At 42.9% G+C, this 56,096-nt stretch overlaps 3 protein-coding genes across 9 annotated transcripts; 2 read left to right on the forward strand and 1 right to left on the reverse strand.

Annotated features, from left to right (window-relative positions):
• Nucleotides 1-1,105: 1,105 nt before the first annotated feature.
• Nucleotides 1,106-19,627, forward strand: spict (magnesium transporter spict). 3 transcript variants are annotated; one of them, XM_089570519.1, is made up of 9 exons: nucleotides 1,106-1,456; nucleotides 4,015-4,225; nucleotides 4,739-4,795; nucleotides 4,922-5,012; nucleotides 7,409-7,569; nucleotides 8,073-8,338; nucleotides 8,703-8,829; nucleotides 12,836-13,054; nucleotides 19,485-19,627. In XM_089570519.1, exons 2-9 carry the CDS (start codon nucleotides 4,042-4,044, stop codon nucleotides 19,487-19,489), a joined length of 1,110 nt encoding a protein of 369 aa, XP_089426645.1. In that variant the 5' UTR covers nucleotides 1,106-1,456; nucleotides 4,015-4,041; the 3' UTR covers nucleotides 19,490-19,627. The 3 variants fall into 3 exon arrangements, with proteins under 3 accessions (XP_089426645.1, XP_089426646.1, XP_089426644.1); XM_089570520.1 differs by lacking the exon at nucleotides 12,836-13,054; XM_089570518.1 differs by lacking the exon at nucleotides 19,485-19,627 and having other exon boundaries at nucleotides 1,108-1,456; nucleotides 12,836-14,888.
• A 274-nt stretch (nucleotides 19,628-19,901) lies between these two features.
• On the reverse strand, nucleotides 19,902-26,352 carry LOC149358451 (putative ATP-dependent RNA helicase DDX49). The gene is made up of 7 exons (XM_089570510.1): nucleotides 26,194-26,352; nucleotides 25,632-25,870; nucleotides 25,310-25,504; nucleotides 23,862-24,133; nucleotides 22,943-23,097; nucleotides 20,594-20,794; nucleotides 19,902-20,281 (listed from the first exon to the last, which is right to left on the reverse strand). Exons 1-7 carry the CDS (start codon nucleotides 26,324-26,326, stop codon nucleotides 20,025-20,027), a joined length of 1,452 nt encoding a protein of 483 aa, XP_089426636.1. The 5' UTR covers nucleotides 26,327-26,352; the 3' UTR covers nucleotides 19,902-20,024.
• Nucleotides 26,353-26,472: 120 nt separating this feature from the next.
• On the forward strand, nucleotides 26,473-52,950 carry LOC149358452 (ataxin-10). Of its 5 annotated transcripts, XM_089570517.1 has the most exons (12): nucleotides 26,508-27,053; nucleotides 30,817-31,504; nucleotides 37,345-37,506; nucleotides 38,297-38,376; nucleotides 40,245-40,356; nucleotides 41,111-41,281; nucleotides 43,337-43,411; nucleotides 44,119-44,281; nucleotides 44,524-44,632; nucleotides 45,871-46,064; nucleotides 47,272-47,335; nucleotides 52,777-52,950. In XM_089570517.1, the coding sequence occupies exons 1-12, from the start codon at nucleotides 26,987-26,989 to the stop codon at nucleotides 52,917-52,919; spliced, it is 2,028 nt and encodes a 675-aa protein (XP_089426643.1). In that variant the 5' UTR covers nucleotides 26,508-26,986; the 3' UTR covers nucleotides 52,920-52,950. The 5 variants fall into 5 exon arrangements, with proteins under 5 accessions (XP_089426639.1, XP_089426643.1, XP_089426640.1 ...); XM_089570513.1 differs by lacking the exon at nucleotides 30,817-31,504 and having other exon boundaries at nucleotides 26,473-26,720; XM_089570514.1 differs by lacking the exons at nucleotides 37,345-37,506; nucleotides 38,297-38,376; nucleotides 40,245-40,356; ... (5 more) ...; nucleotides 47,272-47,335; nucleotides 52,777-52,950 and having other exon boundaries at nucleotides 26,521-26,720; nucleotides 26,970-27,053; nucleotides 30,817-34,505.
• The last annotated feature ends 3,146 nt before the right edge of the window (nucleotides 52,951-56,096 follow it).

The following is a 56,096-nucleotide window of genomic DNA, read 5'->3' on the forward strand; positions in this document are numbered from 1 at the left end:
TATATTGCAAGTTTTTTGTGCCTCAAGTGACCTAACCTTAGGATCTGTGAGCTGCAGGCCACAGCTATCGTTCGGTTGATGCAACCAAAAGAGCGTCAAGAAGAAATGCAGTTATTAATTATTTAGCAGTAGTAGTTAAATACCACTCGGTGTTCCATGTATTCGAATGTCTAAAGCATTATTTGAAAGAAGAAAACACGCAACTAAAATTAAGTGTTTATAGTCCTTTAAAGGAAAAGGAACCCCAAATGCGCGAAATAGTAGTAAACTTTGGTCACATGAAGCAGGTATTGACTGTCATATGTAAGTCACTTGTTCCTACTTCCACCCTCCCACAACTAGACCTTCGCGCCAGCAGATAACTCCTTCACCTAGTCATTGCTTCGTCGTTCTAATTTGTTCCAGCCTTTACGCCAGCCTCTTCCGGAAAACGTCGAAACCAGAAGCGAAACTACTTTAAGGAAGAAACTTTGTGGGTGTAAAATTCCTCGTGGTGATAGATGTCTTACGCACAACTGTCAAACAAATAATTAATAATTGAATTTGTTTTTATAATGTTTTAGCTTCAGTTGCATCAGTCGAACAAAGTATTTCGGTTGTGACGTCACGTGAGGAATAAAACTGCGACATATTCGCTGCTTCATCATTTTAATATAGTTCTGCAGTATATTCTAGGCACTGTAATAGTACTAAAAAGCTTAAACTAGTCTGTCTCGGAAGCTGAAATGGGAACGAATGATGAGGCAGCGATTACATTGCTGTGTTTAACGTCACTGCCTTGAGCAACCAAAGAAACCGAAACTGCAATAACAAAAAAAATTCAATTCAATAGTTGAAAAAAAAAATGGCACATAATTATTTTTGTGTATTAATATTTTTTGAATAGTTACAAACAAAAACATTTAACTAATATTTAGTGTGTCTGCGTCTTTGAAACAAGAAAAAAAAAAACGACTATTTCACTCTGAAACACTATCTGCTTTATCTGGCAATGTAAGTTCAGACGTTACAAAAAAAAAAAAAAAACGATAGAGAATAGTTTTGTAGATTTTTGTAGGTTTGGTTCGCGCGTTGCTCTTGATGCAAAGTGATGCAATCTATTTAAGCGCGCAAAACTATGTAATTTGGCCACGCTGGTTAGCTGGCCTCAATGACGATGCGTTGCCGCGAACGCGAGAACTGCCAACAACAGAAACTGAAGAGGCCGATCAACCGGAGCTGGCTGTTCGTGCGCGAGATCTTGTGCCAGCTAGAGAAGACCAACTTGTATGAGGTAGCAGATTCATCTGCCTCGGCCGCCTAACACAACCCGGTTTGAAGACCGGGTTGTCAAAATTCCTTAAGTAGGAGAGGCTGTTCGTCCTTGACGTGCCAAATGTGGATTGCATATCAGGAGCGCGTTGCTTCGCCAAGTAGTAACCGATTATCTGTCCGCGGTTTCATGAAATGCTGAACGGTGAGTGACCCCTTGATAATACCTGTTAGGTGTGCATTTCTATGGTGTTGTGACATATTTGGGCTAGCAGTCTTGAACTGTCGCAGAACGAAGTCCAACACATCTGAATTTGCGCAGTGCGCAAGTTGGGGGGTTGTTCGGATGCTACGCTGATGGTCGGTATCTGTCTGTGACAGCAGTTATCTGAAAAATCAGAATCCACCTACTATGCGACGGAATGGCACCCAGGTCAATCTACCTACGTAGCAACCTGAAGAGAGAAAAAAAAAGGAAAGAACCAAATGGTGGCACATGAACAGCTGTAAATCTTGCGTCTGAACAGCTGGCGTGCCTCTGTGAACTGTTCAGTGTACGCATACTGAAAAACGTTTTCGAGCGTAGTGTTATAGTTGGAAAAATGAGGTCCTTTCACTTGACTGGCGTCAAACTTTTGGTGTGCCGTTGCAGTTGATATCTGACCATTCGAATTTCCCGTTTTGCACTGTGGAACATCTCGTGATTAAGACCAAACTTTGTTATCAGTTTGTAAGTTTTTCATACGTTTAGTCATCCAGCATGCTAAGCGTACGTTCAATGGTGCCATTTATAAAGTGACAATGTTTCCTTGAAATGAAAATTACACTGTTATATTTGCAGTTTGCATTAAACTGCACGCATTTTACGCACTTTCGTAGAGTACTGTCCACGGCTTTGATATCGTAAACAAAGCTACTGCAATACCAGTGGTCTGTTAAATGTCACTTTCTGTCTGTTGTATACAGTTTAACTCTGTGATGACATCATACAGTGTCATCTGCCTTGCCTATCTTACAAATTTTAATCGGCCCAAAGAAGCTGCTAACTGTTCATTTTCCAGTAAACTGTGGGAGCATAAACAAGGCAGTCTTGGATTTACAATTAGGCTAATGTTAAATTCACATGATTGAGTTGCTTTTTTCTTCCTTTAATTTTTAATCCTTTGCACGTGCTTCTCTTGATTGCATGCAGCTATACGCATATACAACTCAAGAACAAAGCGGTACATGACCGTCAAAGGAGGCCTTCCAGCTGTGTGTTGACCCATTATTATGACCTGCCAGTAGCTGGTGAAAGGTAGTTGGTCACGATGTCATTGAAGTAGGGCGACAACTTGAGTTGGATGGCCTCCTTTCTCTGGCATATGCCATGCCATTCTTGACTTGTATGCGGCTATAGGCAGTTTCAAGTGTCAGCATTCTCTATTTGCTACATGTTCGTTTGATTACTCTTCATTCGATGTCAGTGCATGTTAAAGAACCCCAGTTGGTCGAAATTTCCAGAGCCCTTCACGACGGCATCCCTTATAGCCTGAGTCGCTTTGGGATGTTAAACCCCCATAAACCAAACCAAACCTCATTTGACAAATACTTAAGCTTGCTGACCTGGACAGACAAAGTGTGTCTTGGCCTCTAGAAGACCAAACATTGTGCACTTTGTTGCATGATTGAAACCCCTTTTGCCTCCAGAAAGTTGTTCACAGTTCAGCATTTGCAACGATGGTTTGCAAGGGAGGCTACATAGAAAGAAAAGTGATAGTGGGTTCTATGGGACAATAGCATACTGGTGCCTCCTTAACCCTCCTTTAAGTGTGTTCACCCACAGGCGGGCCTGATCACATGACAGGAGGCGGTACATTCTTGAGGGAACCCATTTCTCTGTCCACCTGATCCCTTGTGTCTCAGTCTCACTTGCATAATGTTCTCATCAGCATAGCACGTAACTACACAGCATAGCACGTAACCTCTGTAGTTTTCACTTGCAGTACACAAAGGCAATGCTGGTTGCCTGAGACAAAAATCTCCATACACCTATCGTCATAAATGGTTCCAAACTCACCTTGCTACAGATATCACAGTGGAAAAAGCACACTACTTTGAGAGCACTAGAATACTGTATGCAGCTGTAAGGGGGGCTCATCGAAAAGAGCCAGGAAAAAGTGTGTAGTGAAGATCTCTTATCACTCATCCCAGCTTTTGTGTGCAAACAGTTTTATGCTTTGAAAGCAGTGCAGTTTTCCACTATAAATCAACATCAACAAAACTGCATTCTTGCATTGTTAGAATTGTACGGCAAAACAGCGCTGACGGACGGGACGGAAGAAGACGAGACAGACACATGCGGTGGAAGAAGACGAGACAGACACATGCGCTGTGTCTGCGCATGTGTCTGTCTCGTCTTCTTCCGTCCCTTCCGTCAGTGCTGTTTTGCCGTACCATTCAACATGAACCAACCAGCCCGACTCAGCCCTATCCTTGAATTGCATTGTTAGACACATCACCCTGTGTAACTGTGTCGTTTGTAAATGTGGACCATGGATTGGTCTGGAACAGAAAAGGAAGAAAAACAGAGCTGTGCAGTGAATTTTATCTCACTTAACTTGAGAATATGGTCATTATACACAGTTTTACTGATCACTAATGCAGGATGTGAAATGTGCAAGATTTTTGTTTCCTTGATATTTTGCAAGGTTTCTAGCTTTATCACAAGTGGATGTTCACCATGGTGTTAATTGTTCAACTTGCATGCACCTGCGGCTGCAGATGGGCAGTGCCCTCAAGATTTAACCAATGGAAGAGGACCCGGCAATGTCGACCACAACCAATGATTTTGACCTGAATGATGCGCTCGCCAAGAGCCACTTCTACACTGGTCTCATACTGGCGATAAGCTCTAGCATCTTTATTGGTACCAGCTTCATTGTGAAGAAGAAAGGGCTCCTGCGCATCAACAGCAAGGGTCAGACCAGGGCAGGTAGGAAGTTTCTTTAATTAAAGGAACACTGAGGACAACTCAGTTTAGTTTTCTTTCTTACCAAAATTCAACTGTTTGGCCTTTTGTGGTTCTGTCAACATTTGTTCGGCATCTAAAGGCATATTTGTTGTTGACAAATTTGGAGTTGAAAGTAAAATGTTTTTTCCATCCAGTCCATTCAAACTCGTGACATAAGGGCTCTGTGATCTCCGACTGTAGGTAGATGGCAGTGTGGTCAAGCCTCAGAGATCCGCGTAATATATATTGAGATCATTGCAGTTTGCTTTCAAAACTGGCCTGTGGCAGTGATGTCTGTACTTCATTTTTTGCTCTGTCCTAGCTTATAAAAGCTCAGTTTTTAGTGAAATTAAATTTTCTTTCATTACAGTACGGTAATCATTGAGTATGGGACAACTTCATTTGGCCCTTCGTATCCCCATAAAGGGCTTCTGGTGTGTTGTCTATCATATCTGAGAAATATGCCGTTCCAGTTTCTCATAAATCTTCTCCTAGGTGCCGGAGGCTATGGCTACCTCAAGGAATGGGTCTGGTGGGCTGGCCTTATTCTCAGTAAGTACTGCAAAACTGTATCTTAAGTACTGTTTTCATTCATTTCTTCCTTCCTTCTCTCTGCTTAGTGAAGGAAGCTGTGAGAATTGAGTGTGTTTTTCCTTCTTTTTTTTCTGCTTCTTTCAGTGGCCGTCGGAGAAGCTGCAAACTTTGCAGCGTATGCCTTTGCACCTGCATCACTTGTTACACCCTTGGGCGCCCTCAGTGTCTTAGTGAGGTGAGGCCATGGCTCATAGTATAAAGGGCATTTCAGTACCCTCTTTTACACTCCTATACTAGAGTACGCCGCCGTGGTAGCTCAGTGGTTATGGTGCTCGGCTGCTGACCCGAAAGACGCGGGTTCGATCCCGGCCGCGGTGGCTGAATTTCTTTGGAGGAGAAATTCTAGAGGCCCGTGTACTGTGTGATGTCAGTGCACGTTAAAGAACCCCAGGTGGTCGAAATTTCCGAAGCCCTCCACTACGGCGTCTCTCATAGTCTTAGTCGCTTTGGGACGTTAAACCCCATAAACCAAACCAAACTCCTTTACTAGTGCTTATCCTTGGCTAGAAAATGCTTACTGGGTGCAGGAGTGAAAATTTGTGCATTTGTTCGGAAACCTTATTAACTGTGCTGCAGCTTCCAGGAACCTTTATTTTAGCTCCTACTGCAAGGGGTATCCACGTGACGTCACTAGCTTTGCTTGAATGGCGTATTATGAAGATGTTGCCCTTTTCACCACTGTATGAATATGAAATTTTTCTTGGCACTAATCTGTAGGCATTAAAAAATATAAGTTTAGTGAACCCACAGCCAACTTTCCTGTGAAATTTAAACTTTTTCCTCACAGTGAAGTCAATGGTTATGATGAAAAAAAAAAAAAGGTTCTATGTGGTTGTACTAAACCAGTACGCTGCACAATAAAAACTGAATTTGTTTGATAGCTGAACTGTATGGAAACATAGCTGTAAGAGCTCTAATAGGGGAAAATATGATATTAAAATGGTTTACACAAATACAGGCCCAACTGTGCAACATAAGTAACCATGTGTATCAGTTGAGTTTCTTTGTGTTGCATTGCCACCTGCCACATCAACCATATCATTGTCATGAAACATTTTGTTCTTATTTGTGCACTAGTTACAATATAGCCTGGTAGCTTTTCTCATGCTGCTGCTTATATTATGCAAAGTCAGCGTAACATGATTCATAGAGCAGCTAGCTGGAAAACTTCATAACAGACAAAGGCGCGAAAGTAGCAGCACCGACTGACAAACACAAATGACAAAGATGTATTGGTTCTCTTCTAGAGTTGACTGACAAGGAAACTGCCTTTCTTTGGCAGTTTAAATAATTGGTGTCACCATGTTCTTGATGCTTTTGTTTGTAGTGTCCTGTGCTGTTTTCTACATTTTTCTTCTTTAGGTGTGATTGATCTTCCATAGTGTTTATACTTGCTTGTTTCAGCAGTTACGTTATAGTTAGAGGATGGACTGTTCGGTTTAAACCGAAAAAAAAAAAGGATATAAGTACATCAAATTCAGTGTTCAAAATTAGGTTTGAACTGGTAAAGATCAGTATTCTTGACATGCTAGGCATAGGTAGCCGGCTGTTGAGTACAAGTTATGCTCAGTCAGAGTTGAATTTTAACTAAGTAGCGAAGCTAGGGTTGTAATGTGATGGTGTTTTTGTGGGTTAAACAGCGCAGTAGTGTGATTTCAGGTATTTCCCCACTAGCTTGCACGCCACTGCAGACCGGGAAGCATCACCTCCTCACCGCTTGCTAGTTTATCACTGTTTGTTCACTATCATCACCCACTTAGAGCACTAATCGGTTACATAGGTTTATCGACTGCATCTAGGACACTGACACAAAACTGTGCATGGGTGTCACGAAAAAGTATTATGTTCTGGCTGCTGCGGTGGCTGAGAGGCAGTTTCATTGCTGCCATCAACACGCACACCACGTGATGACCCACCCTCTCATTCAGCCTAGTGCGACAGCCCAACGATAACAAGGCAACTTAGTTCTTGGAAGTACACTTTCATTTCTTTTTTCCACTTTCCCGTTATCCATTCCTCCGCTCTCGCCATGGCAGGTGGCATTTCACTTTGCTACTACCTCCCAACATGCCACCTGTAAAACGTCGCACACGCCACCTGTGAGGTGGCATGTTACGCTGACAATGCCGACGGTGCGGAACCCAGGGACAGGCGCATAAGAGCTGCGCTCTAAAACACAAAGATAGACTCTACACAGAATTGCCTCATGGAAAGAAGTCAGTAATTCAGTTGTTGAAAATAATATCTGCCGAAAAAAAAATGGAACTTGCATTCTGAAATAAACCAAAAAAAGGGTCGGCTGAATTTTCAAATAATAGAGACCAAGAAAGTCCAACTGCTGATTATAGTTTGAACAAGGAGTGTTGTATCCGATCTTATGCATTCATTTACTGCACTCCTCTTTTTGCACTCGTGTCCGTCATGAAAGGACAGCATTTGACAGTAAAATGGGTCGTGGTTTCTAGCTGTGCTGTGATTGTTGTTGTTTTTATTACCTGTCAAAATACATACGACTGTTGTGCAAGTGTGTCAAAGGGCTGTTGCACTGTGACACTGTTTTTTGTGTTGCAGCGCTATCCTGTCGTCCAAGTTCCTGAACGAACGACTGAACCTCATTGGAAAGGTAGCCTGCTTACTGTGTGTGCTTGGCTCCACTGTTATCGTTCTGCACAGCCCCAAGGAAGGCAATGTTGAAAGCATGGAAATGCTTGGCACCATGATCGTCGAACCTGGTGAGTCTTCACTGCTTTACTGGAGGAAGAGTTGGCATTATGGATTACTGTCACGGGACTGGTGAGCATGTTTCAATGCGGAAATGCATACTTGGGCTTTCACGTGAAATTTTTTGCCCAGCACATTTTGTGGCATCACATTTTGTGGTAGCACTTTTCAGTCCTCACTGCAAAGAGCTCACATAGATAATAGCAGAGACTGCCAATCTCTTTTAAAGCATACACAGTATATATATGGCCACATATAGTGGACACTGCACACATGGCTGTAGAAGCAGAATCTAAGATATGTTGTCTATGTTATCTACGTGAAAAGTGGGAGTTATAGATGTATAAGAAGAATATAGCCTCAATAGGATACTGGGGCTTCTATGAGTGGATAGTGGGGATGCATTTCTGCACCAGTGTCTCGTGTTGTTAGCAAATAGTTTATCTGAAAATTTCTTTTCATTTTTTTTTCTGCTGCACTACGCCCCCTCCCCTCCTCCCTCCTTCCTCTACAGCGTTCATAGTATACGTGATCTTTGTGGTGACGGCGGCCAGCATCCTGATGGTGATCTATGCCCCCAAGTACGGCACCTCCAACGTGGTGATCTATGTGGCCATCTGCTCGGTCATCGGCTCTCTCTCGGTCATGGGCTGCAAGGGCCTGGGTCTGGCATTGCGCGAGACATTTGCTGGCCGCAACGAGTTCACCTCCTGGGTGACCTGGGTGTGTCTCATCGGTGTCATCATCTGCATCTCTGTCCAGATGAACTACCTCAATAAGGTGAGCTTGACAGTGGCAGTGCTGCTATATGGTGTTGTCTCATATATGGGTCACTCACGGAAGGCGCGGTTCTATGGAAGGGCAGTTCTGTTTCCCCACTGAATTTCACGATCTTTGATCATTGAAGAAAATTGGGCTTTCTATAGTTTATGTATAGAAAACTTCACACTGAGGTCTGGCGGCAGCCCCTTCCTCAGTGAACAGGTCATTTATCAAATGTGACCTTTGAACACTGCTTTGCTAAAGAATTGACTTAATCTTTAACACTTATGGACTTGGTAGGAAATCATCTGACAGCATTTATAGTTTTCCATATTGTTTCCTGCTCGAAGCACAACTTACGGGATGGCACTGCTTCTTTCAGGCACTGGATGTCTTCAACACATCTGTAGTCACGCCAATCTACTACGTGTTCTTCACCACCTTTGTGCTGATTGCATCGGCCATCCTGTTCAAAGAATGGGGAAACTTGAGTGGGGAAGACGTGCTAGGTAAGCTTTGTTGTCAAGTGGTTAGCTTCATTCCTTATGTTGTGCATAGTTTTTAACCATTGAAAGCTGTTCAGTAGTGCAGCACATTTATAGGATTCGAGCTATTTGTGAGTTAGTGATTCCAGTGTTATGATTGCTTAGTTAATTATATTAGATACGTGATTGAGTGCCCAGCATTAAACAACCTCTTTACCTTTATGTAGTGAAATGTCATGAAATAAAACCTGCTTAATTCATTTTATTATTTATTTTAAATGATGCCGCAGTTTTGTCAACATCAGATGCATTAAAACAGTGTCCCTTAATTTGGACTTTGCATAATTAAAACATAGTTTGGTCTCCTTGGAGCTCAAATTACTGAGAAATGACTACACTTTTTCATGATCTGTCGGCAGGTGCACTGAAACTATTCTCTTTAAAGATAAGGCTTTGGTTCAGTCGCTTTGAGACGTTAAACCCCATAAACCAAACCAAACCAGTTCATATGTCCACTTGAACCTCTGTTGCCCCTTGTTACATTTGCTTTCCCTTATACTCCATTCTGTTATTCTAAGCGACCATCACTTATCTGCTCTCTGCATTATATGTTCTCCGCTAGTTCTCTGACGTTTCACATGAATAATCATTTTCTGCGCATATTGGCCCAGGTAGCAAATCACACAAATATTCAATTTGAATTTGGTTCGGTTGTTTCAGTATTAATTTCATATTTGATTCAGTTTTTAACTGCACTGTGTGTATTCAAATCGATCTGAAAGCTTTTTTTTTTCATGGCCTATTTGTATTCAATTCAGTTTCGGAAAAGTATTAGTTGCACATCGCTAATTGAAGGGACTATGAAACAATATTCTAGAGGCCCGTGTACTGTGCGATGTCAGTGCACGTTAAAGAGCCCCAGGTGGTCGAAATTTCCGGAGCCCTTCACTATGCCGTCCCTCATAGCCTGAGTTGCTTTGGGACGTTAAACCCCAATAAACCAAACCAAACCAATATATACTGAGTTTAAGGAAAGTGGTTGAATGACAGGTATTCCATTACTCATCACCCCGTCAGAGGAATTTTTTGGCTGTAGTAGGATACAACTAAAAAAAGAACAGCAGTTGGTAACAGTGGGCCACTGTCTACAGCATCCTGTACTACTCCTCTGACACACAGTGAACAAAATCACCTTTTTAATGTTTGACTGTATAAAAAAAAACCAGAGGAATCAGAATTCTTGAGCTTATAGTTTAGGTCTCCTGATTAGTGGTTTACTTTTCGTGACGGAAGGAATTCTGTTCGACTCTCTTGAATATGGGCGGAGCTTTGCTGCAGACTGGAGTCGTATCTGATCATAGATTCATTAACACAGAAGATGTCGGCGAATCAGAATGATGCTCCTCCTCCTCTCCCCTCAGATCATACACTCGGGGGCACCTGATAGAAAATAGAGGACAGATTAGGGCTGCGCCCAACGCGTGAATATGTCATGCTTTGACGCTCAGTTTGCCTACTTCCAGCCAGTGTCCGATGCTGGCAGTCCGATGTGCTCCAGGTAGCTCATTAATGCACATCTTCAGGAAGAAAGTGCTTGAGCTTGATGCCTCGGTAGTCGCAACACTGCAAAGCGTGTTGATCTCAGGCGAACACAAAAGATACAGCAGATAGCTCCACAGCCATCAACAGAAAGATGCGGCAGCGACAATTCAGAAACATGTGCGCGAGAGACCCTGCACACGCGAGGGTTTCACATAGCTATATGCGGGCTGACGACTTTTGTCGGCTGCCAGAAATGTGCTCGCGACGCCATGGCTGTCATGACTACAGCGAATGGCAGTGTCTGGTGGTTTGCCACTCACCATGACATCACCAGTACCTGTAACGTATACATTCTCAGAAAATAGTTCCAAAAACAATCATTATGCGGTGATCGATTAGCCCATTAAGTTTAAAAGTCACGGTTTTTAAAAATGAACAACAAATTGCTGGCTCCGTTCCAAGGTCTCTTACTTGGTGTGAATGCTCAAAATCTTCTACGCACTGAATACATTTATCGGCAATCTTCGAAATCATCTCATGGTTCCTTTGACATGTCCCCAGTGTTGTGGGTCACCACTGGGCCATGTCATTTATTCATGCTCTGCAGCCACGTATGCTCGGTCACACGATGGAGCTACGGGCGAGATTTTATTGTGAGGCCTGAGAAAGGGGGCCTCACAGTAAATAAATTCTGTCCTACAGCTTCATCGTGTGACCCGGTATTCACGACCGCACAGGATAAATAAATGACAAGACCCACCGGCGATCCACGACGCAATGGACATGTTAAAGGGACTGACCAGTGACCAAAATGTACCACTGGATTATGGCAGAAATAAAAACATCCTGCCCCATATTGTAAGAACTGAGCACTGCTGTATCGAAGAAACATCGAATTTTAATTTCCAATGGAAAATTGCATTAAAAGTTCTCATGCGGTGACACCCACCATTATGACTGTATCCCTCCACGTGACCACATCTCATTAAAGTACTGCTGATTTGTTTTAAGTGCACAGTGTATTTTTTTCTCTCAGGGGTGTTTGTCATGTTTTTTTATAGTTTACACACTGTCTAGTGTGCCCTTTGATGACAAGCAACGTTCCTTTTGCATTGTTGACCATGTGCTTTTAGCTTTTGGTGCTAAATGATGCCACAATGTTTTGCATTTCTTAAATGGACCGGCAACCACAGTCCACTAAAATTTTTGTCCACGAGGAGTCCATTACTGTGCCGGTCCACAGTCCACTAAAACTTTTGTCCACGAGGAGTACATTACTGTGCTGTAACTGCTTTGGATATGGAAACTAAAATGGATGCGACTGTATTCTAAAAATGACTGATTACTGTTTGACGGGCAAGATTTATGTTAGTTTTTGGTAGAGCACTTTCACCGATATGCTTTCTATCGCCTTAGTGCTCGCTGATCATGGTTTCCAGCCTTGGGATGCATAAAGAAGGGTGGATGCGCTGACCATAAAATTCTTGGTAAAAATCTGCAACAGCATTCGCAATGCAGCTGTTGTGGAATCCATCACCTTAGACAACAAGCTTTCTGTTGTGGCGAAAAAAATTGGGTGCTTAAAATTCAATGTTCGGTCCCTTTAACTCTTGTTTGGTTCCAAACCCAGTCTGCTGTCTTTCTGTTTCTTAATGTTACATCTGTCATTTTCCTTTTCATTGATTCTTACTGTCCTCAGTTTGATTGATGCCGTTAATTATTTTCCTTCTGATTCCATTTGTTCATTATTTTGTATTTGTGTCAAAGATAGGGGTTCCATTCCTACATGTACTCTCTCAGTGGCCCAGATAGGACATGCTTAAAGGTGCACTGAAGAGGAATCTAAACTCGTCTTTTTGCCGCGGGAACTCGATCTACACGTTCTGAGCATTCTTAGAAATGTCGATTTATTGCCCTGTGTGGCTGATTGTCCTAATTAAATCGAATTAACGTCCGGCTCCCGCCTTTTTTTAAAATTCTCCCTCGTACGGTGGGCGGAGTCGACCAACGCGTGGAGTGCCTTGCAGCCAGCTCCGTGGAGGCTTTGCTTTCTCTTTATTTTGTTTTTTAGGTTTCCGTAAATAAATAGTTTCATTCGCAGATAATATAGCTGCAAAATAAGCCCGCAGAAATAAAAATACGCGCGGACTATTTGCTTCTACGGACGACTACGTATTACTCCGCCGATGGCAGAGCGGCAAGCCGCCGCGGGACTGGCTGCAAGGCACTCCACGCGTTGGTCGACTCCGCCAAATGTATGAGGGAGAATTAAAAAAAAAAAAAGGCGGGAGCCAGACGTTAATTCGATTTAATTAGGAAAATCAGCCACACAGGGCAATAAATCGAAGTTTCTAAGATTGCTCGGAACGTGCAGATTGAGTTCCCGCGGCAAAAAGACGAGTTCAGATTCCTCTTCAGTGCACCTTTAAGTGTCCAAGCATGCAGTGGCACAGAGGTTGAGTGGAAGCTCCTTTTGCTCGTCCCGCAGGTAGCCTCACGGGCTTCATGACAGTGGTGTGCGCGATATTCTTGCTGAACGCCTTCAAGGACTGGGACGTGTCACTGTCCAGCCTTCAGGGGCTGCTGCAGAGCACACGCGAACAGCAGCAGCGCGGTGCCTCGGGTGACGGCACCTTGCCGGACCTGACCACAGCCCTGCTGGACTCGCCGCCCTCTTCATCACAGCGATCTGGGGCTCTCGTCTCGAGTGGGTACCAGCGCATCGCCTCCAAAGATGATCCGCTCGCCGTCACTAGCATACACTGACACTTGTTTCCGTTAGGCATGAAGGATGATGGGCATCTTCCTCAGCTTGCGTTTTGTGTAACAAAGGAGCCAAGGTGAAGTTCTCTTCACTTCACTTTAAAAAAAGCAGCAGTTTTTTTTCGGTGAGAGCACAGTGCCGAACTAGGTGATCTCATCTTTCATAAGATGGTGATAAGACTGCTGTTGGTGTACATAAACTTCTGTGCTACAAGTTTGAGATAGAAGCCGTAGGGTTCCTATTGCAGTGAAATAGATGAGAGTCGCCTTGTCAGCTCTGCTTATAGTTGAGAGGACCTGGTTGCATGCCTTTTGAAGTTGCTAAATTTGTCATCTCTTTCTCCACAAGCCAGCCCAAGTTGTCCGTATGAAGACCCAGCACTCCATTGTAAGGAAGCTCTTTTCTTTGTTTTTCTTTGATCTATATTACTAGCCTAGCTGCTTTAGTCACATCAGCAATGGCTTGGTTGTTTGATACATTATAGTCTTTAGCTTAAAAACAGACAGTGTGGCTTCATGCTGTAACCTGGTTTATCCTTTGTTGCATAAAACATGTGGATGGCTAAAGTCTTGTTTATATGAAAGCCAGTCTCGCAATTTATTTCTTTTTTATTTGACTAATTTTTATATCCTAGTAGTTAGGAAATGCATTTGGAGTAGGCCTGTGCGTAATAGTGGTTTTTTGTCCGAAGCTAACAGTACTTCGAATAATTTCAAAGAGAATTTTTGGGTATTTCTGGCACACAAAAAAGGTTGAACAGCATAATAGGCATTTTCAAATTCATGCATTTTCTAACAAACAAGGTATTTATATGAAAAAGAGAATGTGTTGAGGCTTTGTCACACTCTTTGAAGTGGTGTCAACTCTGCAAAAATGGCCTTTGAAAATTGGGGAGCCAGCCTGCATGTGGAGTCTATGTCTGTACGGGGTGTGGGACCTCCAACTGCTTGCTTTAATTGCGGTTGCGTTGTTGCGAAGCTGTTGCTTTTACGCGGTGACTCCATGAACATGTACTAGGTGTATGCACCGTGTGCCCAGTGCCACCTGACATCAGGCATCGGAAAAGGGGCACTCATCTCCATGTGCCTCGTGCCAGCTCCCCTGATGCCCACACTGTCTCGCTTTGTTGAACCGAAATTACACAAAGCAAGCGTTCCAGTAACATTATTTGCTTGAGACAAATACTTCAAGACTTCCAATACCAAATGTTCAGATCGGAAACTGAATATTTGCACAGGCCTAATTTCTAGTTTTCCTGATTGAATGAAATTCTTGGTTTAACATTATAATTAAACGTTCCTGCAACTTTGTGGAACTGGGTGCATATGCAGCAGAATGAGCATATGCAGCAGCTTTAGCAGTGTACTTTGTTAGTCATACGTAATGCTTGTTATGTTCTGTTATAATGGATATATGTTCAGGGTTTTCCTTGGAGGTCCCGATTCATTCTGTGTGTTTAGAAAAGCAAGCATAACATAAAGTCTTTCATTTATAGTGGCCTTTGTTAGTATATGTTGAATAACATGCTGCCAACTTTTATCTCCTGTGATTTTTTATCTCTGTGCGGTCAGTGAAGATTTGGTGCTTACTTAAAAAATTGGGTAGCTTAGTAATGTTGCTAGCACTGGCTGTCTAGTGCTCATGTATTGTGATTGTTGCACATATGTTTTATTAGTTTATTTCACTTTTGTCAGTGTAGTAGCATGCATATTCCTCGCTCACTGGCTGTAAGACACATGAGTGAACAAAGATATTAAAAAGTATACTTGTATCGTTATTTCTACTTATAGTGGTTCATAATTTTGTGTTACATTTGTATTTACTGTTTGTCTCCTTGCGCTGTTTGCCCACCTGTGCCACATCCCGTTAACCTTTCGGCGCCTTGATCATGTTTATCATTGGCCTTGCAGGTCAGTGCTGAGTGGTTGTTGTTTCCGGAGTGTTTCTCGCATTTTAACCTTTGTGAAACTGATTTGGTTAGTGCTCTTTTTATGTGTAATGTGACAGACAAATAATGTCATGCTTGTGAATAATGTAAAGATGCAAGTAACCCAGAAGCAGAGCTTTTGTTTTCATAAAATCTATAAACACTTTCCATGCTGAACTCAGTACTAGAGCTAAAGGCAGCACAGAAAATATTAAGATAAAATGAATGCAGAGGAGGAAGCCCAGCTTTGTTATCAAGGTTGTTCTGGTCATCTCAGTATGTAGCTCAAAATATCAAATATCAAAAACACACATTTGAAAGCTCGTTGATTGACTTTCTGGCATTGCATATTTGTAAAATGGAGTTGCTGCATGTGGTATCATTGCCAAAATCAATTTAACTTCTTTTACGTCATCAAATACATCAACTGTGCCTGTATTTAATGTGTAAGAAGTGCGAGAAATAGGTACCATTTTATAAATATGAAATGCAGGAAAGCCAACTCTTGAATGCATGTTTTTGGTGGTCAATATTTTGAACCATGCTGCCGATTAAAAGAATTTAAAAACGACTCACCTTGTATGTTGATGGCCATCAATTTCGCAATACAACTTTGCCCACTAAAATAAAAAATAAAAAGTGTATTAGTTAATTTAAGTTGGTTAGTCATCTAGTTATTGATCCATATGATTTGCATAATGTCTGACTGGCTGTACAATCCTGCTCAACAGCACTGACGTACCTGTTTTTAAAATAAAAATTTATAAAGGTTAAAAAAAAATCACCATGTACAAGAGCCTGCTGTTTGATTGTTGCAGCAAGCTGCTTCTAGCATTTATTCAAGTTAGTTCTTCATGTTCTGCTGCCTGTGTTTCATTTTCTCTTTTTTTATTGTTTTGAAAAAGGAAGTAAGCAAGAAATGCACTCAGAGTATAGCTTTATAGCTTTGGTAGTGCTTGCTCTAGTGCGTTTCACGAGTGACTAAGAGAATGTGTACACAGCACTCACAGGCAATGTTCTCACACTTACCTATTCTGCTGTTTGGCTTTTGTTGCTGCTTTTTGTTAACTCCACTTTTTTTTCTCTCTCTTCTTCCTTCTCTCTCTTACAGCTCTAAAGAGTCTAAGAATCGAGGTAGTACAAGCTGACTTTCTTGAGAAACTCTACATTTGTTTTGGTTTGTGTTTTGCCAACATGTTTACAAAGCTAGATTTACTTCACCCCCAAAGTGCAGGAGGTGCGCTCTCCTGCAGTCCAATGTGTGCCAATATTACAGTGTGCCTTGTTTGGGCAAAACTAGTGTGCATTAGTTTTGTGTAATATGTGTAGTGTACAAATTCAGAATTAACCACACTGTACACTGACAATCGGTTGTGGCAGGCAGCCTGCGCGTCAACACTACTGGAAGTAGCATTACTGTTTTACTGCTGTAAATATCACATTTTGTACGGAGCGAACAAGTTGCCACTAAAGTAGAAGTAGCGGCAACTCAGAGAAGTTGACAAGGAAACACTTTGCACAGTGTTTTCTTCGTAGAGTGGGACAGTTTCAACATCCAAGGAGTGTATTGTGAGCCAAAAGAAACTTGCTGAAAACAACTCTCGTGTTTCCTTACGCAGCAGAGATCAGTGCATACAGCTGCCATTGCAAGCAACACTTTCCTTTGGCCGCCGCGGTGGCTCAGTGGTTATGGCGCTCGGCTGCTGACCCGAAAGACGCGGGTTCGATCCCGGCCGCGGTGGCTAGAATTTCTTTGGAGGAGAAATTCTAGAGGCCCGTGTACTGTGCGATGTCAGTGCACGCTAAAGAACCCCAGGTGGTCGAAATTTCCGGAGCCCTCCACTACGGCGTCTCTCATAGCCTTAGTCGCTTTGGGACGTTAAACCCCATAAACCAAACCAAACCAGTTTCCTTTGGGCATCATGTGCTCTCCTTGACTGTCATAAAAATGTAATGTGATCAGCCTTGAATGCCCATATATACATAAACTACCCAACTGTTCTAAAATTTCACGCCACTCGTGAAGAATCTAAATAAAGCCACCTCTTTTCTGGATTGGTGTTGTCCGTTAATGTGTCAATCTTCTCGCAATAGGCGCCTAGAAATATAATATATTCGGTAATTCCTTGTCCGACCTTTGTTTAACAGAGCGAGTCATCTCATCTCGTAATAACTAGGCATCATGTGTAACAAGCACAAAAGAAAATAATGTAATAAAAGCAAATACATACACAAGAAATCTCAGGAGAGTTAAAAATCCCAAATTTTTGTACAGGGTTCAGGAAGCACTCTTGTTCACTCCCGTTTACAGACAACAGGCAAACATTTGACAAACTTCACATTTTGCAAGGACGCATACGTCCATAATCTGGGGCCATGTGCTTTAAATGACTGTAACACTAGATTTTTGAGCGCAACTTGTTCCAGGTTTTTTTTGATAAAGTGCCTATGCTATTTACATAGCCATGGTGCGGATGCAAATTTGGTAAAAGTTCCCAGATTAGTTTCGCTCTTACGCTCGGCAGTCAGTTTCAGTCCAACATTTACACTGCCATGGCCCGTGAGGCTGCTTCCCGCAGGCAGCGAAGTGCTGCCTAGGAATATGTGATTTTTTTTTTTCACAGTGAACAGTAACTTGCTTCAAACAATTTTGAAGCCAATACTTTAAATCCTTCTTTGTACTTAAAGAAAAGCTGATGAGCACACTCAGGCGTTTTCAAAACTACTAGTAATTCCTCGACACAAGACCACTCTATACAAAAAGATGGAAGGCAACAGCCACAGAAACCAAGGAGCATACGGGAACTTTTTTTTTTTATTTGTGGCATTGATCAATGGTTACTGTTAGTGATTATTTTATTGGCTAAAGATATTCGATTAGAAAGCATGAAAAAAAACAACCACATGCCACCGGTGGGGTACAGCGACCTCCGAATTACGCATCCGGTGCTCTACCAACTGAGCTGCGGCGACAGCTGTCTAATCTTCTGCTTTTGAGGGTATTTGTGTTTATGTGTAACCTAACGTTGAGAGTGTTCACCAGCACCACCCTCGTCCATAGCGGCTGACGTAGTATGTCCCGTAACCCATCAGCGGCATGTGGTTGTTTTTTCTGCTTTCTAATCAGTTACCTTTATGTGATAAAATAATCACTAACAGTAACCATTGATCAACACCACAAATTAAACAAAAAACAAAGTTCCCCTATGCTCCTTTGTTTCTGTGGCTGTTGGCCTCCTTCATATGCATAATGAGCCCCTCGTTTCCCTTCCCTGGCTATACAAAAAGAGGTGTTTGGCTCCAGAGTCCAAGGTCAAGAGTTTGAATACTGGCCACAATGGCTGCATCTAATTGGAGGGGCGAAATGCATGAGCGCCCGTGTACTGAGTGATGCCATGTTACAAATCCCAGGGGGTTGAAATTATGTGGAGCTCTCTACTATGGTGTTCTCCCTTAGCCTATGTGCAGCTTTGGGATGTTGAAGCCCACATACCTCACCAATCAATGGGACACTAAGGACAACTGCATACAATTATTGTTCTTAGTAAAAATATATTCTCTGGATATTCCTGGCTATGTTGATGTTTGTCCAGCTGCAAAAGACACATTTTATTGGCAAAAAAAATTGGATTTAAAATCTCGCCAGTTGATCCTAACTCGTGATGTCCTTGCTGAAAAGGATGGCTTGCCACCATTTTGAAGTGAATGGCATTGTATGTACATAGGTTCTGGTACCAACACCCAAAAATACTTGTCAACGCATGCATTTTCCTTGCGAAATCAGCCAGTGATGACGACGCATGTATTTTGTTTTTCAGTTTCTAGCTTATAAAAGCTCCATTTTCATTTAGAGTGGCCTCTTTAGGATTAGAACACGGTACTCATCAGTGCAGATCAGTGCAGGTAAACTCCTAGTATTTGTTTTCAGTGTCTCCTTAAGGTTTAAAATGCAATTTCAGAATTTGAAAACACAGCTCCTCAACTGCAGTTTATTAAATATACTTGCTCATGACAAATAACTTAGAATTTCGGATACCAAATATTTAAATGGAACTTAATATACTATTAGCTCGGATATTTGAAAGTTGTGATATTCACGCAAGCCTGCAGCCACTCATTTTCATGACTGTTAGCTGTACATACATAATATTAGTCCGCACCACATTTTCCTGCTTATTTAACTTGGTTGACCACTTGTTTTTAGATCAAATGATCAGTTTTTGATAGCTGACACCGACATGTGGTGGAAGGCATCAAGACAGGGTAATGGGCACCTTAGCCCGAAAATTTTTGTTGAAACTAATTCGTATAATGCAGACGGAGATCAGCAAGTCTTATATAGTGCACGTAAATTTTAGTTTCTAAACACAGTTAGTTTAGAACTTGTATGTATTTGGCTGTTTATAAAGATCTCATCACAAATGCTTGTTGTTGCCTTGTTTCCAGGTTGAAGGCAAGCAGTGTGGAGATGCTAGGCGAGAAAGCACTGCACAAGAACAGGTGGTGTTGAACTCATCCCTTTGAGCCCTCAAACACAAGATTGTACATATTAAAACTTTCAATTCATGGAAAAAAAAAAGTGCAACGTCTTTTGTCTCCAAATTTCATTCTTGACATTTTCATTCAAATTTGTTCTAACTAGACAGAGTTTGAATTAATGAGAAAAGTAGTAGGCCTTATTTAGATTTACTTGTCAGTATAAATCGCTGCTTCAAGATAAATGCTGTGCTGGCGGACTTTTCCTATTTCTTAACATGCTAACATCAAAAACTTCACATTCTTAGTGTCCACTAAGGACAAGAAACATTCATAGCGGGATCCAGTCTTGAAGGAAATTTACAATTGGGTACAGTCCTTAGAACAGCATCTTCATGTGTTTTTATGATACAGCTTGTTCAGCAAGCAGAACAACCACCCACTGAAGATCTTTTTCTATCGGATTCTTGTATATTTACAGTAAATGTACATAACTGCAAACTGTTGTGTTCACGTTTGTACAGATTCTCCTTCGGGAGCTCTTTTCACTTTTGCTGCCTTTTTTCCCTTCTGCTTTCTATGGAGAAGACGCTGCTGCTGCTTCTTGCGTTTCTTGGCTTCCACCTCATCAGGGTCGAGACCTTGCAGGAGCAGCTTCTTGCGCCAGTTAATCAGCTTGCGCTCCTCGAAATCTTGCTCGTCCAGGCGAATTTCCGCTTCTCGCAGTGCCACCGAAACTTGCGTCAAGATCTTCAGAACTTCCGGCTCTGTTTCAATAAAGACAAAGACAGTCAAAAAGTGCTACGCACCACAACTTCCCATAATGTTACACACAAACCATAACCACACACAAATAGGGGCCATTTAGTCTGAGCAAACAAGAATGATGGACTGGATAGGATATGCAGATGATGGGCTCATTGGTATCTGCACGCAAAAAAAAAAAAAAAAGACAGGAGTGTATGTAACTACCACTTATCTATAACGTTTACCCAATTTTCTCCTCTAATCAACGTGCCATAAAGAAAAAAACTGCCTAGTGTTTACGCTCTGCTGCATCTTGGGAGCCCGGCTCTCACCCTTGGTGGGCTGAAGCACAAGCTTAGTCTTGATTAGCTCCTCAATCGCAGCCACCAGGTGAATGTCGTGCTGAGTGACGAGGGTGATGGCCTTCCCCCCGCGGCCAGCCCGTGCTGTACGGCCCACACGATGCACATAGTCCTTGGGGGCTGAAGGCACGTTGTGGTTGAGGACCAGCTCCACAGACGGAATGTCCAAGCCTGCAATGAATTAAGGTGTGGAGTGCTTGAAGGCACACAGGTCTTGAGAAATGGGTTTAATGAAATTGCAGCAAACCTTTTTCTGTCCAATGAGCCACAGCATAGAAGCCATAGCAAAGGCACTTTTAAGAGCGGTAGTTGCACAAAATTGACACTGTGTGGGTTAGAATGCCAACGCTTCTATGGCCGAGCTGGAGAAGAATGTAGCTGCCAGGAGTCTGGCAGTGATACTATGTATACATGTACCACATAAGATAGCAGATCCACGGGAGAAGTGCTTGCCGGTCCACCTGCTGTCTTTTGTCATCTCTATTGCACTACATGCATCCCCAAATAGCATAATGAACCAACTAGTCTAGCAGAAAGTTTAACTTAATGCAGAGAGCTAGATGCCATGCAGACAGTTAGATGTAGACTTATACAAAATACTGACAGTATCGCTCTGAAGCTTGCACTTTTCCTATGTTTGTTCAAAAGAAGCTAACACTAAGCCGAAGCTTGACAAGCAGTAAACAAGGCAGGCTTCCATGTTTTTCTATATTCTGCATTTCATATTTTATATAAGAGTCTTGTTAGAAAACAGTTGCAAGCATGACTGAGGCCTGAAAGAAATTCTGCATTACTGGACATTTTGTTCAGAAGTTTTTGTAGCAGCACAGGTGTTAACATAGCAGGTAACACATAAAATCAGCTGAAAATCAAAAGCATGATTGCATTAAATGTCTTCATGCCTGGTGTTTGTCTTCTATCCTGGTGCGAGGCATGAAAGGTCATATGCACTGCTATGTTTGCAGCATTTTGATTGCTGCACACTAGACTGCACAATGATGTATGTAAATAACGGCCTGGTTTTAAGCCATGGCAAGTCAGACTTGAAAACAGAGCTTTTTGAAAAGTGTTAAGTCAGCTTCACAGCAATGCTTCTTGCCCAAGTAATGGCAGGACAGCCTATTTCTTAAACAGCAAATGCAGGCACAGCTCATGTGTTTTACAATGTAGGAGATGTTGACATGGTTCCTGAGACAACACTATGCGTGGCTGCTAGGCACTGGCAGGTGTGCTCTGCTGCTTTGTCTTATTTTACTACTGACCAGCAGCACTTATTGCTGATCAATGTGCAACACTGGAACGGCAAACTACGTGCTCTTGAAAAGTGTCTATTGTTGACTGTGCCTCACATTTGTGCTGCAGCTGAGTCCCTTCAAATGCACCCTGTCCTCACTGCACAGCAATGTCAAATGCACGTTACAACATTTAACCCTTTGAGGGTCGAATTATTTTGAAGAAAACTTTCCCAGGTGGTCAAATTACTTTATTGCGGATCTTGAATCTACAAAATGTATATAATCGAGAATAAATAGTAAAAAAAAAATTAGGAACAGTACTTTGGTGACAGCATCACTCACAACTGGAAAATGTTCAATAGAATAGAATAGCAACGGTGATAAGCAAGCTAAGAGCAGCACCAATAAAGATAGAAATCAACTTTCGCCGCCTCTGCAAAACAGTGCCCACAAAGAGAAAACACGTTTCGCGCGACTCCGTTGCGATCCTGCGGCGGAATCGAAACCGCGTAGGCGCGATGCCACAGAGGGCGAGAATACCTCGCGAGCAACGGTGATCAGCAAGCTAAGAGCAGCGCCAATAAAGATAGAAATCAACTTCGGCAGCCCCTGCAAGATAGTGCTGAGAAAAAGAAAACTCAAATTTCGCGCGACTCCGTTGCGATCACGCGGCGAAACCAAAACTACAAAAGGGGTGTTGCCGCAGTCTGTGCCGCCGCGCTAAAGCTAGACATAAGTTCTGCTTATCTCCGTAAGAAGGCAGCACAAAATTCAAACACTTCTTGTAAGTCCTAAGAGGTGGCAGCACCCTCCAGTGAGCACGCATTGTTCTTTTGGCGCAAAATTTCAAATGGAAGATCGAAACCGTACCCGTACGGCAAAGACCTTGCGGGACAGAAAACCGCCGCCGTACATATACGGCAAAAACCTTCAAAGGGTTAAGTTTTGTCACAAGCAGAGGACAAGGTAGGCTTTCACACCAGGAGATGTATAATTTTATACCAAATTATTTTATACCAATATATCATGCATCAAACATGGGTCAGTGCATGTGCAGAAGGAAAATCAACAGTAAACTACCTACCCCTGCTGGCGACGTCAGTGGCTACTAGGACACGGGTTGTGTTCGATTTAAATGTGCTGAGTGAAGCAAGCCGCACCCTCTGTGGCATCTGAGAATGCAGTGGGGCGTTTGGAAAGCCAAGCGATTTGAGGGCTATAGACAGCACCTGGCATCCCCTAAAATGCAGAAAAGAGAAAGAAAAAGATGCGCAAGTTCACTGTCAATGCTAACTCATGCTCTCTTGCCTGTGCGTGGCTATAAATCTGCCCATGCCAGTAACAGTCAATACCAAAAGGACGCAACAAAGTGTAAAGATAATGCATAGCCAGTAGGTTAGCAAGCAAGGCATGTGCTCAAAAAATAAACTTGCAGGTTGCTTTCATGCGTCTTATGCTTCCTGGAGAATTTCGTGGGTTCCTAATTATGCATCTGTAGACTTTAGAATTTTACACCTCAAAAAGTTAGGGGTCCTTAGTCATGGGTTCAGGCTTGAAGAGCGGAGGTGGTTTCCCTTTTGATTGAGGGGCTATAACTAGGCGGCCAACAAATTTTCCTTTTAGGAAACTATTAACAGACTTCTGCATAAATAAGTCTCCTAGTATACTGTTTTTTATACTTCCTATGCTTTGCTTCAAGTCACCAATTAATGCATTTTCACAATGCCGGCATACTGGTTTTCTGATAAACTAGCTCATAGAGCTGTGGACCCAGTGAAGCAGCAATTATGAATTTGCATCCCCCAACATTTGGAAAAGTTTTGTTCACTAGTGAAGTTTCCTTTTATGAAACAATTGGTTTCCTCTGTGCCAAAATGGTTACAATTAGGTATACAGAAAATTTTCCTTTCAGCAAACTCCCTTCATCTTGACATTTAACAGAACTGTCTCACTTATTAGGCACTGTGGGTGGAGGAATTTTTAGCACAGAGAAAGCCACATACTTGCAGGTGCCAGTGAAGATAATCACCGATCCTTTAGGCATGGAGTCGAGAAACTTCTGCAGAATGTGCACTAGGTATGCTTCCCGCACAGAGACTGGCGTCAGGACATAGCGTTGATCCAGTTCTTCGACCGTTACCACATCTGACGGAGCAGTGTAGAAGAAAGGATCAGTCATGGCAATGTTGCGCAGCTCCTCCAAGGTGGCCGTGATAGTAGCACTGAACAGCAATGTCTGCCTCTTCTTCGGTAATGCAGCAAATATTGTTTTCAGCTGTGGAAAGAGAAAAGAAAACAAGGTAGCAAAAATCAAGTCATGTAAGAACAGTGCTTGTGGCCAGTTAGTTAAAAGTACAACCTTTTGTTGGAATGTCCTGCAGCCACCGTTTTGCACAAGATTTTAGTTTAGTGTGAGGGGTTTAACATCCTTAAAAGATGCCACTGTCGAGGGCTCCGGTTTAATTTCAACCCCCTGTGGGTCATTAAAATGGATTGACATCGCATAGCACATGGGCATTCATTCACTTAAAATGCGACCGAGATTCGATCTCATGACCCTGGGCTTAGCCTAATGTAAAAGCCAATTAGTCACAACAGTCAGTCAGGCCTTAAAGGGCAACTCTGGCATTTTTTGCACTCCTAGGGATTCTACTGAAACTTTCAGGGTAAGGTCACAGAAGTTTCCTGGCCATTTGTGCCAAATTTCGCAGCCAGGCTGTCTTGACGCAGTGCAAATTAATTTTAAACTTTCAATTTTGTGGCTTCAATCGGGGCAGCTTCTATAGGCAACTGTACATGTGTGACGTCGCAGGTTGGCATGCTCGTTGATATTCACTCTGCACTTGCTGAAGAATAAAACTTCATGCTTGATTTTGGTCAGTTCAGGCAAATAATGACCCATGCTGTCGTTTATCATCGCCAGTTAAGCTAATTAACGCGCACAAGATAAGTTTTAGGACAGTATCCGTAACATCATAGGTTTGTATGTCGTGACGTCCTAGTTTGAATGAAACCCAGTTTTGGTTTCGGTTTCCTGAATTTCGCTGTTTTGAAATAGTTCTACTCAGTGTTTTAAAAAACGGTTTTTTGCACCGGAGAGAGGAAACTCTAAAGAATGCGATGCGATTATCAACCCAAAATGTTCAATAAAGCCCCCGAGTTGCTTTTAAGCATGGTGCAAATGCGACAAATAAGCAGTTGCAGTTTATGCTTTGACGTTTTACTTTTGCCTATGCATTAAAGATTTATAAAAGCTTCACAACAAGAAGCCATCTCTGGAAAGCAATCTTTAAAAACAGCAATGCTAGGCTCCGTTTCGATTCTTGGTTAATGCAAAGCCAGAAGGAATCCTTATGAGAAATGGAAGATTCAGAATTATATACATTCTTGACTTCCATGTCATTACGATTAAACGCAGGCAGGCATTAAGAAGGTAGACCAATATGCTCACCTGTTCATTGAAATGACCTTCAAGCAGTCTGTCTGCTTCATCCAACACCAGAAAACGAATCCTCTTGAGCGTAAACGTGTTGCAGCTTTCCAAGTGATCAGCCAACCGACCAGGCGTTGCCACGACAACATGAGGGCTCTCAGCCAGGATCTGTCCTTGTGTCACCATGTCCATACCTCCAACAATGACACAGTCCTTGATAGCAAAGACAAGCGTGTAAGCGTAATTTAATTTTGAGGCTAGTCATGTTCTTTAAAAGGCAAAGCAGCACAGCCAGAAAGTCTCAGGAGAAGCGGAGAAGCAGGATTCCTTGAGCTCTTACCTTCAGCCCTGCTGCTTTACCGACAACTTTGAACTGTTCAGAAATTTGGAAGGCCAATTCGCGGGTTGGTGTCAAGATGAGTGCAAAGATACCATATGGATCTTCGAACAGCTTCTGAAGAATAGGCAGAGCAAAAGCAAGCGTTTTTCCACTGCCCGTTTTGGCACACCCTATGCAGTCTTTCCCATTTAGAATTTCGGGAATGCAGTTCTCCTGTATGGGTGAAGGATTTCTGATCCCTGAAATGAGGTACAGAAAGAATGCGATATTAACATGGAAACTCTTATTTTGATTTGAATTTGTTCTTGCACAGTGCGGAGAGTCAGCGCGAAATGACGAGAATACAAAACAGCAGACAGGACAAGAACCGAAAGGACAGCGCCTGCCAAGAGAGATCAGTGCCTTTTAACCTGTGCACAGTGAAACTGCTCAGCGTAACAATCACAAGTTAAAAAAAAGAAACTACAGTCGCGTTAGGAATGCGTTCCGAGCGCCGGTCTCTGTTCGACATGACACTTTCGCATGATGAAATGCGGTGGTTCTTTAAGTTCAATAAACATACCTAATGTATCAAGCTGGTCAATCATCCACTTGTTTAACTTCAGATCTTTGAAGCTTACAGTTCTCCGTGGTTTGACACCGCAAATTGTAGTATCAGTCCCGCTAGCCGTGCCGTCCTCACTGGGGGCCGCCATGTTGAAAAGAAGTGGCGTTTGGATGTGGACAAATGATCTCAATTTCAATGGTAGAAGGTAGAAGTGTATTCGAATTGCTAGAGTGCTCGAAACAGTAAGACAACTGCTGCCATCTATAAACACGCTTCTGCTGTTTGTTGCCATGCGTCATCTTGCATGCCCCCTGCGCCCCCCCACGCCACTGCACGTTGGTTGTGGAGAGGGAAGGTGTGGAAAGGGAGCGAGGGCAGCAGCGCAAGCAAGTCTGGTCAAGTTGCAGTGCACTTTCGGTGACGAGCAGTGTCATGAGCGAGGACACGTTTTCAGGCGACCAGAAAACTAACAGGGGCCGTAGTTGTTCGCTCGCACCGCAGCTGCAGAACCACCTTGGAGAGCTAGCCGCCCTGCGGACCAGGTTGGTGCTTTGTTCTGACCTGCGCTAGGGGACACTGGACGTGTTTTTTCGGATTTCGCGGGAGCCGCTGCGGGTCTGGGCATGACTCATACACCACCTTGGCTACGACCACCAGCGGACGAGACGGCTCCCCCCTGTTTTTGTTGTGCAGCTACTGCGGCGATTGCCAGCGTGCGTCTCCTAGCGCAGTCCTTTCTATTGCCCGACTGCTAACTTCGCGCGCGTGTTTGTTCTTGTTCCTCCCGAAAGACAATTGCAAAAGAAGCATGGCAAAAAAACTCGTCGAAGTTTCTGGCGAGTCCTCTCCATCATCAAGCAGTGCCAACTCTGGCGGTACGTACTGTCATCAATTTGCCTGCATGCCTACATTTCGATCACACGGACTGAATATGCAGCCGCACCCCTTAACATGCCTTCGCTTTCTGCACCTGGCACCAAATTTCGCTGTAGCGATAGCTTTTTTTAGTCATTTTGAGCCGTCACCCTTTGCACCTTAACGTTCGTGCAGTGTGCTTGTGCATGCACGCCTAAAAGGGACGAAAACGTCCGTGCATTCTGCATTCTTGCCGCTTTGTTTACCGCTGCGCGCCTCCAACCCTTTGGCACGCTGCGCGTGCGTTGTCGCGCGACCTGTTGCGGCCGCGCATTGTCCATAGTTGTAGCCGGCGATCGCGCTGTACGAAGTGTCGCCGACTACAACGTGAGTCAGTTCATTTCAGAGTTCACGCAGTTCATGCACCTTTTACTCTGGCGGCGCGTTATTTCACGGTCGATCGAGTTCCCGGGAGTGCGAGGAGGCATAGCGAGAGGGTAGCGGGCGGATTGGGAGGCCCGCGGGGCCGCTTTCACGGACATGATGCAACATGCCCTTCCGTATCTTCTTCCCATTGCGTATTTTGGAACAATCGGGCCAAGCGTGTTCGTGGAAGCGTGGACGCGCATTCGGTTACCACCGTTCATCCTCACCACCGCGGCGCTCCGTCACCTCGCCTGCGGCAATATTGGGGTGCTTTTGTTAACTTTTTTTTGCTTGTTCTGTTCGACGGAGTGAGGGAGAGGGTAGTCGTTGGGGCACGTGCTTTTCTTTGGAAGCGGTGCGCATGGTTCTTTTGTCCAGATTTCTGGAGCCGAGGGTGGTTTTCTTTCTGGAGGGGCGGATGTATGTATGGATGGTTGTTTGTTTGTTGGAGTAGGGGGCAGGGTAGCCTTACGGTAGTCCACATTATGGAGGGCCGAGAAAGGGGGAGGGGGTTCTTGTAGGGGCATGCACGTTAAGCGAGTGAGGTGGTAGGTCGCGGTGAACAGGTGGCCGAGCTTGCGTTGGAGAGCGCCCCTTTTCTTCCATGAATTTGTTCTTTGTCTACTGTACCATCGACAGTTCTGTTGGTGAGAAGCAAACAAGATTTAGAAAAAGGAAAGAGAAACGTAGGGTCGCGCCTGCATTTCCTGCACTCTTTGATTTAATTGCTGCCCCTGCCGAAGGCTTTGCGTATTGTCCACTAAAAAAATCTCGAGTATATATTAACACACTGACTTTAGCCGTTTTTTTTTTCTAACTGAATTAATGGAGTTAGTCGTTAGCTTTTTATTATTTTTTTTTTTCAAAGCTTCTCTGAATATTAGTTCTTGTCATGGAAGTATAAATTCAACCTGCTCATGCGAGTGCCTGTTGTCCAGTACAGCAAGATGGGAGTCGTGAGAAAGTATGTCTGAATTTGTTACACTTATCACTGTTTAATAAACACTTCAATATTGAGTTCTAAATAATCAAGGTTCTAATTTCAGTTGCACAAGCGCTTTGTCATTTATAAGGGCATTTGTACTATGAGCCATTGAATAATTTTTTTATTTCAGTCCTGTGGGATATATTTCGCCACTCAACCCCGTTTCACAATGGGCGATCACAAAATAGACGAGAGGAAAGGAAACGACTTGTATTGTTCCAAGCAGGCATCTCATGTGGATACTGTCTCTGGTTCAGAATATTCTTGACACCAGCTTGAAAACTACTCCCACTATCATTGGAAGTTGTGCTTTGCCAGTATGATAAAGTCACTCAGTTTTGTACATGCATTGGTTGCGCATAAGTGCTAGTGCCAGCTTAAACAGGGGTCCTGTGTGCCTCTTTTCTCTTGTCCTGTCCTTTTCATGCAGTTCTTGTTTTTTAAACATGGGCACAGTACAAATTTTTTATGGGGATCGTTGCTAACAGGAAGTGTTAGGTGATAATACAGGTGCTTCTGCAGGTGCCAAGTGATAGCTGTGATCAACATCTTAAGGCAATGTGCTTGCTGCCATGCAGGAAGTGATGCAGTGATTGACAGTTTTGCACAATGTCACTGTTAAGTAAATTTCCCCTGGGATAAATAAATAGTGACTTCTCTACCATACTCTGTCCCCATCTTGCGTGAGTGTGGCAACGCTCAGGACCTGTATGGCTAAAATTTTTCAATAATTTTAAATTAATTTTTTAAAGTTTTTTGATATTGGGAATGAATTTGCCATCTCTCACGTGAAACCAGGTCTCTGTTCTGTTACTGTCACGTTTTCTTGCTAAGATGATGTAGAGCTGGGCAAAATCGTCTTTCTTTGCGATTTCACCATTGTTTACCGAGAAAGCTAGCGAGCACATTCCAAAAGCAGAGGTTTGGGTGGAAAGGGAGCGCAGCTTGCGGTAGTGATTCAGAATCACTGTGGTGTGCTTTCCATTGGCAGTTCCACGAAAGGCTGCTCCCCGTCAGTCGCGCATCCGTTGCTTCGTATTGTGGGATGTTTTGCAACAGAGACGCATGTCAAAGAGGCTGCTTCTCTCTTTCATGCCATTCTTTTTCCTGGACTCCCTGTGCGTGCACGTTTTGCTTTGCAGCTTTATCAAGTCTCTTGCGCCTGTTCTGCAGCGCTTTCTACTCACTGTGACTGGTAGCAGAGGCCTGTAGGTTCCTATGGTGTGGATGGGTAGTTTTCTTGAAGAACGGGATTTCTTAGCTCTAAAAGCAGTAGGACAAGCATAGAGAAACAGGATGTGCATTTCTCTTGTTCCTCTATATTTGTCCTTCTGTTTTTAAACAATAGTTTCTCTTGGCTGCTGGAATCTCTATGTTGTGTGCTTTGTTCTAAGTTTTGTTTTTACTCATTTTTCCCAGGCATTTTTTTTATGAACATTTTCCTAGCTAAAGAGGTACGCTTAGAATCTTGCACAAATTAAAGCTGTGAATAATGGGGAAAATTTCTTCATTGAATATCTGTACCCAAGGGTAGAAAAGAAGCAGCTATAGGTTTTGCTTCATCTTGTTTTTATTTATTCTCTTTCTTTGATTTAATTATGCTTGTAATGCAGCTATGGAAGGGAGATAATCTACTGATTACAGACATCATACAAAGGACTGTACTAATAGTATAGCTTAAAAGCATATTGATGTGGGAGCATTTGTTTGCAGGATTAGCAAGTTCAGCAAAGCCTTTGTTTTGCAAAAATTTAATTACTTATTTCATTCTAAGTCTATGATAGATTCATCATTGCTAGTAGAAGGGGTGGGAAGCTCGTGCAGTGCTATGCAAATGCATTGTTGAGAAAAAAAACTTGTCTGCAGCAATGATTACACAGCACTGCACTCATTTTAGTAAAAACCACTTCCTCATGGTGTTGTTGATTTGGACAGGACCATTAGAGCATTGTGGTTTCTTGGATGCATTTATAAGTTAACATGCATGTAGTAAGAAGGAAGCTTGGCCACCCAAGCATGTTTTAGCATGCTACTGTTGTGGTGGTGTTACGGTTTTATGGTGGATAAGTGGCTAAGGGTGTCATGTATCGAACAATGGGTTAAATGTGCCTTGCTTTGTGTGTGTGGTAAGAAAGCAAATGGTTTTTTTAGAATGTTACACCTTTTTAAAAATCTTTGCCTCTTTCAGGAACATAACGGTACCCGAGAATTCTGCAGTTGCATTTTCTCCTAGGGGCAAGCTGGCATGGAAATGAATGTGTGCATTGTAAAGTTGTGTGATATGCTGTGCATGAAATTGTCACATGATTCAGCCCGAGTTCAGGAATTGCACAGCGAGTGGGGTACTGACAAAGCCTCTTGGTTGATTGCAGATGCCAACGGAAACCAAGCAACTGCCACCGGTGCACTGCAACGACCGCTTCTGCTGCCCCTGCAGACGCAGATGAGCATTCCGCTTCCCTTGCTTCGCGGTGCGCCCACTCCCGAGGAAACCCAGGAAGAAGGTCGGGTATTGCTCAGCACTTTCGTGGACTACCAGGTGGCGCAGGAACAAGTACCCGGCGCCATGGACCCCAGAGCCGGTGGCGAATCCATTGGGGATATGGTGTACAGCCACACCATCGATGAGGAGGACATCGGAACTCCGCACAGCCGCACCGAAGCCGAGGCGCTGCACCCGGTGTACCGCAACATGGGCCGCGAGCTGCGTGCCCTGGCCGACCGCTTCTCCCAGAGCCGCGAGCGCATGCGGGTGAGGCAGGAGGCAGACTCCCTGGACCTGTCCAGCCTCACTCGGGACAACCTGACCATGCTGATGGATGCACTCTTTGAGGGCGGCTTCAGTCGTGAGAGGCTGGTCACATTCTTCTTCTTCTGCAGCGACCTCATCTTGAAGTCGGTCCGGTGCTCAATTGGAGGCTTGCAGTTTCAGGTGGTCGCCTGGGTGTGGGCTTTTCTACGTGACCGTGTCTGCTTCTGGGTCCTCCAACGCGGGGGCTGGGAGGCTGTGCTCACAAACTACTTACCGAAACTGGCCATCACGGCCGCTGGCTTCGCTGTGTGTGTGGGAGTTGTTTTTTATATTTGGAAGAACTGGTGAGCAATAAGTGGAGCCACCTGCTCACTCCTGCACTTGTTGCCAACTGCTGACTGTGTAATGTGTGGCAGGTTTTCCTTATCAGTTTTGTTGTTTTTGTCCAGTGCAGACGCAGCACTTGTTGCCTTTTCGAACCATCGAGGATGTGTAGTGTTGTTGATTGTTGCCTTTGGGATCGACACCTCACGTCTCATCTGCGTGGACGTTTGACGACACACTGGTTGATGAATGGTCTTCCGTGTGCAATTCATTGTTCACTTTTTTGCACTGCCACTTAGCAGCCCTCACTGTGAGGAGCATTGTTATGCAGTCATTATTTATCTGGGTGTGTGCCCATTTGCATTGACATGCTGTCTGGCTTCATGCTTTTTCATCAGTCAGCATAGTACATTAGATGGGTGTAATGCAGATGCTGCAATTAAAAACACCTGCCCCTGCTGTGTGCGACTTCAAGAATCACCTGTACTGCATTGGTTGGTTTGGTGGGAGCACCTACGTAAGGCATAAATTGTAAATGGAATGGTTCTTTAATATTATTTAAAATTTATTTCCGGTGGCTTGTGTTCAAAATCCCTTGTCTTTTAGTCATAAGCTGTTGTTCTGAACAGCAGTTATCGCTTGTTTTTTGACAAAGGAAGGTTTATTTAGCAGATTTTTCAACAGCACAAAATGTATGATAAAACAACTGCAGTCATTAGCGATTTCCAAGAAATGTTTGCTAAACGGTAAGGAAGCATCCAGAAGAGGAAAAATAAAATTCCTTGAATGGTCGTCTTGAAATTTCTTGTGTAGATTGCAGGTGATGGTTGAAGATGCATACTTTGCCAGAGAGTTTTTGTTTGATGTGTATGAGTGTAGTTCCTTTTGGCAATGTAGCCATCTTATTGCTCACTGGTGATGCCAATACTTAAAGTGTCTGGTTCTCACACAGAGACGCAAATTTCAAGTGTAATATATAGGATGTGTTCGTTTGCACAAGTTTTTGTTTTTCCGTTCCGTTTATGGTCTTGTCTGTGCATGATTTTTTTTTCTTGGCCTTTCTGTTTTTGCATTACTGCTCACTCGAAGGCAGTGGTCATATTAAGGACTGACTTAGACAACTGTCGGCTTTCATATAATGCTTTGATTCTTTCTACACTAGTTATTTTTGCTAACCTATGCTTCTCATGCAAAGTCTTGCTAATTGTTTCTGTCGATTGAAGAGGTCCATCTCTGTTGGCGTTCTTCGTTTAGCTGCTTGTTTGTGGCGTTCCTTGCCATTTCCATTTTACGCCGGACATTCTTTCTCTTACTAACTTTCTGTGTATTTTTTTTTATAGAAAGCATAGCCTTTGGCAAGCCATTTTCCAAATTTGCAGAGAACTTGCAAGTTGCATATGGCAGTCATTTTACCATTATTTGGCCACCTGGATTGGCGATGTGTGTTTTTTGCACTTTTTCAGCCGTCCATGCTGTCTCTTGACTGTGCCTCATTGACAGCTACGCCTTTACTGCTGTATCTGTGCGTCTTTCCTTCCGTGCACCCTTTTGATGCATAGCATCATACTTCGAAGTAACCCAGTTGTCTTGCCAGCAATGTGCCATTTTTGTAGTCCGTGTTGAGGACCACCGCGTCAGTTCCACGGTGGGAGCAAATGCCAAGCTGGGATAATGCATTTCTGCAGCCTGTGGGCTTCCACTGCGTTGAAGCTCCTCTACAGCAAAAATGCATATATCAGAAGTAGTCAGAGTAAATTGTGCTGCTCACTAGGTATAACCAAATTGGGAACAAAGTTGCCAAAAGGGTTCGGCCAGCAAATGTAATTTTGAGCAGCATTTTTTAGCCTCACCGGCAGTTTTTTTTTTTTGCATTTTAAAAGTATGCAGTGAAGCCTAAGGGGAACAAGTGTTTGAAATGCCTTGTTCTGTGGAAGCTGGAGCAGTCATTTTTCATGCCAGCTCAAGCCTTTTTCATTTATTGCGTTCTTGCCAAGTTTGTTTGTAGAAGTTCCGTATTATATCATACAGTATTGTTGAAAAAGGGGACAAAATTCCCTTTTTTCTTCTTACTTTTAAAGGGTTCCTCTTGCGGTTTGTATCGTGACTCTGTGTGTTTAGTTGGGGCTTTTAAAGGTACCATTTGCTCAAGGTACAATGCAAGCATGCCGGGCACTTTACATTATACACCCATTTAGGTCACACAAAAGCTCTTGTTTTTAAAAGGCTGCTAGGCTCGGTTTATTTAATCGGACACAAAGGTTTTTGTCAAGAACTTTCAAGAACATTTTCATTTGTGCATTCCACTCTGTAGCATTTTGTTTCTTTAGTGAAAGGATACAATTTTCTTTTTCCTACAGTTATGGTAGGTAGCAGTGCTCTCAGCAGATTTTTGAGGAAAGGCAAACCTCTTTTCGTGAGCAGCTTTTCGAGTGACCATTTTAGCCCTGTTATGTGGCTCACCTTTTTTTGTGATCAGTTTGCATTCGGTTTTATTAATGCCTTTGGGGTGAGTTGCTTCTTGTTCAGAGTACAAGCAGTTACTCTTGGAGGTGCCACTACCGTGCTTGATCTGTGGATTTGTAAAAGTTATGAATTCAGGAGCTGCGTGGCCAGTTTTTTTACAAGGCATTTGCTGTCTGCAGCTCGTGCTGACTTGCCCCAAGTGCTCAGTTTTAGCCCTTGGCAATATCCCGACTTTGACACGCCAGTCTTTGCAAGAGGAGGCTGTACGGTTTTTCGCATACATTTAAGGGCTCCCCTCGTATGTACTTCATTTAGAACGTAAACCACAGCGTGTGTGCAGTGCGAAAGCTGGGCTTTCAAAAAGAGAACATGACACTGCTGTGTGTATGATTCCACACTGCCAACTTTCATTTGTGGTGCTCACTTTTCACAGCGTGTTTTTGACTTTGTAAATGAAACCAAATGTTATTTTTATATATCCTTTGGTGTGTTCATGAATAAACGGAAACAACTTTTTTGGTATTCCACTGTTGGCAGTTTATTCTTAGTTGTGGTGTCTTTTTCTTTTGTGTGTGTTATGTAGAATGATGGCACCATACTTTTTAACTGCATTGTTGCTGGTTAGAAAATATGGCTTCAAATGCAGGTTTATGGGGTACAGTTTTTTCTTCAAATGAAACTTCAGTGGAAGAGATGATCTACGATGTCATTTTCGTTTGTCATTGCACAAAAGCGACATGTTTTAAGGCTTATCTTTAAAGGGACGCTGAGGAAAAATTGTAAGTTGACCTGTATTGCTAGTTTACCATATTCTGATTAAAAGGAGGCTAGTACTTTTGCAAAAAAATGGGATTTTAAAAGCTATAAAAGACAAATAAATATATCGTTACCACCAGCCACTTTTACAAGCAAACTGCAGTAATATCTGCAGTTTCATTTAGTGTGTGGATATCTGAGGCAAGGTTGAACCCCTGCATTATTCACTTGCAAATCATGGAGTCCCCTTCTTTGTTGATTTCACAGGTTGCAATCGATTGGCCAAAAAAAACTATTTTCAAGTCCAATGTTCTCTGTAATAAATGCATCTTTTACTGCTGAACAAGCTTCAACATAGCCAGAAAGAGCTAAACAATTGGCGTTAACTGAGTGGCCCTCGAATTTCTTAAAGGAGCTCTGAAACACCTTCTAAGGAGGGTGCATAATCTCGCTTCATCGCTAGAGGCTCTCGTCACGAACACCTGAGCCAAATAATGCACTTGTACACGCAAGAGAGAACCCACAGTCGTGTGCGAAAGTTGGAGAGTCCTTTCCAGCAACTTTTTCATGCTCGCACCCTCCTTCATCACATGCTCCTGTGTAATTCTCTTCGGAGATGGCTATTCTTTCAGGTGTCATGCAGTTACCATGGCCGCGGCCACTTAGCAGCGTCGTTTTGGTAGATCGGGAAGCTATGCCGCGAGGGAAATTCCCGCACGCATCAGCGGGGGGGGGGGGCTGGTGAAGGAGTGCAGACATTTTTAGCTTGCTAAAAGTGATAAGGGGAGAGGGAAAAGGTTGAAGACACTGGTATTTAAATTTTAACTTCAGATAACTCGGCTTCTACAAAACTCATAAAAAAAATTCTTGCTGGAGGATATTCGTGAAGTGGCATCCTTTAACATCCCTGAAATACCTCACATTTATTGAGAGCCTCTTTCAGTGCTCCTCCAATGCACAATCTTTTTGAAATTTCCACCTCTGAGTATACAAGGAAAAGCGGCGATAGGCAAAACCCTCTTATGGTTTGGTTTATGGGGTTTAACGTCCCAAAGCGACTAAGGCTATGAGAGACGCCGTAGTGAAAGGGGTTCAGAAATTTCTACCACCTGGGGTTCTTTAACGTGCACTGACATCGCACAGTACACGGGCCTCTAGAATTTCTCCTCCAAAGAAATTCAACCGCCGAATGAGAAATGAGCCGCACTGTGGATAGATTGGGCGCTATGTGAAGGCTGGTTCAAGCTTAAAGAGCAACTGCAGCATATTTTCTACCACTTTGGATTTGACTGAAACTTTCCCACTGCGTTCTCCTCAGTTTTCTGGTCCTTTGTGCCAAATTTCGCAGCGGGGCAATGTTTTGCTGCAGCACAAATTAATTTGAAAATTTTTAATTGTGTGGTCTTATTTGGGGTAATTTCTATTTCCAAAGCTGTGTGTGTGACATCACTGGATGCGTAGCCATCAAAATCCTCTCTGCATTTGCTGAAGGACAAAATTTAGTGCTTGGTTTTGGTCATTTAAGACAAATAATGACCCAAAGTGTCACTTACAGTTGCGAGTTTAGCCAATAAGCGTGCACACGTTAGATTTTGTCAGTGACGTCATAGGTTGGTCTGTCGTGACAGTCATAGTTTGGTCGAAACCCAGTATCTGTTTCAGCTTCCTTGTTTTTGCTTTTTGATGGCACTTGTACTCGGTATTCTGAAAAGTGGCTTTTTATACCAGTGAGAGGGGACTCTGCAAAATGAGATGTAATTATCAACTGAATATGTTCAAAAAACCCCGGAGTTGCCCTTTAAAAGCAGCACTAGACTAGTGGAAACTATGGGCATTGTGGCTGCCATGCAAGCTTTTGCACGTTTGCAGTGACGGGGGTGGAATTGGTCCATTAATTCTTTGAGTGGTGCCACCAATCCGCTGCTCTCTGCCTTTGACGTAGCAACATTCGGATTTGCCGTCAGTGTTCAGGAGCAGAAATTAAACCTCATTAGCTGTTTTTGAATGTACCTTTTTTTGTGGCGCCAGTTTAGTGGCACTGCTTGTAAATTTGTCAGTTATTGCATCATTGACAATGGTGAGCATGGGTGCTTTCCTTCCCAAATTTCTGGCGTAGAGGTGGCTATCAGTGACAAATTCACAGTTCCGCATTTAGTTTTCAGCCTTGCTGCAGCACAAATAAAGTAAAAAAGTGATATACAGGGGTACTGAAATGAAAACTTTATTTCCACAATATAACATATACAGTGCTGCCCTCTGCTAAGAAGGTTAAACACTTACTGCTTATCTTGTTTTCTTTTAAAAAATTTGATTTTGTGAGCATTTCACATTCTTAGCAACAGACGGCACATCAGTTTTCCTCCCCATGTTTCTGTACGTAACCACTTGCCAGCTGACAGTAGGTGTTGGTACATTTTAGGAAAGGCAAGCAAGTACCTCTGCCATTCGCTACATATGCATGATAAAACAGTACAAAAAAAAAAACGCTGTTTTACACGACTAGTAACAATATCTCTCGTCTGCTGATGGCACTAAAGCCAGTGCTTGCAGCGCTGTTTTTCAAGCAGGTGAGTATAGCTCCAGTGTTGCCCTTCCACACTTGCAGCGGACAGCCCGTGCCCACTGAAACATGGGATTCGATGGAAGCCATTTCCAGGACGCTGGCATCTTCTTGGGAGGCTGTAGAGTGGGAAGCTGTAGCTGAGCTCTTTCGCTTCTTGCGAAATGCATTTGCTGGTTCTTCCGAAAATGCTGCTGCTGCCATCAGGTACTCTCTATAATTTCCTTGATTTGCACACTGCTTCTTTCTCGTACCACCTTTCGTGGCGCTACATGAACTGTACAGAGTGGGGGTAGAGTTGATTATTAACAATAAAGAGCTAACTTTGAGAAGAAAACAAGCAACACCTGCTCTCTTCTTCAAAATTATCACACTCTCCCTGAAAAAGAAGACAGCTTGCATTCTGTCAAGTTTATGCTTTCAAGTTAATGTAAATTGCCTGATTGTCTGACTTGTAACCAAATGCATCTGATTCTCAGTCGCAGTCTTATCCCATGCTAAAGTCTTGATACATATATATAAAGGAAATGTGCTGATGCAGAGATTTTGCGTCTGTATAGATGCTTCCATCCTATTTAGAAATCTGCGATTTTGTATTGATTGGCTCTGGGTTATCATGTAACTGAGGAGCAGGGTATTGCTGGTGGTTCATGTTTTAATGGGGTTTCTTTGTTCTAAACCCACACAGTGGAAGCATTCTTCATACCACAATGAATAAACTTCATTCTCACAGGTTGTTGGGGGTAAAGGGGGCCATCCTATGTAGTTTCAGCCCTTCAATGTGCTGACATGGCCTGGAAAGTGACCTCGATCTGTGTTAGATTCTCTCAAGAGAACTCGGAAAGTTGATGCTGAAACAATGGTGACAAAAAGCTAAGGTTTTCAGGCACACATCTATACAACATGTCCGACTGAAACAATAAAATGAAGCTCTTTATTTTGCTGCATTTAAGCTTGTAGGACCACAGCATGACTAATACCACGCTGTCTATTTCAGCAATGGAGCACTCATGCAAAATTTGGAGGCCCTGGTGAAAGGTCTTTGTGAACTTCACACGAAGGATGTGTCTCATGCTGGTTTGTAACCTTTAATGTGATTATTACTGTCCTTTGTCAACGGCTGGTTATAAATGTGACAGCTATAACATGTTTGCTGCTAGTTTGAAACGAGAATGCTAACAAAAGGAAAGCTTTTGATAAACAAAACTAAACAAAAACGGCTGGAAGGCAACCAAGCAAGCCTATCGTGGATTACTAGAGTAGCAGTGTTTTCTTCTTCACCTGCGTAAGGTTTGAAATTTCTATATCTATGGTAAGGTCTTTTCTAATAAAGAGTGTGACTAGTACAGGCCTACCTGCTACTGTCGCCTGGACTTTGTGAAATAGTGGCACGTAATAAGACTTGATTTATTTTAACATTGAACTGTTGCACTTTTAGTGCGCACCTATATACTGCTGATGTGCACCTAGATCACTAACGTGGATAGTTTCTAAATAAGGTAGTTGTTTCAGGTAACCATTATACAACCAAACTATCTGGATTGCTGTAGAATATGGGTTTTTGACCGATTCTTAAGACTAAAATTTCAGATATAACAATTTTTTTTTTGATAAAGTTGAAAATTCCAAATATTGCGTCCTGAATGAGTAAGTTTCTAATGGGATAAGCTCTGTACTCAAGAATTTTCTCTGAAAGACATGTAAGAGTATTTCTTAATGGCAAAATGCACAGCTTCATCAGTGACATTTGTTTGTAAAGCAGTGCTTTGTGCAAAAGTCTGCAGGAAACCACATTATGCAGTTGTGCAAGGCTAAGGTGTGTTCAGTGTATGTGCTATACAGTCTCTCTTTTAGTAGCATCGTTTCATTAAATTACTTGACATCTGTGAGCCTATCATAGTTTAGATCTGTCCATATCTGCTGCAGTTAGAAAGCATGCTAGCATAAAACTTTGATGAAAGGTCTTATTGCATTAGCTTTGCTTCTGATGGCTATTTACATCATTTCATTACATTATGTATATTTGGAACAAGAGTGTGCATGGAATAAAATATGCTATCTCTCACTCATTGCACATAAGAGGGCTATCAGGTTTTGTGTGGATAAAAGGATGATATGAATAAAAATTGTTGCATGAGCAAACTCGGAGATGGGAAGGAAAAATGTACTCCATCTTATTGGGAGTAGGTCTCAAGTGTTAGTATTTATCAAGTACTTGAGGCTGCTGCGGTGGCTCAGCAGTTATGGTGGTCGGCTGCTGACCCGAAAGATGCAGGTTCGATCCCAGCCGCAGCAATCGCATTTCAATGGACGTGACGTGCTATAGGCTCGTGTACTGTGCGATGTCAGTGCATGTTAAAGAACCCCAGCTGGTTGAAATTATCCGGATCTCTCCACTATGGGATCCCTCTTAGCCTGAGTAGCTTTAGGACCTAAACCAAATACTTGAGCACAAAACTACCAGAATAACTGTGAAGCCACACAGAGCAACCCACAGGAGAGCTTTGATGCCTTATGGAGGCATAACAAGATTCTTCAGAAAGAGCAAGAAAGCATGAGCAAGTGCTACATCCCAAGTACTTCTCAACTGAAGCCTTGGAGGATGTAGATAAGCATACACATGAGCATTATATTTAGAGAAATGAGTTGGAAATGCATTCTACTTTGAAAAGACTAATTCACAAGCCTTACTGAAGTATGCTCTGCCTCTCTTTTTGGTATAATACTATTTCCAAAACATACAGCATCATTATGATTTTGCTTTTACCCAGTATCTTTGCCTATGCCTTTTTGTGTCTTCAGCGGCAGGTGTAGAGGTCATTAATTCTGGTAGTTCGAGGTTTGTTAAGCGCCTGTCTGGACTTTTCACTGACTTTTGTTTAGCATCTGTTCTTTAATCAGGTTTCCATGTAGTAATCCATTGCTATTTTTTTTCTTTTTTACAGAGTGTGTGGTTGGTCTTCGGTGCAGCTTACAATGCCTTGGAAACCTCGTATGCAGTGATCCATCGGCTGGAAGCTTTGTGTTTAAGCTACTGGTGGCAGAGGAAGCTAAAATGTAAGGGTGCTCAACTTGTATTTTGTTGCCTGTGGTGGGTGCTATGGGCACAATAAAGTGCATGACGCAAAAAGTGCTCGTGTGCTGTGCGATGTCAGTGCACGTTAAAGATCGCCAGATGGTCGAAGTAATACCGGAGGTTTCTGGCACCTCTTCCTCCCTTCTTTCTTTTCTTCTTTCACTCCTCCCATCATTTCTTCCCTTATGGCGCTGTTCGGGTGTTCACCGAGATATGTGAGACAGTTGCTCCGTCATTTCCTTTCTTCAAAACCAGTTTTAAATTTTTTGCTTCCTCTTGATCTGATAATATGTTTGAATTCTCTGCAGATATGGGGGAATCCCCCACATCCTTTAGAACTACACAAGATGTGCAAAGTTTTTAGCATTCAGTTTACTATAAATGTGACAACCTACCAAGCTTTGTGGGTTAAAACAGTTCATTTGATAATCTAACACACTGTATGGTATGTGAGTTTTCTATCTTATTATGAACTTTTAGCAAGAGACCATGTGGACGGTATTGCTCCTTATCAAGAGATAGATATATGCACAGTGGTCACACATGTGTCTAGAGCACCTGGAAGGCGCGCTGCGTAGTGTATTTGCCTCATTTATAGGTGGCAACTGAACACGCCGTTTAGAGTGCCCTAGGCAAGATTGTCGAGGGCTGTACTAAGCTAGCTGGGCGTGGGAAAAGGGGCACTGAAGTTTTTGGTTATTTCTGTTCCGGCATTACCCTGCATTCTCACCACAGGTGCACGGAGCTTCTTAAGAGTCCCGATGCCAAAGTGCGACAGTACAGCAGCATGGTTTTGTACAACTGCCTTTTACCGGACCACATTGAGCATTTCCTGAAGTTGGCAGGCTCTGTGGGTGCAATCGAGAGCCTTGCAGACATGGTGATCAACATCGAATCTGAATGGAGGTGAGTCTGGCTGTTCAAAAACGCTGTCTTCAGGTGATTTTACGCGAGGCTGGTCGTCTACCTTGTCTGGCAGTTAAAGTAATGATGGAATTTATATTCTTTATGCTCTTTCTATGGTAGACCTAGTATTCTTAAAGCAGGTGGCACTGTTTCTGACATTGCACACGAGGGCTAGAATCACTGTCATTGTGATCATCACCACCACCAACAGCCCGAGTGCGTCTCCTGCAGGATAAAGACCTCTCCCAGTGACCTCTAATTAACCATGCCTTGTGCCAGCTGTGGTCAACCTATTCCCTTACTCTCTACCGTCCCCTGCTGCATTTGCCTTCTCTTGTAATTCGCTCTTTTACCCTGAGGGAACATTGGTTGTCCGCACTCCACATTAAAAGACTCTGGGGACAATATTTTCTAATTCTGATCCAAGTAAAAGTGATTCTGTAGCTATGTTAGCTACAGAGCTGTAGCTATGTAGTTATGGCTATGTTGATGTTTGTTCTGCAGCAAAAGACTTCTTGTTTAGAAAATTGAATCAAAAAATTTTCCCACTGGTCAGTTCAAGCTACTGCAAAATACCGAGCATCCGCCGATGCACAAATAAGCACCCCCCCAGTGCACGTTAAAGAACCCCAGGTGGTCGAAAATTTCCGAAGCCCTCCACTACGGCGTCTCTCATAGCCTTAGTCGCTTTGGGACGTTAAACCCCATAAAACTAAACTAAACTAAACTATTTTTCTTAAGACTGAATTTTCCTAAAAAACTGAGCAAGTACCCATGCGATTAGCCCCATGGCCGGGAGAAGCTCAAAAACAAAACAAAGACAAATTTAAGTGCCTGGTGTTCGGTATCTCCGGGACGCTTATCGCAGATGGAGGGGTGAACGTGTCAGCGGGCTCATTCAGATGATATACCAGTTTTTCATGTCTTCTAATAAACAGTTAGAATCCTTCCTCTGGCATTTTCTGTGTTTATGCCCCCACCACCGCGGTCGCCAGCTTGAATTTAATGATAGGTTGTCGGACCAAGCAAGGACCCACTCCATCATGTGTCCATTTTGAATTTCACACTTGGACCTAGCAAGCGCTGACCTCCAGTATTTCATGATTATCTTCAAATTTTAGGTGGGCACTTGATCAGTATTTTACAGTAGTGACAGGCCGAAAGAGCTCCATCATCATCATTTGCAAGTGAATGGCTGCGTAGCCTAGCCACTGGAATTCGCATGTGAAAATTGCCTTGACGCACTCCAGGTTTCTTGTTAAATCAGCTGTGATGGCAATACCTGCATTTCATGTTTTAGCTTTTGTAGCTTATAAAAGCTACGTCTTCAGTTATAGTAGTGTCTTTGTTTTTAAAATACTACTACCTATAATCTATCAGTGCAGGCTAACTTCAATTTGTCCTCAGTGTTCCTTTAAGGCGAGAGCAGCTGTTTTTTAACTTCCTTTATCATTTATTACAAAATGAGGACATCGGTTATTATTAGATTCTCAATCTCTCGGTATTAAAGACTTGCATATATAACTATCAAAATAATTTCTGCGGGATAGTTCCGACCTCAGCACCATCTTAGTGCCACAAACAGAAGAAGGAAATCGTCGTACTTCTGTCAGAGCATCTGCTTCGAGTGCTTCGCCATGAATCAAGCGGCCATGCATCATGCTTATGTGTTGGAAGAACCTGGTACTGCTGAATGATTTAAAATCTCCTTTACCTTGACTGGAAACCTTGAGGAATTTGTTCCAGCTTCATTAACTTTTGTACTTAAATACATGTGGAGCTTGTACATGCCTCACATTTGTGCAAGACTTCTGCATTTTGTGATTTCAAGATAAGTATGTGCTATCAGGAGAAGAAGTGTCCAGGGAGAACAAAAAGAGTAATTGAGTCTTTCTGAGTCTAGCCTGGTGATGTTATGGTACAACTGTGCAGCTGGTCATCTGACTGCAAGAAGGCAGGTCTATCTCTCAACGACCATAGGTGGACTAATGGTAGAAAAGTTGCTGTTCTTTTGTGCATCCATCCGCTCTTGATATGTCTCGTGCTCTATTCCAGCCTTTTCATATTAGAACGACTGCTCCAGCAAGACGACATCGTTCCAGTATTCCTGAAGTTGTCTGCTCACTGCAGGTACGTTGATTGCAGTAACCAGGAATGTATGAAGAAAAATTTAAGAATTTATGTAGTCAGAGACAGTCTTCAGTGTCAGCTGCAAAGGTGCCATGTCGTCCAAAAGAGTCATGAGGGTTGTGTGTGTGTAAGGAGTTTATTGGGTCAGGGAACTCCTGGACAGTTAATGGGTAATGTGGAAATCAAGGATTCATGTGAACAATTAATGTAACCAATCAGGCTCTGTGTTATTGATGAGGATGTCACTGGTGGTGGTCACATGATGACGACGTCATTTTGTGTCAGCGACACGATTCTTGCACAACAATCCTTTCACAGCTAAGACTGCGTGAAGAGTGCCATGAATTGGGCAGAGTTGGTGACGCGCATCTAAAAAGACCACTTTACACTTGCGTGCCCTACACTGTGGGCTTATGCTGTGTCCATTGCTCATAAACAGATTTAAGGAATGAGAGGGGTTGAGGGCAAAAGGGTGACTGCTTCACATTGTATTACACTGAGCCTCCGTTTTTTTAGCTGATGGATGTGAAGAAGGGCCTGTTAGTTTACATGGGACCACCCTTACACACATATGTGCACACACGTATTGCCCATGAACTTATCTCTTTGTTGCCTAGATTTTCAAGATGAATCTAAACCAAATTCGGCAAACCATCTATTCTCATCTAATAGTGACCCTAATGCTCCACATCTGAAATTTATTGCAGGTGCATACTTCTAGATATCGCTGCTGACCAGCTCACAAAGGTGCAAGCGGAGGCTGTGTCACTTCCGATCTCCTTACCTCTGCTAGAGCACGTGCAAAGGGAGCTACTGGCAAGAGTGAAAGCCATTACAATGTGCTCAGAGGCAACGGCTACCGGGGACCCGGTAAAACTCTCATGCTGTTTAGCAGCATCCATTAGAAATCTTTTCAGCAGACTGTTTAAATTGACTTTCAGGTCGCGAATGAGCTTGCACACAGTTGTTTATTTGTGCACAGTTGCTATTTATATATTCGCTAACATAAACATTGTGAAATTGTACAAGGGAAAAAAGTAATTTCTCCTGAAACATTCAGTAAGTTTTTCTTGGATGTTTCTGTACATTTTCCTGCTGTCCGTATCTTGCAGGAGCTTTCCGAGATTTGTAAGCTCTTGAAGGTGTTATGCCTGGCCTCTGCCAACGAGAAGCTCCAAAGCTTCTTTTCTCATGGCGCTGAGCTTTTGGCGACTGCACTGGGTATGTCTCTATTAATATCACATATGTTACTGAGGTATTTTTCATATTAATGCTCTATTAATATACACTATTCTTTTGGATTTTTACTCTATTCATTTTTACTCCAATCAAAATAAACTTCTAATTTGGTGACACAGAAACATGACAGACAGGATGTCGCAATTTTGTTGCTCCTTATTAATTCAACGCTGCATTTATTCTGACCATTCTTCTTCTTATGTTTTGGAGACATTTAGTCTCAAATAAAGGCAAACATTTATATTTGTGGAAGCTAGGCAGCAGTTCTAATTGCACTGAGAATGTCTTTCTCTGTTGCTCAATTCTGTACAAGAGACCAGCAATCACATTTTTTTATTTGTGACCTTGATTTTTTTACTTCTTGAAATTTTTAACAACTAGCTCCAGACTTAAAGGTGCAGTGAAGAGGAATCTGAACTCGTCTTTTTGCCGCAGGAACTCAATCTACACGTGCCGAGCATTCTTAGAAACTTCGATTTATTGCCCTGTGTGGCTGATTGCCCTAATTAAATCGGATTAACGTGCGGCTCTTGCCTTTTTTTTAATTCTCCCCCGTACGGTGGGTGGAGTCGACCAACGTGTGGAGCGCTTTTCACCCAGTCCCGTGGCGGCTTGCTGCTCTGCTATCGGCGTAGTAATACATAGTAATCCGTAGAAGCAAATAGTCTGCGCGTATTTTTATTTCTGTGGGCTTATTTTGCGGCTATATTATCTGGGAATGAAACTATTTATTCATGGAAACCTAAAAAACAAAATAAAGCGAAAGAAAAGCCTCTACGGAGCTGGCTGAAAGGCACTCCACATGTTGGTCGACTCCGCCCACCGTACGGGGAGAATTCAAAAAATAAAGGCGGGAGCCGGATGTTAATTCGATTTAATTAGGGAAATCGGCCACACAGGGCAATAAGTCAAAGTTTCTAAGAATGCTTGGAATGTGTAGATCGAGTTCCCACGGCAAAAAGACGAGTTCAGATTCCTCTTCAGTGCACCTTTAAGATATTAGGCTCTGAGCCACTGGGGTTGGTTTGGTAGGTCACGACTGTAACTGGGGACGTCTCTCTCTGTATTTTGCTGCTCACCAATACCCTCAAGTATGTTAAATCAAACACATCATGTGAACTGCAGACCACCCACTAATTGTTAAAGGTGGCCCCTACTGTTTATTAATTGTGCAATGAGTGTCATGTGCAACATTGTTACTTTAATTATCTTTTTTTCAGAGGTCTTGAAAATGGTCCATCTTTTAGGCAAATCAGGAAAAAACGCATTCACTCCTGCACAGCACCTGGATGATTTCAGTGAAGTTGACAAAGGCACCTCTGAGCTCACTGTTCACCCAAGCTTTGGATTCAAGCGAGACCTTGTTCAACTAATTGGTAACATGTGTCACCAGAACAGGAAGCACCAAGACTTGGTAATTATTTGCACCAACTGTTCTCAAATTGGGTTTATTCGGTTTCCCAACCGTCTGAGTCAGTGTCTGCCTCAACCCGCGCTTTTCCTTTACCCACTTTGTTTTAGGACTAATCATACTGCAACTGCTTGTAACAAACTGTTTCACTGTACAGCTAGTCATCATTGATTTTCTATGAGGGGCATTTCATCAGCATCTTTTTTTTGCATGCATGTCAAGCCTGAAGTGACAAAAGCCAAATCTTGTGGGGTTTTTCAGCAGCTTTTGAAAACTGCTAGATGGGAATTCCTGATTTCTGCTTTCATAGAGACAAAGCCTTTCTCGTTACATGTAGTAGCTTTTACTTTTCTTTTCCTTTGTCTCATACCATGGTTACTTTTTTTCTGGTGAATTTGAATATGATTTTAATTATAACTTGTGCGAATGCCACTGCTCATCCTCCTTCCTTTCTAGGTGTATTAATAACTGCTTTTTGTTTTATCAGCTACAAGTACCTTAATTGAAGAGCTGCTGACCAACACTGTGCTTTGACACGTCCAATTTAGTTTGAACGTCGCTGCCCTTTACATTGGGCCACTCACAAGACACAGTGTTGCATCTTTTACTGCATTTTATATAGAAAATATTTTCGATACAGTCATAAATGCTGTGTGCTTTCCTCTTGGGACGGGATGCAGGTCACTGATGGCATACAGTTTCTTGGTATGACTGATGCAACTAGTCAGTATGCTTATGAAATGCAAAAGTAGTGGGCATTTAATAAACACTCCAAGATCGTGCAAGTTTTAGGTGACCAGTATCACTTTGGTGTGTACAGTAAATATTATATGAACAATGCAGTTCTGAGAACTTCTCTATGAGAGCTTTCGGAAGAAATGCATTTTGCATAAAGCTCATTCTATGATAGCAGATGAGCTTTGGGTCGGGGGTACTGAAACACTTTTATCCAAAGGTGCCAGATGCAGAGCGATGTGGGCAAAACTCAGTGCTATATGCAGAACACAACCTAAACTTGGCTAATCGCATGTGAGCGTTTTTTTTGTGCTTGTAGATTCATTTCTGTTTCTTGTATGGATTTGTTATGATAGCATTCTGCATGTTATGACAGATTGGAAGTGAATGCTTCTAATTTTTCCTTCTGTGTTTGACTTTTTCGTAAGTGGTGTTATTTCAGTTAACATCTTGTAATGATATCACCTCTCTTTAGGTTAGGAACTTGGAAGGAATGCCTGTTATTTTGGATGTCTGCAATTTGGATGCCAAGAACCCTTGTATCCTTCTGTATGAAATGTTCTTATCATAAGGTGTTGGAGGAGACATTGTTTGGGCTTTTTCCGTGGATGCATGACGCTTCATGTAATTGCAATTGCAAACTTTTGTAATTGCAAACTTTTTGGCAGCTTGACAGTCATTCCAGTCATAACCACATTAATCTACTTTGCAATGCTTTTTCTGTTGATAACTGTTTCTGCGTGTGCACCAAAGCGCAAGAAAAATAGACTTTTGTTCTCCTATGTTGCAACCCATTGGCTGTATATACTTGGCAGTGGGGTAATTTAGAAAACAAAAATTAGAGAGCAGATTAAAAAGGTAAGTAATCAGTAATTATCAATGTGATTTATATGCTGAGATGCATTCCTTGAATCAGCTATTGCATGATGGTGTTGTACTGGGCCAATTGGAACTTTTTCTTGAGAGGTAGAGAGAGAACATTATTGTGGTACAGCGTTAAGCATCAAGGATATCCTGTGCCAAAGGCATCAAAGCCAACTGACCCATCGGCTGGCCTGAGGCTAGCCTGGCCCACCGCATTGGGCTTGAGGGGCATGGATGGCAATGTGATAGGTGAAAAGAGAATGTTATTGATCAGCATGTGGTTTGGGGCATGCAGGGGAGGGATGGTGTTCATGTTCATGATGTTGCAACATGAACCCACATGAAAGGATATGAAGAGAGAGAGAAATGGACGGAAAGTCAGGGAGGCTAACCAGGCGATGCCCAGTAGGCTACCCTACACTTGGGGAGGGGAGCGAAGGGGAAAAAATGAAAAAGAGCGGCAATGAAATGAGTTTTTCAAGTGTCCATCAACCACTATGTCACGGGGATAGAGGGCGCACACTAAAAACTTAAAGATTATAGACGGGAATACAACCCCGAGTCCTTTAAGAATCTCAGGAGCGCTTTTACCGCTTTCTTTTGTGAGGAAGGTTGTGTCCAAGGCCCCAGAACATTAGACTCTCTTAGAGGACGCAAGTCCAAGCGGTACAGAGTAGCAGTTAGAAAACCGCGCTCTTGCTCAAAATGAGGGCAATCACAGAGGTGGTGGCCAATCGTTTCATCGCAACCGCACTGCTCACACGCTGGAGAGTCTGCCATTGCGATGAATTGGAATACGCCACTCCCAGCCACAGGTGGCACAACAGTGTAGTACGACTGCAGGGGGAGGCCGAATGGTATATGAAGCAAAGGATATGAAAAAAGTAAGGAAAAACTAGGGCTGTCCTGCCAAGTGACGTTTTTTTACTGATTCAAGAAAACGTGAATGTATATAGGATCTGCCAGGCCGCATTGCAAAAAGCTGTACATTGAAATATAGATATGGCCTGGCTTTGCTTGTTTTGTTATTTATATTTTAAGGTATTGCTTTTTTGAATGTTCCATCAAATATATAAAAGGAATAAATTTTCATGTTTTGGCAGTAAGAAAGGCGACATCAAGGACTTGAAAAATTACAGACCGATCATATTACTGTGCGTTGCCTACAAGGTGCCTTCAGGAGAACCTTACACTTGAATGAACCAAAGTACCTAGTAGGCTTTGATAAAGGCTACTCAACAATTAACTGTATCCACACCCTTAACCAGGTAATAGAAAAATGAGCAGATTAGTATAACCAACCTCTATATAAATAGCCTTCATAGATTATGGGAAAGCATTTGACTCCATCGAAACATCAGCAGTCATGCAGGCATTACAGAATTAGTGGTTAGAAGACCCATATGTAAAAGTACTGGACGATACCTATAGCGGTTGCATAGCCACCATGGCCCTCCATAAAGAAAATAATAAAATCCAAATAAGGAAGGGTGTCAGGCAGAGAGACAGGATCTCTCCATTACTATTCACTGCATGTTTACAGGAAGTATTCAGAGATTTGGATTGGGAATGGTTGGGGATAAGAGTTAATGGAGAATGCCTTAGTAATCTGCGATTTGTTGATGACATTACCTTGCCAAGTAACTCAAGGGACGAATAGCTAAGCATGATTAGTAACACAAACGGGAAAAACGGAATTTAAGGTCTAAAAATTAATATGCAGAAAACTAAAGTGCTGTTCAACAGTCCTGCAGGGGAACAGCAGTTTACAATAGGTAGCCAAGCACTGGAACTGGTAAGGGAATACATCTGCTTAGGGCAGGTAGTGACCGAAGATCCAGACCAGAAAAGTGAAATCACCAGAAGAATAAGAATGGGATGCAACGCATTTGGCAGCTACTCTCAAATCATGTATGGCAGTTTGCCAGTATCCCTCAAGAGAAAAGTACATAAGAGCTGCATATTACCAGTACTCACCTATGGGGCAGAAAGGTAGAGGCTAACAAAAAGGGTTCAGCTTGAATTGAGGACACTGCAGCGAGCTATGAAAAGAAAAGTGATGAGTTTAATGTTAAGAGGCAGGAAGAAGTAGGTCAGGGAACAAGCTTGAGTTAATGACATCCTAGCCGCAATCAAGAAGAAGAAATGGGCATGGGCAGGGCATTTAGTGCGAAAGCAATATAACCAATGTTCTTTAAGGGCAATGGACTGGATTCCAAGAGAAAGCTAGCATACAAGGGGGCGGCAGAAAGTTAAGTGGTGGATGAGATTAGGCTGTTTGCCGATAAGATGGCCACAGCTAGCACAAGACTGGTTTAATTGGAGCGATATGGGAAGGGCTTTTCTCCTGCAGTGGTTTAGTCAGGATGATGATGATGGCATCAACAACGAGCCTGCACATGGTAAGACGGTGCTTAGTATGTTTGCATTTGGAGTATTTGCATTGTGGAATTAATGATGCATCTTTCATTTCGAATTCACTCTTAATGTTAGGTAATAAGTGATTTCATTTGTAATGGCCGCCGCAGTGGCTCAGTGGTTATGGTGCTCGGCTGCTGGCCTGAAAGACGCGGGTTCGATCCTGGCTGCTGCGGTCGAATTTTCATGAAGATGAAATTCTAGAGGCTCGTGTACTGTGCGATGTGAGTGCATGTTGAAGAACCCCAGATGGTCAAAATTTCCGGAGCCCTTCACTATAGTGTCCCTCATAGCCTGAGTCACTTTGGGACGTTGAACCCCCATAAACCATAAACTATTTCATTTGTAATCAGTAATACATTGGTCACTTGTTAAATGCAAGGTCTAGTGTCAGTGTAGCAGGCTGCTGACACTAGACCTTGCACTCACTGTACATAGCCAGTTATTATTTTTGTGTTAATGCAAAGTAGCTAAAGCTGTATTCTGAATGGCAGATTTGATGATATCTTAATAAGCTAGTAAAAAGTGCACTTTTGAACTTTATCAGACTAGAGATTGGTTATGGACATGCGGTGATATGAAGAGTAAAATAGATTGTAGAAGCAGTGGAAAGTGTGTTGGACAGTGATAATAAGATTTCGAGCTGCTTGTCAGCAGATAGATTTGACACAAAATTCATGGCTTCTCATAAGGTCATTTCCAGCATTTGTTAGTTGCATAGCAGCCTCACTTTCAGCTCTTGGACGACTATGACAGAAACTGACAGATAGTTAAAGGTCAGGATTTTGTGGTTTAGATGGAGCAATCTTTATATTATGCAATGTTTGCAGTCAACCTTCGTTATAGCAAACTGATTAAAATTTGAATAAGCTGAAACTCCTAACGTAAAATTTTGCGAGAAACGAACGCATGAGCAACGCAGTTTAGTCAGTGGGGGAACTCAGAAGACCCTTACTTGACAGCAGGGAGAAACTTTTTCCAAAGTTGAGGGCCGGTTCTGCCGCAAAGAACAGATTGCCAGATGTCAGTTAAGGGGGCTTACCCGCACAGCACCACCAACACGCAGCAGCTGCAGGCCCAACGCCAGGTACGGTGGCTTCTCCGTAATACAGCAATGTCGCGTGGGAAAAGACATCAGAAATGAAAGCTACCGTTGTTTTTGCCACCTCCGTGTCAGCCGACTTGAGTTGGACAGCTGCACTGCCGGACAGCTACTGGAAATCTGCAACTGTACTCGCCGCGGTTGCCGGAACACTGTTGATGGGAACAAGAGGTGCGAATGCTTACCCACTGCTTGGCCTTTCTGTTAACCCTCCACGAATTGTGTTTTCCGTGGCGTTGGCGCGTGCGAGAAAGGGGTATCTAGGCTCCTTAATGCGAAATACCATGGCGCGAACGCTTGCCGCGCCACCAGCAGCCACTTGTGTAATGTAAAGCCCACTTTAGTGTAGTGCGGTGAAGCCTGCCGCTTAGCGTTGAAAGTTCGATGTATCGTTTTTTAATAATAATAATTGGTTTTTTGGGAAAGGAAATGGCGCAGTATCTGTCTCACATATCTCGGTGGACACCTGAACCGTGCCATAAGGGAAGGGATAAAGAAGGGACTGACAGAAGAAAGGAAGGAAGAGGTGCCATAGTGGAGGGCTCCAGAATAATTGCGACCACCTGGGGATCTTTGACGTGCACTGATATCCTGCACTGACATCGCAGAGCACACGGGCCCCTTCTGCACTTCGCTCCATCGAAAAGCTGCCGCCGCGGTCGGGTTCGAACCCGGGTACTCCGGCTCAGTAGCCGAGCGCTCTAACGACTGAGCCACAGTGGCGGTATATCGGTTTTACGTCCAACCGCGTTCGATACATGAAGTAAAAATTGCATGTATTTATGAAAAATATTTTGTAAGAGTTTTATGTAGCCAATAATCCTTTTTATCTGTGTTCAGTATGTTTAGGTTTGACTTGGATACTTCTATCCCTGTGCCCCTACTAATAGTGCCAAAATGATGGATGCTGTAGGTATGTGAATGAGTAATATATAAATGAAGAATTATTAGTAAATATATTGTACCTTAGATGTGGTAGTTTTGATCAAAGGCTGTGTGCCCACCAGGAAAAAGGATAAGAATGCCAGCTGCGCCCGTGTGCTGTTCCTTTTACCAGTGACATCAAATATGTTAGAACGGGACATGTATTCTTGGCACTTACATTATTCAAACCAACACAGTATCTTTATTGGTAATGACATTTCCAGAAAACAGTCTCAGCTTTTTTTTGTTTTTGCCTTACTATATATCTTCCAAAAGTATCCTACATTGAAAGGAGGGAGGGTTCAGGCAAATAATTTGCAGTAATAGATGTTCTAGGTTTCCCATGACAAGTTTTGAAAATTTATTTCTGTGCTGTGCACCACTGAGCACTAAGCAGAAAGCTGGGCTTGTTTGTTCTCAGTTAAATGGGGAGACGTGCTAATTAGCGCTAAGTAAGAACAAGTATGTAAAGACGAGAGATAGGCACAAAAACACTAGCTGCTATTGTTGCCCGTATTTGTGTGTCCCTATTTCATTCTTGTGGCCTTGTTTTTTCTGAGCGTTAGCTTGCTTGTCTTCCCATGCTGCCACCATGCACTTGTAATTGCACGTATGGCTTCGTTAGCCTTGATGACAAGCCATTGTTTTCATCCTTAATGTTCCTGTTTACAGTCATCATACAGCATGCCATCTTGGCAATTAGGAACCTCTTGGAAGGAAACCTGGAGAATCAGGCTATTGTTGCAAGCTTGGTCCAGCAAGGGGTTGTCACTGATGCACCCCTGATCAAAGAAATGGGAATAAAGTTTGAATAGGTGAAGGCTTATGCTCACCATTTTTGCCTAACTCTTTGTTTTTATTAACTGATGTGCTTGTCCTAATTTCTTACTGAATCTGTCTTTCTTGAGACTTACTTTGCTGATTCCTTGCTTTGCACTTTGTTCTATGCCCAAGCTACAAAGGATATTGTGAAATTACTCTTGGCACAGAGCTCAGCCCACCATATAGTGTTGTCAGCTGTTTCTTTTTGTCAGCTGTTAATTTTTTTGTGCTTTGCATTCAAAGAAAATGGACTGTCATGCAGAAAAATGTGACAAACACACTGTGAATATTTCATCACTGATGCCTTAAGCGCACAGAAAAAATTATATGTTACTAATGCTGCATGTTTTGTTTCGTAGCACCATGCTTGCACAGACGCTGTTCAACTATCCTCTGGGTGTGTTTTATCATGCACAACTTTTTTTATGTGTGTCTTTTTTTCCCTATTTTTCCCCTTTCCTTTCAAGTCATCCTTGCCTCCATTGCTTCTATCACATTCAGAAAAACTTTACTTCGAATTTTTCATTGTAGGCTTTTCCTTAGTGCCCGTACGCTTCATCTGATAAAACCGTGTTCTGCCGCCGATAACGACTTACTTCATGTTTCTCCACTTTTATTACATTATCCTCCTACGAAGATGGCTTCGTTGCTCGAAGGCCACGAGAGAAAGCTGACCGTGCGTCCGCCCGCTTAGGTTGCTTGGCTCTCTGCATTGCTGCAGTGTGCCGCAGGGGTGATGTCCTGAAGTGGGAAGGACGTTGATGGCTCGAACGTGGTTTGGTTGGTCATTTATCTAGGAAAGAAAAGTGAACCGAAACTAATTGCACGAACGCGACTTGAAAACACGCGCCAAGAGAATAAAGATTCCCGTGCTGCCATTACTGGCAGGTTGTTAAGACTGGCCGTTGTAATGCAGGTACCTGTATCCAGTGCCTCGTGGCACACTTTACAGGAGCAAGATATTTAAATGTATAGCTTACCGGGAACGCGGTCTGCTGATAGTGTGTGTGCGTGTGTGTGCGTGCGTGCGTGCGTGCGCGCGCGCGCGAAAGAGAGAGAGAGCCTAATTCGGCGGCCTTCCCCGCGCATTTAAGCGACAGCTCGAGAGACGCTATATAAAAGAGTTAAGTATATGCTAGGACCAGGCATAAGCCGCAAGTGTATACCGGATGATTTTTTTTTTTTGAGCGTTTACAGATTTTTGTTTCAAAAACAGTGAGTGATACTTAACTAACCAACTTTGTAATCTTTGTTTTGACGGCGCAATATTACACTACAAAATTGAAGGCCGTCAATGTCGAAGGCGAGCGCAGCTTTTTTTTAATTTTCTGAATCGGTTTTCTAGTTCAAGCTATCGAGCGTGAAAAATATGCTCATTGAGTTGGCTTTCCCGTTTTGCATATTTGCAAATTGGCGCCGTTCGCTTTTCTAATGCAACAAATACAGACGCAGTTCGTGTAGTTTATGATATAGAAGAAAACTGGCTATTTTCTAAATGCGCAATGCTAGAAAGCCAACTCATTGAGCTTACAAAAGTATATTTTTGACGCTCGATATTTCGTACCACAACGCCGATTCTGAAAAATTAAACTGTGCTCGCATTCTATATTGACAGCCTTCAATTTCGCATTATAAATTGGTGCCCTAAAACCAGAAATTATAAATTTGATTAGTTAATTAAGCGTCTTTTAATTGAGCTCTATTAGGCACTTACGTCCGCATTTGTGTACAATCCAAGTACACAGAACACACCTGCATTCACACTCGTGACGTCTACATCGAAAAGGAATCCGTGATCAACGATTCGAAGTTAATTGCGGTGATGGCGTTACCTGTATTTCATATTTTGGCCTTTTCTTACCATAAAAGTGTCCGTTTTCGATTAAAATAGAGACTTTTAGCACAGCGATGACCCACAGTGGCCCCGCCTCGCACTGCCACTGCGCGTGCGCATGCAGGAGACGTCCAAAAAACCGGCATACACCTAAGTTAGCACGTCTCCTCTATGCTAAAAGCCTATGCGCCCTTCACGTTAGAATACGGTTATTATCGACACAGGCCTACTATAACTATAGTAAGGTTTATCATCGTGAACAGGAGAGGCTTTGGGGACCTTCTTTCCCGATAGAGTATTTCTAGGGACCCGGCCGATGGTAACGAACTGTAAGGCTACCGCGTATTTCGTGTCAGGTTTTATAGGAGGTATTCACATTACGTCATCCGCAAGGGGCGCTAGCCATAGAGTTTCTTACTATTACCTAGAGGGAAAGCTGGCGGCGCTGCACTTCAGCCACCATGGACGCTCAAAGCATCATGGGGCGGTGAGCTACTTGTTGCGGAACAGTCGTAGTTTTTCGGGAACACGGAGTGGCGCTACTGAGATATTTCATTCCGAAAACGCTGTTCGTGTGTGCGCAGACGACTTTCGCGCGAACGCAGTGTGCAAAAACTATAGTAGTAAAAACGCATAGACACACGACGCCAATAAAAGGTTTCACTTTTCCGAAATGCCATTAAAAAACTTCTTGAAGTATCTAAGCAACAACATTTTTTTTTGAAAACATATTTACTTTTAAAAAAGCACCTGTTCATTACGAAATATTAGTTTTTATAGTGTTCACTACTTGGCCAATAGGAGAGCGAGTCGTCTCTTATTTTGGGCAAACTTTGCACTTAAATGCTTTTCTGCTCGTTTGTTGCAATCATTAGACCAGATATTGAATGTTAGGACGTTTGTAGTTATCAAACAGCTTTATTTTTCTATTATTTTTTGGCCAAAAGTTGCAGTTCCGCAACAAGTAGCTCAACGCCCCATGATGCTTTGAGCGCCCATGGTGGCTGAAGTGGTCTCGAGGGGTCGCCATGCAAACTCGCATAGACGGGCTGCCAGCTTTCCCTCTAGGTAATAGTAAGAAACTCTATGGTGCTAGCGGCCGGCGCGGAATTCGCCATGTTGGTGGTCGCGCGCGCGTCCGCCGCAGCCAGCCGCAGCGTTTAAATAGCTGATGATGTGTGAAATGTGAGTGTATTTCGCGTCTCGCTGCAGATAATTTCTGTCCGACCCGTAGCACCGCGTGACTGAATATTCCGTGAACTGCGCGAAGCAGAAAAGAGCGGGCACGCTTAAAAGGTTCCAGTTTGTGAAAAGGTCGATCCGTAGGAAAGTGGAG

Source organism: Amblyomma mixtum, chromosome 2, assembly GCF_055824585.1.
Source record: "Amblyomma mixtum isolate Tamu chromosome 2, ASM5582458v1, whole genome shotgun sequence".
Taxonomy (NCBI): Eukaryota; Metazoa; Arthropoda; class Arachnida; order Ixodida; family Ixodidae; genus Amblyomma; species Amblyomma mixtum.

What these genes read in the sequence shown, in the direction of transcription:
- spict (XM_089570518.1), top strand. Translation starts at nt 4,042, where the DNA reads ATGGAAGAGGACCCGGCAATGTCGACCACAACCAATGATTTTGACCTG. An exon ending in GTGGGCTGGCCTTATTCTCA is followed by an intron (nt 4,796 to 4,921) that starts GTAAGTACTGCA and finishes TGCTTCTTTCAG; the next exon opens with TGGCCGTCGGAGAAGCTGCA. An exon ending in CACCATGATCGTCGAACCTG is followed by an intron (nt 7,570 to 8,072) that starts GTGAGTCTTCAC and finishes CTTCCTCTACAG; the next exon opens with CGTTCATAGTATACGTGATC.
- LOC149358451 (XM_089570510.1), bottom strand. Translation starts at nt 26,326, where the DNA reads ATGGCGGCCCCCAGTGAGGACGGCACGGCTAGCGGGACTGATACTACA. An exon ending in ATCTTCACTGGCACCTGCAA is followed by an intron (nt 23,098 to 23,861) that starts GTATGTGGCTTT and finishes TCTGCATTTTAG; the next exon opens with GGGATGCCAGGTGCTGTCTA. An exon ending in TGTGCTTCAGCCCACCAAGG is followed by an intron (nt 20,282 to 20,593) that starts GTGAGAGCCGGG and finishes TTATTGAAACAG; the next exon opens with AGCCGGAAGTTCTGAAGATC.
- LOC149358452 (XM_089570517.1), top strand. Translation starts at nt 26,987, where the DNA reads ATGGCAAAAAAACTCGTCGAAGTTTCTGGCGAGTCCTCTCCATCATCA. An exon ending in ACGGCCGCTGGCTTCGCTGT is followed by an intron (nt 31,505 to 37,344) that starts GTGTGTGGGAGT and finishes CCACACTTGCAG; the next exon opens with CGGACAGCCCGTGCCCACTG. An exon ending in TTTGGATGCCAAGAACCCTT is followed by an intron (nt 47,336 to 52,776) that starts GTATCCTTCTGT and finishes TCCTGTTTACAG; the next exon opens with TCATCATACAGCATGCCATC.